General features: G+C 40.1%; 4 protein-coding genes and 1 pseudogene across 6 annotated transcripts in view; 1 reads left to right on the top strand and 4 right to left on the bottom strand.

Moving 5' to 3' along the window:
• Window positions 1–2,915: 2,915 nt before the first annotated feature.
• Window positions 2,916–7,556, bottom strand: LOC103712271 (putative xyloglucan glycosyltransferase 9). Its single transcript, XM_008798749.5, has 5 exons — window positions 5,948–7,556; window positions 5,537–5,845; window positions 5,167–5,457; window positions 4,947–5,060; window positions 2,916–3,957 (listed from the first exon to the last, which is right to left on the bottom strand). Exons 1-5 carry the CDS (start codon window positions 6,740–6,742, stop codon window positions 3,340–3,342), a joined length of 2,127 nt encoding a protein of 708 aa, XP_008796971.2. The 5' UTR covers window positions 6,743–7,556; the 3' UTR covers window positions 2,916–3,339.
• An 8,841-nt stretch (window positions 7,557–16,397) lies between these two features.
• Window positions 16,398–42,236, bottom strand: LOC103712273 (uncharacterized). Its single transcript, XM_008798751.4, has 7 exons — window positions 41,906–42,236; window positions 40,704–40,745; window positions 39,071–39,205; window positions 34,550–34,782; window positions 30,272–30,308; window positions 17,219–17,276; window positions 16,398–17,089 (listed from the first exon to the last, which is right to left on the bottom strand). The coding sequence occupies exons 1-7, from the start codon at window positions 42,023–42,025 to the stop codon at window positions 17,010–17,012; spliced, it is 705 nt and encodes a 234-aa protein (XP_008796973.2). The 5' UTR covers window positions 42,026–42,236; the 3' UTR covers window positions 16,398–17,009.
• LOC148702408 (zinc finger BED domain-containing protein RICESLEEPER 2-like) lies at window positions 22,619–24,768 on the top strand (annotated as a pseudogene). The gene is made up of 3 exons (XR_016396444.1): window positions 22,619–23,313; window positions 23,372–24,533; window positions 24,624–24,768. The product of XR_016396444.1 is annotated as a zinc finger BED domain-containing protein RICESLEEPER 2-like (transcript).
• A 14,038-nt stretch (window positions 42,237–56,274) lies between the features above and the next one.
• Window positions 56,275–57,727, bottom strand: LOC103712274 (uncharacterized). The gene is made up of 3 exons (XM_008798752.5): window positions 57,422–57,727; window positions 57,194–57,323; window positions 56,275–57,079 (listed from the first exon to the last, which is right to left on the bottom strand). The coding sequence occupies exons 1-3, from the start codon at window positions 57,555–57,557 to the stop codon at window positions 56,386–56,388; spliced, it is 960 nt and encodes a 319-aa protein (XP_008796974.2). The 5' UTR covers window positions 57,558–57,727; the 3' UTR covers window positions 56,275–56,385.
• A 10,943-nt stretch (window positions 57,728–68,670) lies between these two features.
• Window positions 68,671–71,911, bottom strand: part of LOC103712275 (nuclear matrix constituent protein 1b-like) — a 16,303-nt gene continuing 13,062 nt past the window's right edge. The window contains exons 6-8 of one of the 2 annotated variants that reach the window (XR_015968670.1): window positions 70,933–71,911; window positions 70,476–70,804; window positions 68,671–69,191 (exon numbers count right to left, since the gene is read on the bottom strand). The exon at window positions 70,933–71,911 is cut by the window's right edge and continues 955 nt beyond it. Coding sequence is in view for 1 of the 2 variants with exons in the window: in XM_039115718.2 (XP_038971646.2) it covers window positions 69,048–69,191; window positions 70,476–70,815; window positions 70,933–71,911 (1,463 nt within the window). In the remaining variant the exon portion in view is untranslated. Of the gene's footprint in view, window positions 69,192–70,475; window positions 70,816–70,932 lie in introns of both variants that reach the window. The other variant, XM_039115718.2, reaches the window with a different exon arrangement.

The following is a 71,911-nucleotide window of genomic DNA, read 5'->3' as shown; positions in this document are numbered from 1 at the left end:
CTCCCTTGTACAAGTTCCATACTTCCATGATAATGATAAGATTTTTTGACAGATGGCCCAGGTAGCAGGAACGAAACTCAGGGCTCCATGATTGCAGCACACTTTGCATTTTGCCATCTTAGTGCTGCATAACATCTCCAAGTAGAAACTGAGCATGGATCTAAAAATGTATATGTTTTATTTCGTGTAATGGAAATAACATGTGGTTGTTATCGAGGTTCACCCTTTTGTTTACGGACTCCATACTGGTGCCACATTAGCACAGTATTAATACGGTACAAAATTTTTTTGACGTACCGAATGTCGATACGCCATCCATACCGGATATCGATATCGAACCAGTATGATAGGTATGCTCCATATCGCCCGGTTTAGACCAGTACAGCATACCATAGTTATCATGATAGATGATATTGTTTCTATATTATCTTAATTAAGCATGCCATACTCTTATTATTGTTGTCTTCTATACAGAAAAGAAAGAGGGCAAGCTTGTTGCTGCATAGGTAACTAATTAGATTTCTGCAACAGGTAATGCAAACAATTAAAAATCAGAAATTTTTTATCGACGGCTTCCCACAAGAAAAAGAGACTCTTGATGCAGCTGAGCACATGGTAAGCATGCAGTTTTTTGTTATTGAATTTTTTAGTTTCCATGATTGCACTTCTTGATCTAAAGAATTTTTCATAGTTTTTGTTTTGCAATGCTAGTGATACTTAGATGGGCCATTGTTAATTCTGATTCTCCTTCATACTTATTAGGTTATGACTTGGTATTTCTAAATTATCTAACATATCAACATGGAGCCAGATTTCGTTCTATTTTCCATTGTTAAAGGGAACCAGGTTAGTTGGTTGCATCATGTCAAAGTCTAGATCATCAACCAAATGGATAGGTTGATCTCTCTCTCTCTCTCTCTCTCTCTCTCTCTCTCTCTCTCTCTCTGTGTGTCCCTCTCATACACAACCTTTCTTTAAATTTGAAAGGAAGAGTTGATGATTATCTGGATACCATACAGAAGATACTTGAAATTTATTTGGAGTCTACTTTGTCCAGAAACTATTTGATTTTAACTGAGTAAAGTGTGACTAGTTTTCTAGTTTTTATCAATGTTTTACTATGACATTTGCCCTTCTTCTTGGCCTAAGTTGGTGCCCGAAGACCCATAGAAGTGTTTGAGGATGTCAAAAGCATATTCTCCAATCTCAAACATGGAAGGTAGGAGGGTCAAGACTCATTCATCCGATCAGCGAAGTACTTTTTTATCATAATATAACTACCTTGCTAATCAAATATCAACAAATTTTTGAGAAAAGCAATCAAGTATTGGCAATTGAAGTGACAAACTAATGAGGTAGGTTTTCAAATGATGTATGACATTACCGCTGGTTCTTTTGCTCCTAATCTCTTTCATCTGAATGACTGCTGCTTATGATAGAAGTTTATATCATGATAACCAAACTTTGTTGCGTTTGGATGCAAAATAGGATGGGCAAATTATAATGTTGTTTGTATCCCAGTTGTGAGCATGGCTTTATTGTGACAACTGAGGAGACTGGACTCGTTGGGAGTTCAAGCCACTCAGGGTGGGGAAATCTTTGCATTGGTTTGATTGTGTCAATCCTCATTATCTTTATTTGTGTCTGATTTAGTATTATTTTCAAGTTTCAGTACCTTCCCTCAGTTGGCATTGTTACTGGATTGCCACTGTGTGGTTCTGCTGCATCTTGAAACCTCTGGAGCAGACACCATACTTTATGTAGTTCCTGGGCTATCACTGCAGAAGTACATGAGTTATTTGATGGGAGAAGTTAATTCAAACACAGCCAAGCCACTAAGCAGTCTTCCCTCAAAATAGTCATCTTAAGAAGTTGGAAGCTCATCCCAAATTTTATATTCCTATTAACTGATGCAATCTTCTTAACAACTTCAAAAATATTTGGAGGTAACAGGCACTTGGCAGAGGCATTTCCTGTTGAAGATAAGTCAACAGTTTAATTAGAAGTAATGAGATAACAAAGTAGAACAAGGTTTTACCTAAGTGTTACATTTGATGACGAATTTTTCCAAAGCATATACAAAAACTTTTTTACTCTTGTCTGTATCATGCAAATAGGAGATAGCTGTTCAATGTTTCAACCAATTGGTTATTGTAATAATTTGAATTCTTAGGGACTTCTGTATTACTTGACTCAGCAAGAACAGTATTTATTCTCTCTCTCTGTTTTTCCGTTTAAGAATTGCAGTGGGAATACCACCATTTAAGATGGCTTCGCACTAAATAGGTTATGCAAATGGCAACATGCAGAACCTGCATACAAATATTGAAGTCCATCAAGATGGTAACTTTCCTACTCTTTGTTCTTATCCTTCCATGGACACCGTAATGAAATTTTCGAAGATTGACCCACTGGTTTTATTCCACAGAAAAACATCCTGCCTGATTCACTAATTCGTAGTAAGATACTAAACCCTTTGCTTTGAAAAATGCTTCAGAAGACCAGATCATTTCTCAGTGTCAGCAGCTGCAAATATATAATCCTATCACTTGGAAAAATCTACAATACTTGCCCTCGTCTTTTTGAATTTAAATCCCTCCAGGCTCAGGAAATAATCAAATATTCATCAGATTTAACAAGATTAGAGCAATACAAATTCTGAAACTTGTTCTCATTTCAACTGCTCTAATTTTTCAAATAATTCAGGTTCCATTTGCAGACAAACTACTACATGTTAGTGGCATAAAAGAACTAATTTCGAAACATGACTTGTCGCAAGCCTGGAATATTATCTTAGTGAAGCTGCTTCACAATCAGCTTCCAATGTTAAAATAAAAAAATATAAACAAATTCAAGCATACTGAATCAACGAAGAAAATAACAGATACATAATCAAGACCAAACAAGTGGCTGAATTTTTCTATCTGCGCGAATAAATTCATTCCTCTTGAAATTGAGACCTCGGGAACTCAGAAACAGTTTACATCAACACGTAAATCTTGCTCCTTTAAGAATTGACAAAATGCTACCCAGTAAATGAATGGATGTTATCCCACCCTGTTCAAAGTCTGATAAAAAGGTAAAACTGTGTTGAAAACTGTAGGTAAAATCCCATCCGAACATCAAAACTTTCTTACAAAAGAATAAGACCTGAAAGAATGAAGCATCTAACAGGCTGAGCGTAGAAATATCTACACCTCCAACAAGAGGAAATTTTAAATTCTCCCCCTACAAGGGATGAAAATGATTCTGGTGAGGGGCACAAGCTGTGCATGCCTCTCTTAATTAAGATCATGCAGTCCACATAACAAGTCCCTCTGTGCAATTGCTTTTAAGCTTTCACTGAATCTGCTCGCCAATCAGATCAAGACCCACCAACAGGAATGAGACCCCCTGAAAGAGGAGGAAGTAAAAATGTATACCCTGAGCGGAGAGCAAACTTCGAGCAGAAGCAGTCAAGAGAAGGCAGGCAAGTGCCAGCTCTTTCCGGTAGATCCTGTTATGTTTTTTCCTATCCTTTCTGGCCTTGGGTTCTTCCTTTGCAATGGCATCAAGGTTGGGAGCAGAGGCACCACGTTGTTGTTTAGGTTCTTTTTCTATTAAGTGAACAAGATCACCCTCAGAGGAACGGCCTGATTTCTTTGTGACAACCCATTCATAGGCGCTCCCAAGTTGGAATAGGCCAGAGATCATGGCATTGAACTTGGTCACAGACATGGTATTTTCGAAGAGCAGGTAGGGGACAATGAATGGGAAGGATCTAGGTGCAGGCAGGATGTTGAGGAAGGACATCATGGCGGGGATGTAGCAGACCACCCATGCAGGGAGCTCGGCTTCAGGGACAAACATGGTCATTGGGAGGATGATGCAGAATAAAGTAAAGGAGTAGAATGGTAATATGAGTTTTCGGAGAAGGAAAAACAGAAAGATCAAGTTGGCCTTCTTCCAGAACCCAATCTGCATCAAAAAAAAAGAAAGAAAAAAAAAAGTTAAGCCAAGGAAATTTCAACAATCTACGTTTAGAAAAGAAACAAGTATTGATAAGATATATACTGTTTAGAGTTCTTGTGAACAGTAGAAACTTCAGCAACTTCATATCAGGAGATTGAAATTTAGTTATATTAGATAGAATAATAGTGGCTGTTGCATTTAAAGAGGTTCAACAGCATCCTATAAATATGGCAACAACTGCCAAAAAGCATTTGAAAGAGAGAGGATACTATTGGAATGATACTATGACAGCAAATTTGTCTACCATGATGGCCTCCTGGCAATGACTTTGAGGGATAGAAGCATGGATATTTGAAGGCAGCATCTAAAAGGTAGGGGATGATAATAGTATTAGAAAACAAAATTTACAGAACAATATTACTGCTACCAAATTCAAGCTTTGCCAAGGTCACCGTATGAGCACAATCTTTTGATTTTCTCAGAATGCACCATAATTCATTTCTTTTTTCTGCATTACTCTAGTGTGTTTTCATTACAATCTTCAGAAGGAAAACTAGTGCTCCTGTAACTCTCATTGATAACAAGAAATGCAGATGGAGGTGCATAGATGTGCACGAGCATGGTGCCATCATTAAGTCAGACAATTGATAGAGGCTTGCTTAATATGAATGGAGTCAAATAAACCACACCCATGCATAGACACTCAGTGTCAATCGCAACGTGTATCACTCTGAAAAGAAAAAGTGAACATGAATCTCTTTTAAATATAGAAGTTGGGAACATAACCACCTACCATCTGTCAGTTCCAAGCCCCATTTAGGGTCAAAAAGCAAGTTTAGTGCGTTGTGGATGCACATCAATTATTGGACATTCTGTCTGAGATCTTCCTTATAAAATTTACCTAAGCTGTGTTGCATCAGTAGTATGTGCATGTACCACACGACCCTTTCGAGAGTATAAAATAGCATCAAAATAAAACAATATGCAAATTTCACCTTGGCTCGGATAATATCTGGCGAGCAGAGCCTAAACAACTGCATGGGGCCGGAATGCCATCGGTGTTGCTGCTTCCTGTAAGCCTCGTATGACTCCGGCAATTCACATTGGCACTGTAAAGGGAACGTAAACAAGAAACACAATTTTAAACCTAAATCCAATTCATCAAATCTGTGCAATGGAAGAAACCAGCGGAACAAGTGAAAGTCCTCCCAGTACCTCCACGTCATTGAGGAAGATGAACTTCCATCCCTTGAGATGGGCTCGGACTGCAATGTCCATGTCCTCCACGGTGGTTCTCTCCATCCATCCCCCAGCATCTTCCAGAGCCTTAATTCTCCAAACTCCAGCCGTCCCGTTGAATCCAAAGAAGTCGATGAACACCCCATTCACTTGCTGCTCCACCTCAAAGTGAAAGCACAGATTAATGTTCTGCAGCCTGGTCAGCAAATTCTCATCTTTGTTCACAAAAGACCACCTCGCCTGCACCAGCCCCACCTCCTCATTGTCCTGCAAAAACCACAGGTTTATTTTGAGCTCCATGCTTAAAACAGGGAAATTGAAGTTCCACTCAGTCCTTAAATCCAACCTTAAAATGGGGAACAGTTCGCTTCAAAAAGTCCGGCTGCGGCTGGAAGTCGGCATCAAAGATGGCGACGAGCTCATAGTCCTTAACATAGCTGCAATTCATGGCGGACTTGAGGTTCCCAGCCTTGTATCCATCTCGGATAACCCGGTGTCGGTACACGATCCGAGCTCCATTCTGCTGCCACTTCTCCACCTCCTCCTTGATCAGTGCCTGCGTCGTGGGATCGTTGGAATCATCCAACACCTGAACCAGCAAATTGGACCTCGGCCAATCTAGATTGCACACAGCAGCAATCGACTGCTGATACACCTGCCAAATGCCAATTCACCAGCAAAAGGTTGCAACTTTAGATGACATATTCCAAATCCAAAGCTTAAAGAAAGCTAAAAATTGGATCTTTCTTAGGTTTACCTCTCTCTCATTGCACATGGGTATCTGGACAAGCACCATGGGAAAATCCTCGCCGCCGGATTCGAGGTCTTCGGAAGCTCCGGCGCCAAGCTTAGCGTTCTTCGGCACCGGTTTGATCCTCTTGAAACGGATCCAGAAGCAGCCGATGCAGAGGATGAGGCGGTCAGCGCTCTGGATGAGGAAAAGAACGACGCAGGCGTCGGCGAGGAACTGGAGCGGCGGAGCGACGTACTCCGCCCGGAAGTGGATCCACCCGGAGTACACGGAGTCGAAGAGATCTCGAACGCCAAATGAGGTGGGGAAGGCGAGGCCCCGGAGCTTGGGGGCTCCCAGGTGCCAGCCCTTGCAGTAGGCAACGACCTCAACCCCCAAGAGCACCACCGAGAGCCAAAGGAAGACCTTGATACAAGAATAGAACCGGGTGCGCAGCACCGGGCTCTCCTCCTGAGGGGATGAGGCGGCGTCGGAGTCCGTCCGGCCGGAGGCGACACGGCGGCGGACGGCGGATGCGAAGCCGAAGACGGCGGAGGCGAGGGAGGTGAGGCAGCCGGCGGCACGGTGGGCCTTGAGGAGGAGCACCCAGGTGATCTGCTTCGCGTTCTTCCCCCTCCCGCCCTTCCGCGGCCGGGCGCCGGCAGCGAACTCCTCTCCTCCGTCGTCGCCAACGCCGACACCGTAGTCATCGTCGTCGTCCGGGGAGATCTCCGAGATGGACCAGTTGGGATTCTCCATTTTGACGATTACCGGCGTCCCGCGGTGGGTCTCCTTGGCCCACCAACCGAACGACGGCGCCATGACTGCCGGAGAGAAGACCACCACCGGCTCAAATCCTTAAAAAAACCGATCAAGGTGCCGCCTTTCCCTTAAATGCGCCTCGGGATTAGGTTCCCTTCAAGAATCTCGCCGCTTGGGGGCCGGACCTCGCGCCCGGAGGGCAATGCGGTGGTCCCCTGGGTTTCAGTGGAACAGGGGAGGTGGGAAGAAGAGTCCAAATCCAACACCGAATCGGCCTGTCGTGGTCTCCATCTCCTCCCCCATCCGTTCCCGCTCGGAGATGCGCCTTCGCTGGCAATAAGAAAGGCACGACAAGGACCGCCAGGGAAGAGAATAGGAACAGCTCAACACGTCTCTCTCGATCTCACGAACTCACACATAAGGAGAACATGACATTTTTATTCTCCCACCCCATGATTACCATCGATGAATTATGAAAGTCCCTCGAAGAAGGATTGGCACCTTGAAAACATGAAATAAATCTGGAAGAGAGATAGATTACCGCAGCAGAAGGTAATGGATGTGGACGAAGTTCTTTTTAATGAAGCTGGGATTTTTATACCAGAGAACAATAAAGAAGGAAGGAGTTTAAGAAAGGAGTGAATTTTTTTTTTTGTTTCTATGGGCCAAACGATGCTTCTCTCCTCCTTCCAGTTTTCCTTAGAATATTCTATGTTTCACAGAGATCAAAATCCTAAAAAGATTTTTTAAAAAAAGCTTTTTTTTTTTTGGAAAAAAGAAGGGAAGGAGGAAGAGGGTAGAGGAGTAGAGAGTCCAATGGAAGGGGAGGACGCTCTCTTGAGACCGTACGCGTATTATTGAATAGGTTAGCATTAAAACCTGAATAAAAGCTAAAGTGGTAACTTAGAACAGAGGAGTGTTACTTTTGACACCAAACGGGTGTTAAACCCATCTCATTATATTGTATTACGTTAGATTTAATGGTTAATCACTCGGATTAGTCTCTATTTTTGGTGAGATTAAGTGTTACCGTAGAGCTAAAGATGGGACTTCCTGTCTATTTTAGTATTGAAATCCATGGCTGTAGCTCGCCTTTCTGTTGGCCACTGTAGACCGAGTCGTCTTTGGGTATCAACTCGCATAACGAGAAATACTTTAACAGAAAAAAGAAAATTTTGCTAAGTCTTAATTATATCTAAGAAAATTAGTAAAACTATGCTAAGCACATATATTTTATGTGCTTGTTTTTGCCATGCAGAAATCTAGAGCATATAGAATTAAAAGCTCAAAATTCCAAACATTCAATTACTAAATATTGGCGAAAAGACACCAAATCATAAAATATTTGCTCAATGAACATATTAATTAAATAGCTGTTGATATATTTTAAAAGAAATGCACTCAATTAAGTTGAGTACTCATTGGCATTTGCTAGGAATAACCCCTCTGGTGTGACCGCCGGTTATGACTTTGGAACACTGACAGTAATCTACTAAATGGACAGCTAGGATCAACTTGATAGAGATGAACTATTTTTTAAATTTTTTAAGCTCCATCCCACGGAATAATTATGGTAGCTCGCGAAGCTTCTGCCAAAACTGAGCCCATTCATATGCTGCAAGATAACTTTAAACCCCGAGGTCCCAAATTTCGAATAGTCTAGCGGCATCATTCGATCACAGCCGTCCATTCTCTCCAAATCAAACCAAGACATAGGCGGTGTCCACCGTACAGCCTGGTCCCATGGACCCTACCCTACGCGTTCCAGTTTCAGACCAAAGTGACTCTTTTAACCTCGAAGTCTTTCTTGGTCAGTCTGTAAGGGTAAAACCGTAATTCTGACAAAGCGCGTGACACGAGGAACGTGCGGATCACGTGACAATGGTTCGGCATCTCTGCAGCGTGACGGCGCTAACACCGTCATATTTGATAAAGTGAGGGGTACAATAGGCAGTTCGTTTTTTACTATTTTTACTTTATGGTATTTGCTTAGCTGTCATCGACGCCGTGTCACGTGACAGGCGAAATGGTCGGGTCGTCGACACGTGTCGTCGAGCGCCCTCGGGATCCCGCCAGCCGGCGGGGTGGATGTCGTGTGGACCAAGCTAGCAACCCGCGGTTTACCGCCACGTCACCGCTTTAATATTTGTATTTTTGGGTTCAGGGGCTTTTGTGCGTGGGGGAAATGATAAAATAATTGCTTGGCTTGGCTTTGTGTGAGTTTTTTTTTTTTTTTTTTTTTTTAATGGAGTCACGCTTTTGAGGGGGTGAGAAGTCACCGTCTGCTTTCTGTTTGACCGTACTGAGGTCTTTGAAGCTGGCCAGCTAGTTCTTTGGTTGCCTGGAATGGCCTTATGGTCTTCCCTGAATTACTTGGGACTCACCTCAGTCTTCTAAAATGGAGAATTATGTTGCTATGTTGGGGACCAACGGCTGAGATACTGTGGTTTGGGGCCAATGGTTTTCCTTTGTTATCGAGATTGTTAGAAGTGGCTTGTTTTCAATTTATCCCACTGTAGTGAAGTTCAAGAATTCAATGGTTTCTGTAAAATTTCAGATTGAGCATCTTTTTCCTAAAAAAATTCTTATGGTAACTTAATCTTGTTTGTAAACTTTTCTTACGTTGGGTCAGGTAGTTCTAGTTGTGGATTTTTAATGTTTTATAGTGATTTGTTGCGATGATATGCATTCCTGGTAGTACTCCATCATTATATTGTATAGAGAAAAATAGTTTATAAGCTTTTTATTAGTAAATAAATTATTATGGTTAACTGTTAACGTGTGATAAGTTATGATTTAATAAGGGACAGTGTCTGCTATAGATTGATCGTATATTATTAACTCTCCCTCCTTAAAAAGATTTAGAAACTTCCATAATAATAGACTGTGTACATAATAGTATAAGTAAGATTTCATTTTAGCCTTTTTTTTTTCCCTTTTGTAAGATTTCAAAATAGGAAAAGCATAAGGAAAAAAAAACAATGAATTGCAGGTTATTCTTTTTTCTAATAAATATTTTAAACTGTATTCTTTCTTTTGAAAGAAAAGCTTTTTGTATTCTCTTTCTGAAATATGAAATCTTGACCAACAGAAAAAAATAGCATAATGAAAGATATCTTGATATTGTATTTTCCAATCAAGCAACTTTAGTTTTCAATTTTTTGGAGGTATTTTACGGTTTCCAAAAATGGGTCATTTTCCCGAAGAACCTAAAGCCTTTCATGAAATCTTATCTTTTATCAGAAGAATGAACAAGAAAACAAAATATTCCTATTAATTTTTCAAAATACTTTACATACAATCATATAATTCCCAAAAAAAAAAACTTATTTTACATTTGATCTTATTAGCCGAAAAGCCGAGAAAAGTATCAAAAAAAAAGAAAAAAATGTTTTAAGGCCGAGAAAAGCATTCCTCAAATCAATCCCTCTAAAAAAAAAAAGTAAAAAAGGAAAGAAGAAGGGTGGAAAGAGAACGACACCAAGCTAGAGAAACAAAAGCGTCTGGTTGGTTTAGCACTTTAACTCAATTGCTAAAGTTCACATACATGATGTGGGACTTGTACGTAAGTTTCATCCCCCTCCTGCGAGTGCATGACAGCTCTCTGCATGATTGTTTCCAATGACTTCCCGTTCTTATCCCATCCCACCTACCCCTTCAAAAGAGAACCCTTCTAAACCAGCTTTTAGGAAGTTTCTACTTCATTCAATCTTTAGTATTTAGACCCAAAGAGGGAGTAGGAAACTAGTGTTTAGTGGAACCCCACCACCTTTGTAGTTTCTCCGTCCTTAATTCCCTCCCACGACCGACTGCACCCTGAACTTAAAATACTATGGGGTCGTTCTGTCCTATATTATTCGATTCCGTGTGGGTCTTCCACACTTTGAGAAGCGCTGTTGAGGTTAGTGGGTTGGTGGGTGCAGCAGTGGGCACGCCCATCACCCACCGCGCCCTTCTAGAATTGGGTTCGACCCAATCATGGACCCAAAACAGGACCAAATCTATCAATAGAATTGACAAAACAATCTCCAAACCATGTGCCTTTGTCTGCATATCCAACCGTGGGAATCTATATTTATGTGACACATCCACGTGGCATCTGTCGAAGATGAGACACGTGCGAGTTGAATTGAGAGAAGGTGGTACATGTGGTGGCTGACGTTGGTTTGATGTGCACTTGGTCGAGCCCATGGTTTGGATTTTGGAGCTCGATGGGTTGGACCGGGTCGATGGCTCAGTCATAAACTTGGTTCGACCGGATAGAGATAAAGACTGGATATTGGACAAAAAGGAACCCTAATACGACAGCCATGGCCGTTGGGTTCAAATGGTGTGGAATGGAGACCATTTCGCTTAATGACTTCATCAACCAAGCTGGGTTGGCACCAACTATTATAGCTGTTCCTTTTTTTCATTTTTGAAATGAATCAAATTTTAGATGAACAAAACTAACATGTCAATTGATTCCAAGCTAAGCTATAATAGTATTGTTCTTCAATACTGTCTAAATTTGCCTTCCATAATGATGCGGACTGCAAAGTTCATAAAATGAGTGCTTTCCCACTCCTCACATCGTGCCTATGTAGGTAGAGGTAGTTTGTCTTTAAAGGGTAATTAGAGTTTGATGACGTAATTTATTGTGTTTAATTATTGGGGACGTGTTAGGTGTAAGAGGGGAGCCATACAAAAGTGTTGTCTCGGTTTATTAATTATGCAAGGCATGGTCCACCATGTCTTAGACGAATGCCAAATACTTATCCCTCCCTGCTATATGGGGACGGGGCATTGTAAATGACAGAGGGGTCTTGCTGCCATGATCCGCTGAGATTCAGCCCTGAGTCGTATGGATTCGTCCCACCCTCCGCACTTTCGTTACCTCCAACTAGCAACGGGGACAGCACGGATCAAACGCCCACAAAGTCAAGAGGTTGCATGCGGCAGGCAGTCGGCTAGGTCGAGCGGCGGCGATATAGCAAGCGAACTTCATTTCTCCAAGCACTATTATTAACATGCCACTTGACATGGTTTTCTCACATTGGGAAATGGACCTCTGCTTAAGTTATGGAAAAGCCAGCTAACATGTTAGGTTTATTCCTAAATCCAGGTCCAATGTGTAATGAATTGATTCTCCTACATTTTTGTATGATTTTAGTCCTCTTCAAGATAGTAGAGACAGAGGAAGGTTTTGGTGTCATGCGTAAAGCTCCTTGTACATATTAATTTCCCTAATGCCTACTAAATATTAGTATTATATTTAAAATTGATCAAAAGTGACATGCTTTCAACTATTAGCATGGTTGTTTGTGCAGCTGCACTCAAGAATGTTCTTGAAGTGTGTCACGTCCAAAACTAGCATGGCATTCTGATTGGCTTGCCGGTTAGGAGCTAGTTCAGAAGGAATCAGTTATTTGTAAACAAGTTGGAAGGACGATAATTCAACTTAACTTTCTTGTAAAGCATATTAATTTGATGAACTTTCGGATGCATGCTAGAAACTTCATCTTAAAGAACTTTGACAAGTACTTTAGTTTATGAGGAAGAGCCCTTGGACTATTTCGATACGAGAGCAAGAAAAAAATATGAAATTTTTTACATAAAGTTTTGATTTTTGAGCATAATTTTGCTTTATCTTAGAGTTGGAGATGAAAGAGCCCCTATTTTTGGTCACAAGTCCTTGCACACCTATTAGGCTCGAGCTTGGCAATTCTATTTCAAATAAAGGAAGCATATCGAGTATTACTCTTTTAGTATCGAGACGTATTCGTTTGGATATATAAAGTAATGCCTGGACTCTATCCTAAAATTGTTGTCCATTATTTGGCAATTGATCCGAAACGCATGCCAGTAAAGCCTTTAAGAATTCTATTTGGATTGCCAATATAGTCCCAATTTGAAAGATGAACGGTCAAATACGCACCTGAATTGATTTCTAAGACTTAAATAAAGTGTCCTAAAGATTGTTTTTCATTTTCCATAAGGGAGATGATGGTTGACTCCATAACTAGGGATGCAGCACTCTCTTTTATGGACGGTTCATCTAGTTATAATCAAAGAAAGATGGCATCCGAGGACGCGATACACACAACCTTCATGTAACAATTAAATACATATTGTTTCTCAAATATATATATATATATATATATATATATATTGAATTATTATTTATTAAATATGGTTTAGGTCGATGGAAAATACTGCTGAAAATAATATATGCATTAGCAATATATAAACTATCTACATTTTCTAAAGCGACTCTACATCCTTTGTTATAAAGGTTTGTCATATTTTGGCCATCTCAATTGCATCATCTTTTGGAATATGTATCGGCAAACTTGCATGCCTCCAAAGTCAGACATATTTTAAGTCAATTCAAACTATAAACATAGACTAAACTATAGAACAAAATTCAATTACTATTTACTCCAATGATGACTTGATTTGTTAACAAAGAAATGGACAATTGAGGACGAAGTCATCTCATTTAGGTGCTAATGTAGCAGAATCTGAAGGAGTCATGCACGTCTAACTCAATATGATTGGAAAAGCCAATTCATAACAATATAACAATAGGTTCAATGTTCCAAGGCATCAAACTAAATAGGCTGGAAGAGCAATCCAGTACAGATGTTAGAGCTTGTTTGGTCCTTTGAAACAAGTGATGTGACATTTTAACTACATTGATCAAGATAACCCCATTGAAGATGACCTCTCCCTGGGAAAAGTCAAAAAGAAAGAAAGAAAAAATTTGTGGTCTTCCGCTGGCCATTCGTTGCAAAGTGACTCTTCCTGAATCGAGGAAATATGAAGGTACATTCGGCTGAAGGACCAACAAACCAATGACTAGCCTGACATGAACTCAACACCTGTAGATTAAGATGCAAAAAGAGATGTTATTGAGAAGGATTGTCAACATATATATTATAGCAATACATATACATATACATATGTATTATAGTTAATGGAATTTCGAACGCTATTAGTGCTTTGATTGAGGTGCCAAATTTACCAACCGCTTTTGGAAGACACTGTGGACCAAGTTAGATATTTATTAAAATCCATTTTCAAGTTCTTTTCATCCTTGGACAGATAGGCAAAGTAGAAATGTTTAACTGCAATGTGGGAACTTGCTATGGAGTCTTACCACAAAGGACTCAACTACTTGGGATTCAATTTTGTCTCAAGCTGAGTTCACACACAAGAACAGCATCAACCTCTCATCAAGATTATCACCTCTTGAAATCGTCTAAGTTTTAGGATCCGTGCGGGCGTGTCTAGTCCCACATCGGTTATTCGCCGAAGAGATTTTGAATACTTATACAAGACTAAGGAACCCAAAAAATACTTTCCAGCTAGTCTTTTTGGATGAGGTTGTGATTTGTTACACTAAAAATTAACATCATGACAACAATCATTGGACTAGTACCTCCGCCAAATAGAGCAAGGGTTATACCAAAAGAGGGGACTTTTCTTAATATATCTAACAGATCTATGATGAAGTCAGGAAGAAGATTGTTGAAACGCAATGACACTTGCCATAGAGGCGCAGGAGCATTCACTTCAAACTAGGAGATAAAATTGTTGACCGCAATCAGCCAAAATGACATCTACCCAAATCTTTCATCAAGTTGTAGGCCAAGCACCTCGGACCATGCTAGATCATTGTATTTGTGAGGGAAAATGCTTATATATGTACTCAAGATTCCAAAAGATGCCTACTTTAGCCCATTCTTCAATGTTGCTGGCCTCACACCCTACTTTGAAAACCAAGAAATAATTGATGAAGTATATATGTGATCTAAAATCCCACCACTCGAGAAAAAGAAACAAGAAATCAAGCCCATCCATGCTGATGAGAGTGTGCTGGCCCAAAGTCAATCGCATTAGGAGTTTCTAGTTAAGTAAGAGAGGCAGGCCTGAATCTGAGAGGACATGGGTAATAGCCGAGGACCTACCTGCAGTGCCTAAACTTAGACGAGTACCAAGTGCATAGTTCGCATATTTAAAAGAGTATACACTCAAAAAATCTTAGAGTAAGTTTTAAAATATGACGGTCGATGAAAATCTAGAAACACAGGCATCCCATTTCCTAAAATGAAGATTTTGATTAATTTCACCATTGTGGTTTGATGTGGGTCGGCTTTTCTGAATGATTACATGGTACCATCATCTTGGAACAGATGAACTTTGTTGGCCCCTATCTGCATGCATATCTCCATGGTTCATGTACTAAGTGACCCCACTGGAGAATATCAAAGTTCTATGTACCTTACCTGGAATATGGGATTGAGATGAAATCTGGTTTATACTTATTATTTACTTTTTGTTTATACTTCAAGATGTCAAAAAGGAAAGTAAAGTCGAGGATTTTCATGCTTTGCTACTAAATTCATTCCCTTGCATGGGGAAGAAGATGCACAGATGAGATCTGAAGAAGGAAAAAAGCAAACACGTACCAAACTTGGTGATCATAAAAACAGGACAAAGGCCACAAAAGCTGCCGAGCCACGCTTCTCATCGTATCAATGAGCTAGGAGCTTCGCAAAATGAATGAACCGAGTTGAGTTTATTCTATTATTTGCCATGAACTGATGCCATCAAGAATGAATGGTTCTTCACTGTGTAATTCATTTCAGCGAATTGCAAATGGTAGACATTGCTAAACTGAAAAGTTGGCAATTTTGTTTCACCAAAAACCTTCCTCATTCTCAGCGTGGGGGAAAATGAGAATGAATAAATAATTTTCTCATTATACAGGTCAAGTGAATTCACTTGAATGCACACCCTGGTCAATTGGTCATCATCTCAGGTCTCTTCATGCAACCCTTCGGTACATGAATCCTGTGAAAGTTTGATTCGATTGAACTGTGGTAGGTCTCTCTCCTTCTGTAGTCATAGCATCGATTGCTATTTTGCTGGTCTCCCTTCCTATTTGGGACACTGGCACCTTGCTTGAAGCTGTTACACTGCAGACAAGAAAATGAGCTTAAGGATTAAAACTGTGGATGCAAGAATCTAATTCTACAGAATATAGTGAGGACCTAGGCTTGGCAGCTTACGTTGATGTTGCCAATTTGCAGGTCTTTTCAGAGATTTTTCTGCTGCTTCCTCCTTGCTAGTGACTAACTGCGTTGGCAACTTGGGATGAGATTTTGCTAATTCTTTGAAGCATTAACATATTAATTTCAGCAATTTTTTTCAGACTCCAAGGCAAAAAAAGATTTAAAATTTACCATCTGAAGAACACAATGGCTTCCTTTAAAATAAATCCAGATATTTGATGTAACGTGTATTGCAACAGTCCACATGTAACTCTTTACCGTGTTGGAAGAACAGTGGCCATAAATAACATTCTCCTGTGAAGGTTTCAATCCGAACTGTTGTGAGCTCCTCTACAAGAACAGATCTAAGACAAGACCTCCACGGAGTTTAATTTTGTAATGGAAAGAAACGATACCCCAGTCATTAATTTGTGATTTCGCTTATTGTTCTGCTTCTTACATTGATAGCACTGCTCTCCATGCGCCATTAGCATCCATAGTCTGTAAGGATGCCAAATGCTAGAGGATGCCTTCTATTTTACATTATCATGTCATCTTGTTCAAAATTTCTATTTTAACTTGGAACTCCATCACATGTTAGATGAAATCATCGAATAACCAAGCAGAGGTACCACCAATTATGATGACTGTGCATTGTCTTAAAAGCAAACATCAAATACCTCAATAAAGATCAGACATAAATTTCGCATTTAGTAATCATGTACAATATTTCCAGTCCGGAAATAAGCAACTTTCATAGTTTTAGCTGATTAATGGTAACCAAATACATCTGATGAGTCCACACGCTTGGAAACATGAGTTTCATTACGTTATTTGATCTGATATATCAAATATCCATGAGGAGAATGTGTGACCTCCAAACCAAGAAAAGACTTAGGGTGACCTTCATCACTCAGAAAATCATAGTCAAACGAGTCTCAATTTTAGAACATGGCAAGCCAAAAAAAAATCTGCATCTAATTGGCTCGAAAGCAGGCCCTTGTTCAACAGCCAGTATTGAATCATTTCTAGTGAGCCGTGTGAAGCGGAACCACCTCTATTCTTCGGGTTTCTTGCCAACAGAAGAGTCTGATGTTGATGTGTCTTCATCAATCCAACCCGTGTTTGAACATTGTGCTGTTTGAGTACAAAATGCAATATATTTTTACCAGACCCCTCAAACCATCTGAGTTCCTCATGAAAAAGAATCCAAAGGTAGATCATTTGGGGCCAAACAAATCAGTTACAATCGCCTCTGACATGATCTATATTTACAATTACTAGTACAATCAACACCTTCCACCTTTCCTCTCTAATTTTATTGCTTCGTAAGACGTCATTACTTCTTTAAATTTTGCCTCTGCAGCCTCTGCAACAAGCATCATTTTATCTTGTCAAATAATTCAGCAAAGATAGGGTATGCAAGGATGCTTCAGAAAGAAACAAGCCTAATGCACACAGAATGATACAAGGATGTAGATCATGTAGTAGTACTCACCTTTGTTATCCTGGTTTTGATCTGGATGGTATTCCATAGCTTTTGTTCTGAAAGCAGTCTGCAATACAAATTAGAGGGAAAATATCAGATAACATAAAGTTGCAATCTTCCCAACCTCCCCAAAGCACATAGCACGTAACCAGAGAGAGGATCATTGGGTTTGAACGTGTTAATTATTTGAAGGGCTTCACAACAGCGGAACAAGTCTACAGTCCAGTTACAAGACAAGTATGACGCAGCATAAAAAGTGCTAGCACTGTGGTATTTGCACCTTTCAGTTTGTGTAGGAAATGCTAATGTTTACTTTGCTGAATAACAACACAAGTAGATTAGGAGTAACATTCCATAAACAAAACTAGACTCATGCCAGATAATCAGAGTATACAGACGCCAATCAACCAGATAATCACTTCCCTTCTGCAACTACTCTACACTCAATAAATGAAGTTTACTAAAGGGTGTAACCCATTAGGGTCATCAAAAAGTTTGTCATTTGTTGCTATTATTAACTCAGAGAAATTTAATTCTCTAAGCAAAAAAAAAATCAACTTGAAGGAGTTTGTTTCTTTCAATGGTTTATACACTTCAAAACAAATTATACCAGAGTTACCTATAGAGAAATAGCACAAAAAGGCTAAGAGAAGGATGTTATTGTTTGTAGCCAAAAAGATGAAATCATCTTCAGGGAATTATCAGGTTTTATTGGGACTGGGTGCACCCACCCAACCCAGATCCCCACTAGGGGATTCAGGTCTAAATTTGGCCCCAACTCCACCCAGCCACCAATCAGGTTCAGCCCAGGCCTAGGTAGGTATCAAATTGTAAGACTCCTCAAATCTATGGGCCGAGTGTCTACTGGGTCTGGATGAGGTCCAGGTTCACCTACTACAGAGGTCGACGTGTGAAAAAGGTACGAGGAAATAAATTTTGAAGAAAATGACCCTAGCGTGCATAAGGCCGAAGGCAGGATCGTGGCATTGGAGCTTTTACAAGGGAGGTGACACGTAAAAAATGGGTGGCAGTGAATGGTGAACCCAAAATTTATTATCATGCCTCATAAGAAAAACTAAAGATGAGTAAATATATTTAACATATATTATAAACAAAACAGATCAGGTAAATTGTTGGGATCACGTTGGCTTTGGGTTTGCAGATTTAAGTTATAGGCCTCTCTCTGTGCATGCACATGGACATGGTTTTGCATAAGCCTGCATTCATGCTAGAGTGTACACATGAATCCAACTTTATGTTCATGTTTGTGTGTTTGTATGGTCTGTATTGTAGTCAAAACTTATGGTGTTGCAACCATTCACAATCTCATGTGAACTCCAGCATCTACCTTCCACCTTTCATTGGTTTCCAACTTCCACCCTATCTTGAAAATGTAGTTTATCCCTACAATAATGTTATTAGAAGCAACACTAATAATAAATTCTATTTTTTCTTATTATCTCCATTATATACATACATACATATCTACATATATGATATAGTAACCATATACTTATATCTTAGGGGAGTAAAGCTAGAATGCTTTGAAGAGCATTTGGCCCCAAGTGCTTCCTAATGAAGGTTAATGAAAGACCTCTCAAAAGTTAATCCACAACACTGAAAATGATCTACAATGTCTTAAATGTCTAGAAACTAAAAAACATTTGTTTAGGAGGTCGCTTATCAAAGCATCAAGTGGGTAAAAAATAAATGGTAGCAATATAACCAGAGAGAAAAAAGAATGCTGCAAACTATAAAACTTAAAATCCAAACAACTGATGTTGATATAAACATTTTACAACATATAATAAGCCCATTAGAATGTTCCAAGACTACAAATCAAATAAAAGTATTGTATCATACCAAATTGATGGATAGGTTAGACACCTCAAAAATACAATGATTTTGGTTTCCAACCAATTGATGCAGAAGCGTGAAAGGTTTTGGTGAAAGGTTCTAGTGAGAGAAACTCTGGTTCTAGAGAGAGAAGCCAATGACTAGTCTCCAGTTGGCCAGGGGGTGTGTCGACGGCTGCGTGGAAGCTCACGGCCACCGTGGTGGTGGAAAGGCACTATTTTTCATGGCTTTGGGTGGTCCCTGCCCATCGTTCGGTGGCTCGGGCGGTCGGAAGAGGCTCCGGTCGGCCGAGGCAGTCCTGCGACTGCCGCGTGGGGTGCTCGCGGCAGCCGCGGTGGTGGAAAGGCTTGGTTCGTGATCTGGGTGGTCCGTGTCCATTGGCTAGTGGGTTCGGGGAGGCCGGATGGGGCGGCGGCGGTCGGGTCGAGTGCTCCCGGTGGTGATCCGCGGGGAGACTTCCGTGGGGCAGCCGATGCGGCGGTCTGGTGGAATACTCACAGTGGTCGCGGCCGAAATCACTCTGAGTCAGCTGCCATTCCATCTAGATCTAGCCGGGTTAGTTCTTTAACCCTTTCTTTTCCCCTAACCCCTATTGTGTGCGCTTCAGGTGCGATCAGCCGTCATCTCTTAGGGCTCCGAGGTCTCAATGAAGCGGAAGGCAGGTCCAACAACGGAGCAGACGACGGGGAAGAGGGCGGAGGTGGCAGCTCAAGGCAAAGGAACGGTATTGGGGATTTGTGGGAAGAGATCAGGCACTCAGGTGAGACTTGGGCCCTGGGTGACCTGTTGGCCCACGGAAGCAGAAGTGGCTCGGTTAAGCTGCCGCTTTTCGACAATTTGGGAACTCCCGGAGGAGCCTATCGAGGCTGCCCACCGGGAGTGGGAGGGACTGGCGGTGGTGGCCACAGCCTCGGGCAACGGGTGCCGGCCGAGTGGGTGGCCAAGGATGTGGCCGCCCGGCTGAAGAAGATAGGGGAGGTGGCAGTGGTGACATTAGCCGACGACCATTTTGCCCTGCGTTTTCGGTCAACAGCAAATCGGGACCACGCGTTGTCGAAAGGGCCATGGGTAGTGGCGGGGCAACTCCTCACTATGGAACCGTGGGCACCGGATTTCCTACCCAGAGGGGACCCTGTGAAGACTGTGATGGTTTGGCTCCGACTACTCAGGCTGCTGCCGGAGTCCTGGTCGACCTCGACTATTCTCGACATCGTGACACGGGTAGGGCAGCCATTGGCCGTGGACGGCGTGACCAAGGAGCGGCGAGCTATGGGTTTCGCCTTAGTGAAGGTGGCGATTGACGCCACCGAGCCTCTCCTCCTGAGGGCCCGAATCCACGGCAAGATGAAGGTGCTCTTGTAGCCCTTCGTCTTCGAGAGCATCCCCGATTTATGTGTCCGGTGTGGCCGGATTGGGCACCCGGTGGACATCGGGGATGCCCTTGGAGCGTCGGGGCTAGGCTCCGGGGAGAGGGACTCTAGGCCGATCTACGGCCTGTGGCTGGTGGCGGCTCGCGCCCGGATCCCATGAGAGCAGGGGCCGCCGCAGCCGAGGAAGACGACCGTGCTCTCGGCCGGGTCGTCTTCAACGCGGCTGCTCTCCACGGTGGCTCGGGCCGGCCCTCCAGGTCCCCGCCGGATTTGGAGGGCTGGTAGAAGCCCGCCAAGGTGGCCCGCCGCCGCTCTCTGCCAAAGGAGTAGCTGGCGACGGTGGCGGGCCTCCAAGCATCCAAGTCGACCCGGCCGAGGGCATCCAAGTCGACCCGGCCTTCGGCTCTTTCGCCGGGTTGGGGGACTCGGAGCCCCTGGCTGGTGGGGCTGGGCCGGCAGGGGTGCGGGATGGATTGTCAGAGCTGCAGGCTGGCCCAAGCTCTGTTCAAGCGGGCTAGCCTAGGGGCTAATCCAATAAGCGGCCCAGGAACCCTGGGCTGCTTCTGGAACTAAGCCTTGGCGCTACAGGTCGAGGCTGGGATGGCGGTGCGGGCCGCGGTCCAGCTAGGATGCAGCTGCGTGGGGCACATGTGCCCCGTGCGGCATGACCGACGGGCCAGCAGGCCCATTGCACGGCTTCGGGCGTGCGGGCCCAGGGAGCTGGGCTGCGCACGCGTGACACCGAGAAAGCCCCTATGGATGCGGGCCTTCTTGAAGGGGAGCCATTGCTGGTAGGGCTGGAAGTGGGCTCGGGCCGGCCCGAAGCCCATCGGGTCAGGCCGCCTGCGGGCCGGGCTATGGGCTAGGCCCAATGCATTTCAGACCGGGCTCAGGCTGAAAATTTAAGCCCAATTCTATTTCGGGCCGGGCTCGGGTATCTCATTGGCCCGGCCCGGGCCCGGCCCAAGCCCGAGCCCACTTCCAGCCCGAAGGAAGATGGCCCGAAAGCCCGACCCCTGGCCCGAATTGCGGTAACATGCCTCATGCGGTTGGGATCAACGAGGCGATTTGGGATTTGCCGAATCGCGGTTGGGATTTGGCGATTTGCAGAGGCGAGACGAGAGCGGTGGTCGATGGAGGCGTGGAGCTAGGGTTTCTCACTTTCTCCGCTTCCCCTTGTCCGCTCGTCGCCGGTCGCCGGTCGTCGTCACCGAGTGCAGAGGCGAGACGAGAGCGGTGGAGGCGTGGAGCTAGGGTTTCTCCGCTTCTCCTTGTCGGCTCGTCGCCAGTTGTCGTCGCCGAGTGCAGAGGCGAGACAAGAGCGGTGGAGGCGTGGAGCTAGGGTTTATCCGCTTCTCCTTGTCTCGGATCGTCGCCCTCGTCTCCCTTCTCCTCCAGCCCCTCACCGCCGTCCTCCCTTTCGCCGCCTTCCAGCTCTTGGGTCCGTCGCTGCCCCACTTTCTCTCTTTTCTTTTCCGAATCCAATGAACGATCTTCTCATCTCTCTCTCAGATGGGATGAGAACTTCATTATGTTGGCTATTCTGATCCATCTCTCTTTCTTTCTATTTTTCTAGATATACACTGGAAGAACGAGCACCGGCTGATTTGCGCCAGCGACATCTGCACCACGGACGAGAGGATCCGATACGAGAAATCTGTAAGCCAGCCCCTCTCTCGATTCTTGATTTATTTCTCTCTTTCTTTATTTTATTCAATTAATTCTGAGAACTGAGATGGGGTTTACGTTTGGTTGCCCTCTGGCTGTTCAAGATTTCAAATTAGGGAGCTATGCAGATACCTAGTTCGAGATTTAATGATAGACATCAAAAACCGGTGCCTTCATTTAGCAATTTCAGCCACTCCAAATGTCGGATCTCCTATTTTGCAGTTAATTTCCATATAGTCTTTGATCTCGATTTTTCTTCCAACTTTTCGTTTGATCTTTCGGCAACAGTTTTCGTGTGAAAATTTTGCCTCATTGTACTGCTGTCTTCGATCTGATCTGTGACAAGCTATACATTTTAGTTTTCTTTAAATTTTTGAAGGCATAGTATAAGGAATAATTTTAGGGTTCATCTGTTGATTTTTAAATTGTCGTACATATCTGATGCTATAGGTTAAATTTGTGATATTTATTTTGTTATTTGGGCAGATTATTTTTACTAATGTCTCATTCTAAAATGGGTGAAAATGGGATTGTTGAAGATTTAAGAGATGAGGATGATAGAAATGAAAATACTGTTGAAAATGATTGTGACAATTCTTCTAGAAAAAGATCTTGGGCATGGAATCACTTTATCGAGGAAAAAAATTCTGAAGGGTCAATAGCTAAGTGCAAATATTGTAAAAAAGTTTTAAGTGGGAGCACTAAAAGAGGAACGAGTCATCTAAAACGCCACCTTGAAAATGTTTGCAAGAAGCATCAAAAGAATCCGACTAATCAGTTGCTCTTACTACCTAGTTCAAAAGATCCGATAAAGTCTTTCAAATTCAATCAAGAAAAGAGTAGAAAAATTCTTGCAAAATTTATCATATGTGCTGAGCTTCCATTTCATATTGTTGAGCACACTGTTTTTCTGGATTTTATGAGATCTCTTCAGCCATTATTCAAAATTATGGGTCGTAAGACTGTAAAACATGATTGTATGGCTTTGTATCAAGAAGAGAGGAAAAAATTGCATGATGTATTCAAGAACCTAAGTTCTCGGGTTAGTTTCACTACTGATATTTGGACATCAAATCAGAAAATTGGTTACATTTCTTTCACAACAAATTATATTGATTCTGATTTTATTCTACATAAGAAGATTATTAGTTTCAAGAAACTCCCATACCCTCACACCAGCTTTGCAATTGAAGATGCTATAAAAAAAAAGTCTTGTTGAATGGCAATTGGATTGTAAAATATGTGCTATTACTTTGGATAATTGCAGCACAAATGATGCTGTAATGAGAAGGCTCCAAGATCATTTTTGTTATGCAATGTTGTTTAGTGAGGAGTACAGTCATATTAGATGTGCACATATATTAAATATTATGGTTCAGGATGGAATAAAAATCATTCATGAAGCTATTGAATGTATAAGAGAAATTATTAAATACGTCTCTGCATCCCCATCTCGAATGCAAGCATTTAATGAAATTGTACAGCATATGAGACTTCGTGCTAGAAAAGGACTCACTTTGGATGTTCCTACAAGGTGGAATTATACTTATGAAATGTTACATGATGCACTTGGTTATAAAGATGCTCTTATTAGATATGCAACTGAGCATTCATATGTATGCCCCACCAATGATGAATGGAAAAAGGCTTCTATAATTCTTAAATTCTTAGAAGCCTTTCTTGATGCCACTAAAGTATTTTCTGGTTGTAAGTATCCCACATCCAATTTATACCTAAAAGAAGTTTGGGAAATTAGGGCTTTATTGATGGATGAAAGTATCGATACTGATGAAATAGTGAAGCAATTAACAAATGAGATGCTAAAGAAGTTTAACAAATATTGGTCTCAGTGCAATAATTTGTTGGTAATTGCTTCTATTTTGGATCCCAGATCAAAGTTGATATTTGTAGAGTTTTGTTATCAAAAGGCATTTGAGTTGGAGGAGTGCAAGAAAAAGATTGATGATATTCGTGCTTGTCTTTTTAAATTGTATAATGAGTATGTAGATGCAACAAGAATGCAGCCCTCTATGAGTTCAAGTGAGCAAACATCTAATTTTGGTGGACAATAAGTTCAGTTCTTCCAAAAAAAAATATTGGTATGGATTTTGCTCAATTTAGAAGTCAGAGTTCTTCAAAACGCCCTAAGAGATTCGAGCTAGATAGTTATTTGAATGATGATGTGCTTCCTGATTTGGAGAATAAGGAGTTTGACATCTTGGCTTAGTGGAAGAGCAATGCAGCAATCTATCCTATACTATCAAGAATAGCTCGAGATGTTCTAGTTATTCCAGTCTCCATTGTTTCATCTGAGTCGGCATTCAGCACTGGTGGTAGAGTTGTGGATCAGTATCGAAGCTCTTTGAGCCCATCTACAGTAGAAGCCTTAGTTTGTACCCAAGATTGGCTTCGTGAACAATATGATGAAGGTATATAAATCTTTTAAATTTATCTAATATTTTTTATTTGCTTATTGTACTTATAATTTAAACATTTATGATTGATTTGTGTGTTAACAGTTGCAAATTGCTCGAGTTCTGTAATGTTGAACGTAGATGACGACACCCTGAAGTGGGCAATTTGGGAGAACTGAATGTATTACAATAGTTCTTTTTTCCTTGGTTGCGGTGCAGTTTGAAACCATAAAATTTTTGAAATTTTCTCAGATCTAGTTCATACCTAAAGTATCAAGTATCAAGTATGTTTGTTGATGGAGTATTTTCATGTGGATCATGGTTATTTGTTGCAAAATTTATGAGAGTTGTATGTTTTTGAACTGCAGGCCTGACGCCGACTTCAGGGGATTTCTCTATTACATGGATATGATGAATATATTATTGTGCAGGGAACAACAACTTATAATGTTTCATGGTTCTTGATTCTTGATGATTGCTTTAGGTTCCATCATGAGAGGGATGCCCTTGTTATCGAATTCAAACAAAAGAGATGATGTAGAGGCAGGGGTTTTGATTGCTTCTTTTCGAGGGGGTACCTTTTCCTTTCAAGTATTATCGTTTGCCGTATATTGTGATTTAAATAATTGGTTCGATTCTGAGAAGCAAGATGTGATCAGAGCGATGATTTTTTTTAACCTCCTATTGTTGGAATCCTTTTGTTTGGTTGCAGTTGTATCCTTGAAGTGTCAAATTGCACTGATCCTTTTACCTGATCGGAGCTATCATATACTGGTTTGATAGAATGATAAATTTCATTTCCTTTGCATGTCGTCACGTCACATGTCAAGCATTGTGGCAACATGATATTTCAACCAGGGCTTCTCAGAATCTACTCTTCCTGCTGCTTATTTGGTTGTTACTTGAGGTTATATTGCTGACTGGTTCGGCTTGGTTTACTAGAATACCAAGTCATTACTTAATGGACACGCAGAGGCTGGAGAACATTGGATCTCAAATGGGATTTCCTGTTGCATTAGTAAACTGGGGATTCTCTCATTTGTTTGACCAGCACTGTGAGTTCTGAATATGCTATGGCTGGCTGGCTGCATTGGAGTATATTTGTTTTTTCATGAGGGGTTACCTCCCTTTGATTATTGAATTGATCGTACTATTTTTTTCCACTTATGCTTTTAGTTCATGTCTTTCTTAGTTTGTTATTTGGAGTGTAATGCTATGATTTTTTTTTAATGATCTCGATAAGTAGATCTGCTTTTTATATGCTGTATCGAGTTTCATATCTGTGTTCCAGAAATGTCATTTGTGGTATTAATGACCTGGTGATGTGCTCTTAGTTGTTTGACCAGAACCATCGGCTCTCAAGATAGCTTGGGGGATTGGATCATGATATGCTCTTTTGATGGAGGGTGTTCCTCAACCTTTATTATAGAATTGATAATATTTCTATTTTTTCTCAAACTTAAAGTTCACGTCATAGGTTTGTTACTTCTAATGTCGCAGAAGAGCTTGTACAACATCAGGTGATCTTGCTCAAGGGCATATCTGAGCAAAGGTAGCAACAAACTAAGCATATCTCACTAAATGAGACAAAATGGGCTTGGGCCGGGCTCGTGATCGGGTCGGACTCGTGATCGGGCTGGCCCAATCGGGCTTGGGCCGAATTTCTGTAAAACTGTTCGGGCCTAGGCCCGGCTCGAAGCCCGGAAAATAATTTCGAGCCGGGCTTGGGTAGGGGTGTGGCCTGGCCCGGCCCGACCCACTTCCAGCCCTAATTGCTGGGCTCAGGTTGGCCTGCCAGTAGGTTTGGGCTAGGCTAGCCCGCGAGAGAGTCTGCAGGGCCTGCAAGGCCCAACTAAGCATGGGAGGGCCCATGCCGGGGAGTGGGGGGCTCCCATGACTCTAGGCCAGGGGTCTTCGGGGATCTTGGTCAGGCTTGGTGAGCCAAGCGCGACAGGGCCCTTAGAGGGCTCAGTTGGTGGAGTGACCCCAGTCTTCCAGTTCCGTTCCCGGGCCCTGATGCCGGGAGGTGCCCCTGTGGCGGACCTGATTCCTGAGTCTCACTCCACTCTAAGTCCTACAAGGGTGCCTGCAGGGCTGAGGGTGGCGGTATCGGGCAGGTCTGGATCGAATGGCGAGACCCGCTCAGCTGGGGCTCTAGCTTTGGTAGGTTGCCCCATGGGTGATACAGCAGGGGTAGGACACGCCTGCACCTATGACGGTTGGGGCTGGAGACCAGATGGGACGCGAGGGGGCAGATAGCAGGTCGGTTGGGGACCATCCGTCGGTCGTTCAACGGATTAGGGCGGTTGTGATGCGAATCATCTCCGAGGCTAGTGCGGATGACGATCAGGGGGGTAGCACTTACCATGAGGTGGAGATGGACCCTGAGGCCTAGAGGGTTGACGAGCCTGTGGTCGACCTCTCGAACTTCTCCCCATGAGGATCCTAGCTTGAAATTACATGGGGCGGCTAAGCCGTCTTTCATGTCGTCCTTTAGGAGGCTAGTTCAGGTCCACGGCCTGAGATCTGTTTCCTCTATGAAATGCATTTCTCTGGTAGAGGGCTCCGCCGATACTGCAGCGCTTAGAGGCGGACTGGGAGCCTAACGCAGTAGAATCCCAAGGGCTGTCAGGCGGCATTTTGGCATTGTGGAAGCGAGGTGTGGCGACAGTTGACGTGGTCCACAACTGCTCACAACAGATTATTTTGGTTGTTTCGGAACCCAATTCAGCACCGTAGGTTTTAAGCGGTGTGTATGCGAGCACTGATCACAGGACTAGGAGAGTCCTTTGGGAGGAAATCACACATTTAGTTGCCCAGGGTTTTCCGACATTAGTAGTGGGTGACTTTAACTGTATCCAGGACGTGAGTGAGAAGAGGAGAGGAAGGGCGTTCACTGACAGTGTGGATAGGAGGGAGTTCCGTGATTTCATTTTGCAGAACGGCCTAGTAGACCTGGGCTTCTCTAGACTGCATTTTACCTGGTGTAACAACCAGTCCGGTAGAGCCAGAGTTTGGCAGCGACTGGACAGGGCTATGGCATCTACCGATTGGATTACTCGGTTTCCTTTCTTTCGGGTTAGCCACTTATCCCGGATTGCCTCGGTTCATTGTCTTCTCTTGACAAGGGCGCAGGTGACGGACGCACGAGCCCTCAGCAGGATACTGGCCGACTACCATGCTGCATCTGGGCAGAGAGTAAATTTTCAAAAGTCTACCATTTCTTTCAGCCCTAGCACATCGCTTTGGGTTAGACGGAGGATTCTAGGGATGCCTAAGCAGGCCGGAGCCTGGAGCTACCTAGGTATCCCCATCACTAGTAGGAGATTGAGGGTTTCTGAGTGCACTGGTTTGGTGCAACGGGTCCAAAGTAGGTTGGAGGGTTAGCAAGCAGCATCTCTATCGATGATGGATAGATTGACGTTAATTAGATCTGTTCTAGGCTCCATGCCCATCTATCACATGACGAATACAGTGGTGCCGAAGACAACGTTGTTAAGGATTGAGCGGTTACTTCGGGGCTTTCTATGGGGCTCGCATGGAGGTGGTCACGAGGTGCACCTGATGGCTTGGGAGAGTGTTTGCCTTCCATCCAGCGAGGGTGGTCTTGGTGTACTCTCTCTCCTGGAGCGGCGGAAAGCACTCATTGCCCGGCACACTGGTCGATTCTAGTTGGAGCCACAGGGCTTCTGGAGTCGGACCATGGTAGCTCGTTACGGAGGGATGGGTCCCGAGGCATCGGCCCATGGAGGGCAGAGATGTTCCTTCCTATGACGAGAGATAGCGAGATACTTGCCGACTATCTTCGCGCATACTAGATGGCTGATAGGCAATGGGCGGAGCATCGATGTGGCTGGTGATCTATGGGTGAACGTTCTTCCCTTACGGCATTGGCCGACTATGGTTAGTGCCAAAGCGGCGGAGGGCCTGTATGTTCGTGATCTCCTTGTCCCCGGGGGGATGAGTAGGACGAAGCTAGGTTGGGTCAGCTTTTCGAGGAGCACCTTGTGGAAAGGGTTCGTTCTCTCCCGATACTCGGATGTGCAGATCCTGATATCCGGGTTTGGAGCTCCTCGAGTAGGGCTAGTGTCAGGGTGAGACCTTTCCCGCTTGCTCCGGCGGGTGCATGAGCCGGGGCCAGACTATGCTTGGATCTGGTGCTTGGGTATCCATCCGAGGGTAGCACTATTTTTATGGAAAGTGGTCTGGGATCGTCTTCCAACGAGAGTTGTTCTCAGTGGACAAGAGTTGAGGATTTCCTCGGAGTGCGGGGAGTGTGGTGTGGATGAGATAGTGGACCATGCATCGTTTCAGTGCGTTGGGCGATGGTGTCTTGGCAGCTGACAGGGATCCCTCAGGAGGCCCGGGGTGGGCGGGATCACTTCTTTCAGGCTATATGACGATGGTCGGAGTCTCTTTTGCGCCGCCATGTAGCGGTTAGAGCAGCGTGCACGACCCACCAAATCTGGTTGGCGAGGAATGTCCAAACTTTTGGCCGGTGCAGAGCTGAGAGCTGCATAGGCGGGCCTTCGTTATGCCCGGCGCGACTTACGAGCCAGCTCTATCATTCTGGAGGGGAACTCGACCACGATTATCAGTTGGATTCAGGAGGGCTCTTAGGGTGACGGCAGGGACTACCCACCAGCGTATGCCGAACCGGCCGGTACAAACCGGTCCGGCCAGCTACCGGTACGCCGGAGCCGTAGAAACCGGTACAGGCCGGTTCCTTGCCGACCGCGGCCTCCGCAGCGCCCCCGCGGGTTCCGCCGCCCCCCGCCGGGCTCCGCCGCCCCCCACCGGCCTCCGACGCCCCTCCGCGGCTCTCCGATAGCGGCCGAAGGTGGGCTCCCTCCCTCTCTTCCCCGCGCTCTCTCTGGTTCTCTTCTTCTTCCCCGGTTCCGGCGGGGAAGAGCTTTCCTGTTCGTACCGCCCGGAGCACAGTACGAACCGGCCCGTACCGGTCCGGTAGGCAACCGGTACGCCTACCGGACCCGATACGGCGGACCTTGCTACCCACTGCTTCGTGACATCTGGGCTATGGCAAAGGAGGGGAGCCTTCCAAGCCAAGCATGTCTTCCGAGAAGCCAATGAGGCTGCGGATTGGGTGGCTGCTTACGTGGCCAGTCACTCCGGGGATACCTGTAGGCTGGGGACGGTGAGGTACCCCAAGCACTTCAGGGCATTTTATTTTCTGACTTTATTGGGTGCATTCATACTCGTCAAGTATGAATCCACCCGCTCTAGCAAAAAAAAAAAACAATTGAAGCACCGCGAATCATGATCATTCATTTGGATCTTTGTTTTGAGAGGTTATCATTGATTTCATGGGGAAGTATTTTGGGCAAATACTCTAAAAGGTATTCTAGCTTTCCTCTTTTAATAGTATAAATATCTAGTATGGTTTTATACAAACACTTCCATACCTTCAACTTACCTCAAACCTGCTTGTCCTCTCCCATATCAAGGACAGACCAGATCTCTCCTCACCTCCTCCATAGTACATAACAGCTATCTCAATCAAGAAGGCCTCTTTAAAATAATTTATGCTATAAATCACCATTTTTGAGCTCGTAAATTGAAATGAAAACAGGGTAAGAGCATATGTATTGAAAAGCAACCAAGGGTGTTAAAAATAAATATGATTTTGACTATCATATCTTGAAACTGAAGACACTGCAGGTATTTGAATTACCACTGATGACAATGGAGTAAATTAAAAAAATACTCCAGGAATAATGCTTAAAAAGTTGTACCTTAATCTCAGCATCGGAGTATGGTTCTGACCTTGACCTATAGCAAAAACGAACATGATACATTAAACTTCAAACCAATAATATAAAAACATATATCAAGACCAGAAAAGGGGGGAAAAAGAATACAGTTTACTGTGTTTAATTATATTGAGCCTTTTTTCCTAGTATTGCAAATGCAGGATATAGATTGATATTACAGATAACTGCAGACTTATATCAAGACACATCAACAGAAAACTGCAGACTTATATCAAGACACATCATAAATGTCAAAATTATCAGATAGCACAGAACCTATCCTGGATTGAACCCCAAGAATGGACTCAAAATATAAAGGCAAACCTATTCATTAATAGAAAGTGGTTGCCCCCTTTAGTTATAATCTAATCACATGCCTTTGCTAGTTTCCATTCACAATGCTTAGATACTCATCCTTGCCATGACAACAGGTACTTCTGAATCCACACATGAGCCACAATGATTTTGGGTACGATTTTATCTTCATGATTATATCCTATTTTCTTTGAAATACTGGAATGTGCAAGATTTATTATTTCAAGCAGCTATAGGATCTTGCATTGATGCCTTTTCTTTCCTAGTTTATATATCAATCAGTAATAACTCTGATTATGCTGGTCAAGGACATGTATCAGTCCCTTTATATATTGCTTGTATCCTGGGTACCTTGGGCAATGGTATGAGGCATATCCTCCTCCTGCGCATTTCAAATTTTTCTAGTCACTTTACTAAACCTTCCTGCTTTAAGTCACAAAGTAACTTAGTTGTCGTATATTCTTCAATATGAAGTCGTTTATGCTATTTTACAGCCACCTATTTTAACCTTAGATTTAAACATTTGATAAGAGATATATTAAGATTTCACAGCCATGACATATACTTGATCAACTTTTTTTTTTTCATTATTTATTAGTCAAGCCATCGATTGTAATACCCCTGTCATTTTGCTACCAAGTTCCATATGCTACTGGCCACTAAGTTACCTAATCTAATATTTTCAGTTAGCCCTTGCATAGGTAATTTGAAAAGTTAAACTGTCAAAACAGAGTATGTAATCATACTAACAAATTTAAATAATGTGAAATTTTTGTAATTTTCATATTCACATTTGTTACAACCCTAAGGATACTACTATAACTAACTTCTCTTTATCTAATTAAGAAATTATTGCAGCATTTTCTTCAACACTATTACATTAGGGGCATTGAAGCCTAAGGATACTATTACATTAGGGTGCAAAATTTTGGTCAAGGAAAAGATTCAATGGCACCAATCAAGATACAGTTGCGCTAGCCTAGCGATAGATGAAGGAATGGTTTGCCCAAATCAAAGCACGAGGAATTTAAAGCTGAGACCAGCAGCGCGAGCTCTGACGTTGAACAAGCTTCCAAAAGACTTGAGATGAAAAAAATCATATGCAGAGGAAGTTATGACCTCCTTGGAAACTGGCACCACTTATAATGACTTTTTCATTCATGTGAGATTTTAGCATGAAGTTGGTTTTGTAGTCTTGTCTTGGTGATTTTTTAGTCATTACCAGAATCCAGGTCTATGGATGAGATTCAAAATTAATGATTGTGATTTTGAAATTATCAGAAGCCTTGTAATCAATCAAAAAGTTTGCTTTGTTTCTCTATAACTAAACATGTGTTGAATCTTGTCCGGTAAAAATGAATAATGAATGGTTAGTACATCATAAAGTTTGTGTTTAAAGTGGAAATTTCCTTGCTACCTATCTTCTTTGACCCTCCTAACATCTCTTTAATCCTTCTTCTCTTCTCCAATTTCCTTCGAGATTTCTTTCTTTACATTCATCCTTCTACCTTTACATTAGATTATTATGATCCTTGCTTGTCAGCTCACATATATCCTTGTTGAGTTTTTCATGCTAGATTGAGCATCTCAACAAATATGTTATATCAATCTCCCCCACCAAAATACTTGCCAGACATGCATTTAAACAAATCATAGCAATAAAACTTGCTACTTTAACTTTAAGAGAACATTAACTAAATATTATAGAAATCAAAGGATAGGATGAAAGAGGAAAACATAAAAAAGAACTGAGGATAGGATGAAACATCTCCGAAAGATAAGGAGCAGATGGAAACTTTAACAAAAAATTTCAATATCAAAGTTTTCCATTTTAAACTGATCTTTTTAGGATGTTTTAGGATATTCTATAACTATGTTGTTGACAAACCAGGCTTTTCATAAAAAAATCCATGATTGCCTTGCCAGACTCCTATTTTCATTACAATTGCTCAAATTAATTCGGACAATATCTGAGGATGTCAATAGACAGTTCCAGATCCCAGCCTGACTTGGTTCAAACTTGGTACACAATAGAATTTGTCTGGTTCAGTCAGGTCAGGTTGCTCCTATAATCTAGGCCATACAGGTTGACTCGGCAAATATAGGTGATAGACTAGCCTCTAGCCAAGGTGGTCTCCTAGGCATCTAGGTGATCACCAAGGAACAAACTTAGTACAAACTCACTAAATTATGCTTTGATTCAAGTTCTTCATTTTCACAATTAGATTTCTGAACTGTTTCAATAAGTTTAAATTTTAACATACCTCAGGGTATTCATTGTGAACACAAACAAATAAGTCTCTTTCAAGATATATTACAATTTGTTAAACTTTTTCTAAATTTATAATATATGTAATAGAAGCAATAACAAATATTATGGATCTTTCAGATCAATTGGTGGAATATGTCCAGCTTACTTAGTCATTTATCTTGGTAGAGATTGGAGCTAAGGTTTCTATTTTTGAATAAAAGATCTCTTTGTGGTTACTTGTTCAATACTTAAATTCACATTATTTCTTTTTAATTGTAATTTTTTATTGAGGTTTAGTCTAAAGTCTCTCACTCTCTTATTTGCATATGTGTCATATAAGAAAAGATTGCAAGAAATTACTTCGTACTGTATATATGTATGTGTATACATTTACGTACATACATGTATGAATAATAGTCATACACACACAATATATGTATATAAGTTTGCATATTTGTTTTTTTTACCTATATTTATATATACAAATTAATGTTACATTTGTATATATGCATTCATTTGTAGTACACATACATTCATATATGTATATATTATATTGATATAGTCACATTTATATGTATGTATATATGAATCTTTGTGTATATATATGGATATATTAATGATAGTCAAGGCAAGGCTTGCCTAGGCAATCACAGGCCCTATACATCGCCCAAGCTAGGCGACGCCCATAACAACTATGTCATGGACTAACCTGTTTAGACCATTATGCCATATCTACACCCACACATGCATATGAATGTCCATGTGCATGTGCATGCATGTCTTCATGACTTTGTAAATTAGTCTATCATGCTTGACAATTTAGCTTCTATTGCAGATTTCGAATAATTAGTATCAAAGCAGACATCCAGAACCAGCATTAACTATGAAAAACATTTAAAGCTGGCCTTGCATTATGCCTCTTAAACAAATGCTATCCTCGCTACCACTCCTATTAAAAAAAGGACATGCATGCATGTGTTTAACTTTTAAAATTAAAAATTTGTACCATATAATTCTCAAAAAGTGGTCAAAGTTGGTTGAAAGATTTCTACGGAACAGTGAATTCATGGAGTTAGGAAAGTTTCATACGACTAGTTATTTTTTCTAAACCCTTAGAAACATCTAGAGTTTTATAATTCCTATGTCAGAAAAGTATTAGCTCTATCCATTCCTCCACCGCAACTTAATTATACACCTCTCCCTTCCTATGAACTTTACACTTTATGAAAAGCATTCTTCTTTTGCTAGGCTATTTTCACAAAATATTGCTAATTCTAAATCTTGTCTATAATGCAAAGAAAAAAATCTTCTGTTGTTGCTAAAATAGCAAGAGATTTTTTCCCCTTCAACCTTCATTTGCAAAAAGTTTTTTGTGAAATGGCAACAGAACAGTTTTTTTTCTTTAACCTTCAAGGAAATGTAGTGAAGAAATTTTGTATAACATGTAAGTTAGCAATCAAATATCTAAATCCAACATGTAGAACAGGAAAGAAAAAAAAGAGAATGAAAACATGACACACGAATGGTGTGGTTTCATGCTGTAAATATTATAAATGTGGTCTACACATCACAAACACTAGATAAAAGAACTTGCCTGATTACATGGATTAGTCAATATCACTCAGGTCATAGTCTCATACCCAAAAAAAAAAAAAAATTACTATTTTTTGTTCAAATATGTCATCAATTGATACCTATCAAGACCCAAGACTGAGTAGTGATGTGACATCAAATAGCTTCCACTTTCCCTAGGAGTGAATCTGAAATTTGTTCTTCTATCTTTGTAAGATGTATCTGTCTTCCAGTACCAGTCATCCCTTTGGAAATGCTGATATGCTCCAGGACCAGGATCACTCCATGTCTCATAGCTCTTCTTATACTTGCTTCTTTCTTTGTTAAATACACTTTGCACCCGCCTTATGCGTTCCTAGGAAAGGCAATAGTTTCGTTGCTATTTCAGTAGAAACTCAAAATACTTATAAAAAATTTGGAGAAGAAAACATATTTTGTCGAGAAGAGGTCATTACGAAGTATGTTGCTAGAATAGCTCCCTAGATTTGCATAAAAGTAGTGGAGATGATGAAAATAGTAAATCACAATTAGTCAGGGTTGAAAAAACTAGCAAATATAAGATCCAAAATGTAATCACACATATTAACATAGGCAAATGCAATTAAGAATAAGCAAATTAATATCTCTTGAACAAATGACTATAAACTATACATCCGCAATAATTCCAATGTTATAGACCAAAATACTCTACAGTCATGTAATTGAAGTTGGAAAAAGTCATGGATTCAAAAACCACCGACTGAGACTGTACTATCAGTTTTGTTCTATTTCGGTGCAAAAACATCACCTGCATGAGTGTTAGGTCAACAAAACAGGTAAAATTGAGATGTATTTGCTGTCCTGATCGGCACTGATTGGTACCAAGGCCGGCATAGCTAATACAAAGCCTATTCTAGTCAGGACGACAAATTTTTTATTTTTTTTAAAGAATAGGAATGGAACGAACCAGCCACCCTGATGGGTTCCGACTAGTACGAGCCAGTACCAAGGCCAGTTCAGTTGGCACCAAACTCGTCCTTGTTGGGACAGCAAAATTTCTTTAAGAAATGGTAGAGGGCCAGGTTGGCTGACCCAAAGTGAAGTATGAAAAAGACAAGTTGGTTGCACATTAAACCTGATACAAAATCATACAACAAATAGAATTATCCAACTCAATAATGAAAGATAACATGCTAAAATTATTCAACCAAGAAAATATGGAAATCTGGTGATAGGGACTAGTGAATAACACTTGTTCCTTGTGCTAAAGGCAATTCATTCTGATATTTGATAGTGCTCCAAGACAACAATGCCAATTAGAACAATACAGTAGGTGATCAGATGAACTTCAATTGAATCTATATTCACATTGCACCACAAAAATAAAGATTAACTTAATATCCATTTACATATCAAAACCCCAAAAAAGGAAAAACCAACAAGAAAAGATAAAAATTTCAAATTTGCATACTGGTACGGTGCTAATACATACATCCCAAGAGTCGATACAGCATAGGTTAGTACCGCACCATTCCTGAAAAAAACTAATACCATCATCGGTATTGGTATTTCGATCCTTGGGAAAAGTTATGCCTTGCCTTGCTAGGCAAATAGCTTCAGATATTGGAGGACCCAGTAGGAACAAGATAGGTTCTTCAGAGCTAGGAGGTCAAGGTAAGATTTTGTAATAGGAGGAAAGGGTAGAGGGCTCACCTAGGTACAACAATGTCTCCTATCTTAAATGGAAATTGTTAGTTGCAGATGTAACATTTAAGTTTAAGAAAAAGACTGCCACTCATGAAGTTGCAGCTCTAGGAATAGCAACCAACTCCTCTCCTAAACTTCTTCCTCTAATTTTCCCCAGGACATGCTTCATGATTATTGATATGCATCAAGAGGGTCAAAGGACAAAGGGGTTTAATAACCGTATACAAGAACAAATCCTAGTGATGAGAAGAAAGGGTTGTTGCCCTTGATCTAGCTAATATAAGGCTACAACTTGCTTCTTGAGATTAATGACAAAAGGTTCTATAAGAATACAATGACAAAAGAGAGGAAGGGCATTAACAAAATCCATCTTATGGAGATATGTCAATAACACTATTGACTAATTGCCTTTTTTTTCAAGTTTCAGGTTAAATTTGTACTAAAATAATGAAAGACAACCTCAAATGATAAGAGCCTTTATTTTTCTTATTAAAAGAAAGAACAAAGTAACATAGTCTGAATGCAACCTCAATGAAAATAGGAATGGGAGTGAGCTCTACGTATAGCCAAGAGATCCCACAATGTCAGCAGTTTCATTGTCTTAGATCTATCATATTTAAAAGTGAAATACTTAATCAAGACACATCTAGTAGAACTAGACTACTAGAGAATGGTGAATTGAGAGAATTTTATTGACAAAACAAATGATGTCAGTCAGAAAAGTCTGTGATAGGCTAAGATCAGAAACTTCAGTTATCAGGTGTAAAAATGAATCATTTACATAAGTTTACATGGGATCAAATTCATGATCCAAAGGAGCCATCTAGATTGTACACAACTTTCAAAGGCCCAGATTGAAATAAAACAACCAATCAAAAGACGGAGAGGAACAAAAAAGAGAAAAGAGAAAAACAGAAAATTCATCGATTTTCGAAAAACAAATACTTCTACATTGCTTTTCCCACTTCTATAAACCATAAAGTCTCAAAACTAAATACTCACACCACACTCTCGCCACCAATACGGATTTTGACTAAAAGCAGAGATAAGAAGAAGAAAGGAAGAAAATGGTTCGGCCAAATGGAGCAATCAGTCATCCTTTATTTTCTTTCTTTTCCCTTTCTTTTTTCCCCTATTATTTTTTACTCCTCCTTTGTTTCTCCAGTCATTTTCCTTTTCTCCTCCTTTCCGAACTTACTGTGTGTGTAAGGTGAGGTTGGAGACTGCAGCTCCCTCTAAATTTGTAGACCCACATAATCAGTTGAATGTATATTGGTTGATTTGGATAAATTTTTGTTGCACAACTCAAAACCTGCAGTAACTCAGTTCATAGGCGATCTCTAATCTCAAAAATTGGTCCCAAGACATAAAAAATTAAAAACAAGCCCTAAAAGATCCTGGAAATGGTGATATAAAATTTAATTTAAAAAATAGACATAAGAAAACTTGAACTTTGAAAGTTAAATATCTAATGGTAAGCAGCTAAATAAACCAAAGGGCGTATTGTGAGACCCACAATGTCACCTGCTTCAGAATGTTGAGCGATATTGAAGGTCCAAGGAAACAAAAGATGGATGCAATGGACATGTAAGTATTATGATGGATGTGGTAAAACAAGAAAATGTAAAGTATACATTAGAATTGGCAAGAAAAAGACAAATTGAGGAAAAAGAGATGGGGATTTCAGAGACAGTATGGACACACACCATAACGATTTGAGGAGGCCCTGATATGAAGGTGCTTGACTCTTTGCTGAAAGTCTATATAGAAGAGAGGTCATGTAGCATCATAAAACATTAAAGGCTACATGATCAAATAACAAAGGATCCAATTCGGAGCTGATTATATCTGAATTACTATGCAAAAGAGAAGAATATAATAGATCAAGACAAAGAATAAGAAAAAGAGTAGAAGGAATAGGGGGAAGGAAGAGGAGCAGGGTAAAAGCCAGCAGCCAACTCTCACTCCAAGTAAATTTCCATAACTCTAAAACTGTATGACATAGACTCAATATCCCTATTATAACAACAGCAAAATCCTAATACAACCCTAAATCCCTAGACTACCCCTCAAAGCATTAAGTTACTGTTAATGAGTACTGTAGCGTGAGTATTACCATGAACAGTACCACTACAGTAACATGATTTATTCAAATAGAACTCAGCTATATCTTAACACAAATCCAACAAGGATTAAAAATAAACAGAAATAACAGCAAAAATAATTAAAAGCTAAATAGATCTGTTCTCGATTTTGATAATCTGCAACCCTTAGGTGCATCAAAGGGAAAGCCAATGCAGATATGGATAGAAGCCGTGACAAACTACTAGACAACAAACTACTAGACAAAGGTTGCAGTTCAACATTGGAAGTAACACTTGATAGTAAAGACTAGGGAATGAAAATTCAGAAAGCCAACTTCAACATGTTCGGTTAATACTTGATGATTAAGGTCACAATCTCATTGCCTATTTGCTCTTACATGGCTCTTTTTTTAGGGAAATATAGGTATTACTCTAATACATTATCAACACTCCCTGTTCACCCAGCTACCTTGTTTCTGTGCTTAAGATGTAAGAGTGGGCTACTGGATAATTTTAATTACAAGACCAAGTGGGATTTGCTAAACCATGCAACTTAATGGAAGATCTTGAATTAGTAAACTAGAGGGATTTTCTAAAATATAGGCCCTTATTGCCAATACATTTGGGTAAGGTTTATTTTAAAGCTCCAACTATTATCATGCCACCTAAATATGCAGGAGTGCTCTTAGCCTTGGAATTTTAGCAGTATGAACTAGGAGTTAACTTCATCAAAACAAGTAATTTTCCACCAATAATTAAAAAAAACACCAACACAAAATTAAATTTTGACATGTTGAAGAGGAAATTAATCACAAAAAAGATGCCACAGCACAATGGTAATGCATTGAACAAGAAAGCAGAAAATAAACTGACCACTCTCTCCATCTCCTCCTCATACTCCTCTTGCATTCGACGGTTGTATCTATTCCAAGCTTCTTCCCTATAACTTCCACGATTTGAACTGCCGGTTGCATTCCTCCATGATGAAGATTGCTGTGACCTGTTAACCTTTAAAAGCATCAAAATGACCAAAGAAACTAGTCAACGAGCATGTCTGACAAAAAAGCACCATCTACTAGTGAAGAGCGGGATTCCATTTGGATGTCCCAATGCTATCATAACGAAAACAAAGAGTCATGTTCTTATTTAAAAGGAAAGAAAAAAAGAGTTAGAAGGAGGCTTCTGGAAACATATGACAATCATACAAACAGAGAGATTTCAGACTTATGATTAAAGATTTCAGACTTATCAATAGTTCTCGATGACCATGAAGTACTCGAGAAGAGAAATTGATTCGCTGACATTTAAACAACTAAGTATCAGTAAAGAAGAGGTTCTATTACCCTGCCCAGTTCTTTGAGCTTTTCATATTGTTTTTTTTGCTTTTCTAAATCATAACTATATATCATCTGCATGGCCACTATTAGACATCTTATTGTTAGATATTCTTCTGCTAGGAATTTCAAGCCTTACCAATCAACTACATGTTAGACTAACAAATATTGAAGTTTAATCTAGGCATGTTCCTAAGAAAACTCTGTGCATTTTCAGTTGATTACAACAAAAAAAAAAAAAAAACTCTCTTCCAAAGAATACCAACAAAATAAAAAAAAACATAAAACCAAAAGATATAGAAGATATGCTGGTTTGGATAGTGATATAATTTACACATGTCATTTCGTTCATTTTCAGAGACTTGTCTGTATCCCAAGTCAAAACAACATTTTAAGCTAAATGACCATAGTCAAATGAACACACAAAGGATCATGCATTTGACTATTTAATAAGTATCCGTGTGTTATATGTTAGCTTGTCCACCTAGTTTGGCACTTTCCTTTTTTCTTAAAGAAAGAAAACCGATCTAGGTTACCAAATCATGAAATTTACATAAAAAGATAACAGAACAGTGATGATGATAATGGTTGGCAATGAACCTTATTTAGCAAACATTTCAATAACTAAAGCATAGATAGATAAAAGCTGTTGTGTTGGTGGGGGTAGATTTCTATCAAATGAAAAGCATGGAAAGATTTTACCAAAGCTAAGATTAACCTTTCTGGTCCATCATATTGATCCATATGCATGTCTGATATAAATAATTAATAAATAGTATAATATAATGTAAGGAAAATATTGATTAATTCCAATGGCTGTTATTCTCGTTAAATTTAAAAACCTTAAGTTATGTTATTTATTTTTGTTGAGAAACTTAAATAGAGTAAGATTTGAGATCTGATAGGACCTCCATATGATTTGTTTCGAGACAGTGGATCACATATATCATGCTTTTGCTTACATTGCTAAGGTGATTTGTTCAAGACAACAAGTTTTAGATGTTCTGTAAAAGTAGGTACGTGTTGATGCTGGCATATTATCGTTATATTACCTGACTCCAAAATAATCCATTTCAAAGTCCACTTTTAATTAGTTGTAAACAGTAGTGTCTTGAGGAGACAAGCTTGCATGTCAACATCAAAGAGAAGCTATATTACATTCATTAGTTTACCTGAGTATAGAACCAATCAACAGTCCTGCGCAACTGACCAACCTGCAAGATTGCACCATAAAACATGTAGAAGTATGTCATAACAAAAAACATTAAGTGAACATAAAAACTTACATATATGATTATGAATTTTTTTTCTAAGAAAGAAAAAATGGAATCATAATTTCGTATGAAGATCATAACATCAGCTTGAGAATATACATAAAATTAATCTGTAGCAGTGAATGGAGTTTATGTTTGATTTGTAGCTTCCAAGAGCACTTCCCTTTTCAAAATTCAATACAGCCTCAAAAATTCCCTTCAACTAAATTATTTTCGACCCAGATACACCAACTATCAGAGACAAAGGAAAGTTCCACACAATCAGACACAGGCATTGCATGTGACCTCCAAGATTTTGAACAAATTCTGGATAAAAACTCATAAAATTCTAACAAAAAAAGTCAGTAAACATATTTACATAAACTAAAGTCTGTCTTAAAAGCCAAAAATTTAGAATTCATACTCTTTAGAGACTTTCAAAAATAAAAGGGTTAGAAAAGGTAGTATAATAATCAGCTTTAAATGAAGAATAGAGGAAAAAGAAAAAATAGTCTGCTTGCCCTTGTTCTCTAAATTGATAACATCTGTGCATTCTCAAATCAAATAGAGGTGCGTGCGCGTCATTTTCCCCCCTAAAATCTTAAAAACACCAGGATGTTTCTTTTAACTAGACAATAATAAAGAAGGAACCGCAATCAAGAATTTAAACAAATTAAAGATTGATGCTTCAATCTCGAATCCTTGAATTTGATTAGGAAGAACAAAATTTTTAAAATTGAAGGCCAATTCATTGCCGGGTTTTCTGAAAAATCAAAAGAAAGTCCCTATTGAAAACAATCATATAGTAAAATAATATAAAGAACTCAAACAAGCACCTGAATTCTCATTACCTTCGTGAAATTTGATTAAAAAAATGCAATATTTGACAAATAATAGTCCAAAATACTTAAAAAAGAAACCCATCCAACCTAAAATTCGGCTCAATCCGTGGAACAGTCAGCCGAGAAATCAAGAGGACATCATTTCAACCGAAATTGGGAAAAAAGACTTCTGGATTTTCAAGAAAAACAGTTAAAAAACAACTAAAAGGCAAACCCACTGATACCATTCGATCCAAGAAGATAGAAGGAGAAGAAGATGAGGCGGGAGGGAAGGGTTACCGCGACGGTGGTGGCGGTGGCGCCGATCAGACCGAAGAAGAGAAAGCCCCACGGCAACGAGCTGTAATCTCTATCTCGCGATGGGTCGCGGTCTCTGCTCTTCCGATCCGCGGGGATCATTTTTATAGGCTTCGCGCGGCCCGAGCTCGAACTGAGAGACGGGACGAGGAGAAGGGCATGACTCGATCGCGCGGAAGGAAGGAACGGATCCACTCGTCGGAACAACGAATCGAAGCGAAAGAAAGGACGAGAGAGAGAGAAAGTGCGGTGTTCTTGATAATTTCCACAAAAGCGGGGAAGCGCACCGCGAGAGAATCCGACCCGCAAGTTTCCTCTCTATTATTTTACATATTTAAAAATAATTAATCGTTTGGCACGGGCAGTGCACGTGCGAAAGGGATGAAATTTTTTTTTCTGTTTTATAAGGTCCTCCCGTGTACATACCCACCATCATGTAATATCTAGGATGGCAACATCGATGTCTTTTATAGCACCTATTGTGGTTCAAATTCGACCCGAAGGTGACCACGCCGGAGGAGTCGAATGAGCTACACTAGTTAGGATAGAGTAGGGACGCTGCTTCCTGCGCGTCGGCAGACCTGCACAAAGTCTCACCGGTAAGATTCCGATGAGAGTCCTCCCATAATTAAGTTGAAATAGATTTTAGGTAGAGCAGCCAAAAAATCTTTAAGCGTTATCTGATGGGGCTATTTATAGTTCCCGCGAAAGTGCTCCCATGTTATGAGCAGGACGATCCATTTTGCCCCCCATCAGCACCGTTCCACCATAATTGACTATAAAATATGGCCGCACTATTTTGATCATCTATATCTCGTTTTCTCTATCACTACATTTTGCTAATATAGCAAACTATTTTTTAAAGGTGCAACAAGGATAGAAATCCTGCCCCCCTATTTAGGGCCTAATTGGATCCTAAAAGAATCAGGTTTATTTGGCCCGCCCATTCCGAATCTTGTAAGGGCCTACCCAAGTCTCGATCTATATCCAAGCTAGTGAGCATGAAAAAGACACGTGGAGGTTTGTTTTCTTTCCTACGGGATTTAAGTTGGAGACTCTTAGGTTGATATGGGCTACACTCAAATAAACTTCCCAATCATAATTTCAGTAAAAAAATATCCGAACAGGCCTTTAAGAGGATTTACAGCCCAAAGTATTTTCGTGATAGAGAACTCTCTCAACTTTCGCATGCAAGCATGAGGATGCTACCACTAAACTAAAGCTATTTTAGCTTTTATTTGATATCTTTGAATCTCTCTCTAAGCTGGAATGTTGCTATATAGTCATCCATTAGTAAAAATCTCTTCTTTAAACAAAACTATAATTAATTCTGTTGTTGTCTATGGGAGAGGGAGAGAGATAAAATGAGTGCAACATCTGAGAGTTGGAATTCATTTGTTGGATAAACTTACATTCATCCGTACTTCTTCGAATAGATCATTTGTCTAGCACTGTCCAAAAATACATCTGATAGTGGGAATATATATGATGGATACAATACTACACTTATCTATTCTCATCTCTCTTAATTATAACCTGTTTAGACACATAGTAGATGAGATCAAAAAAAACAGAAAGAAAATAAAAGAAAAAAAGAATAAGGAAGAGAAGAGAACTTCAGAAATGAGATTAAAAAAGAAAGGAAGAGTGGGTTACGAGTTGGGGGAAAAACAGGTTAACTTTTGTCACAGTTTCTTTTTTATTCTCTTCTTTAGCTATCCAAACTAGAAAATTTGATTTTCTCTTTTCTTATCTCCCAACCAAACTAGAGATTCTTTTTCTCCTCTCACTCTCTTCTCTCCGATTCTCTCAATCAAAACATAAAGAGTAGAAATTCAATTAAGAGAAAAATATTTACTAAAAGTATATATGAGAAATAGTTGGACATCTTAGCCACTAGAATACCTATTGGGAGTTCGATTAATATGATTGCAAAGATATTTTATTCTTATGTAATATGTTTTTTCTCATATTTTTGTTTCTTCTCTATTTCTTTAGAACTGGAATGGGAGGAAGTCCGGGTGAGATTGTGATGAGGGCAAGATTTGAATAAACTTCATTAGTCTCAAACACCCAGTGACTTTACCTCCTAAGACAATTGGTACTCTCTTTATCTCTTCATGATCTAATTTCTATGGTTATTAGGATTCTCCAAAGATTATCTACAGATTCTTTTGTTGGTATCTTTTTATTAGCTTATCCATCCACAAAAAGTAGCCAAAACCCTGAATAATGCTTAGATCCCAAAATTCCTAACCCGAGATAATCCTCCCTTATAAACTTCCATGTTATTTTTATTTCCATAGGTCATTTTAGTTTAATTCCCAAATCTGCTAGAATTTATAGGGATCTACACATCAGATATTATGTTATAAGGATTTAATTTAGCACTAGATTTTAAACCCAAGGCATTCTACGTCCTATACTAATTCAAAATTCGACTATGAAAAGTTCAAGCTTAGTCCCGTCAAATTTTGAATAGAAATTCTAGAACACTACTTATTTTGCTCGAAAACCCCCATGTATATTTTTAATTGATCGTTAGGACTTCCAATATCCTTTAAATACTAGAATGTTCTTTCCAACTCTTATCAAACTTTTGTACGCCATTGCATAGGAGCCTGTTTTAAACTTTACAAGGTCTTGACAAGCTTAAACACTAAGTTCTTGTCCCTTTATAATAAATCTTTAAATTATTCTACATAGATCTCTTCTTCTAGACCTCCATTTAGAAATATAATCTACACATTCCTCGTAAATAATTAGTTTATGAATGAAAACAATAGCAAGAAGGATTCTGAGCATTGTGATTCTGGATATAGGAGAATAGATGCCATGGTAGTCTATACCCTTCTTCTCGTTCTAACCTTAAGATACTAACCTAGTCTTATTCCTTTTTATTGATTCATCAAGTCTAATCTTTTTATGATAACCCGCTTACAACATACCACATTATTAGCACTAGGCGGATCAATCAATATCCAGATCTTGTTTTAGAGGATCAGATTGGATTCATAGTTGATGGCTTCCTTCTAGAACAAAGCATCAAGCAAGAACATCGTCTCACAAAAGCAGAAGTTCATTTTCTATAAGGAAAGCAAAGAAGCCTTCACCAAAAATTTTCTCTTTCCTAACCCTTAAGTTTTTTCCAAGTTCAGTGAGTCCACTAATTACTTGAGACATTTTCCTCATTTTAGATTCACAAGTAAATTCATGTCCTCTAAGATTAGGGTTATAGATAGAAGGATGACACTGAACCAAGAACTTGGTTTTTAAAGGAAAAGAAATTCTCAAAGTAAGTTGCATCTCTAGCTTCGATAAGATATTTTTTGACATGTTACTAATCTCTAAGTTTATTACTAAATATCTATTGGTATTACTAATTAAGGAATGTCCTACGAAAATAGCACCTACTACTTTATTTTTTTTTATTTTTAAGATTTAGGTATTCCTATCTTAGCCAGACACCTCCCATAATTTATGGTAATTAGCCTTGGGGCTCCATCCTTTTAAAGCTCAAACATTGTCTCAATACTATTCTTAAAATTTATACTATCCTTATAAAGTTGCATAGCACAATAAAGCAATAATTTTATCAACTGCACTAGTTGGCACCCACAACATATTGTTTGTACTTGCTCTAACCAATCCAAGGAGTAATTCAAATTGATGGCGTCCTATCACATCTTGGAGTGGCAATAGCCAGTTGAATCTTTAAAGCCTTGAATGTTGTGCTTTAGTTTCTAGTTTTGTCTGTTAGGTTGCATTAGATGATTCTAGTTCTCTGTTGCAAAATGGTCAGGCTAGACGGTGGTGGTTAGATACCAGTGGAATAGCAAATTCTTTTTCTGGCACATAAGCAGTGGGAAAATGTAAAAGTTTATGCAGGTGTATTTAATCACACATCAATTATACTTTAGGAAGAACTTAGATACTTATATAAAGGCAATAAACTCAAATAATACCTTCTTACTAGTCTTTTTAGGTAAAATCCTATGTTGTTACATATGGTATCAGAGAAGATTGGACTTATGGCCTATATAAACTAAGGGACACTATGGACTCTTTTAAAGCTGACCACAGATTAATCATGATATTTATAATTGAATTTAATTAGATTTAGACCTTTAGTCTCGCGAAAATGCCAGTACTTAAACAGAGAAAATATATAAGAATTCATGCATGAGTGTATTTAGTCTGACATCTGTTGTGTGTTGAGAAAAACTTGAATATTTTTAGAAGATCAATGAATCTAAATAATATCTTCTATTTAGTTCTTTTGAAAGGTTGATATAGAAGTTGACATTGAAGGTCCAAATGAAGTTGATCACAAAGAATGCTCGAGAGATATGGAAAATGAGTTTTTCTTTGCTATGCTTATAACACTCTAGAAGGTTATCAAAGTGAAGCGACTTGACTAGGTAATGCCTGTGGTTGACTATTTGAGGCTCCTCTCTCTCTCTCTCTCTCTCTCTCTCTCTCTCTCTCTCACTCACTCACTCACTCACACTCACATACATCCATATATAAATAATTATGCAAAAATTCCAAACTATTTGAGGCTTATCAATTTTTTTCTAAACTTTAATTGAGTACAATCAAGCCATCGAACTTTTAGATTTGTTCAGTTCGAACCTAGGCTATGAATTTCATCTAGCTATTATGACGAAATTATATTGTTACATAATGTCGTATGAGGCGCCGTCCTCTTCTGTCGTATAAGTTGGTCATATGACATCACGTTGACAATTCCATCACGAGAGCCAAACTAGTTTAGGAGGAAATTGATAACCTCCAACTAGGTCAGAAATTTTTGGATGATTATTTCTTATGTATGTATGTATGTATGTATTTTTCTATATATTGTTGAGTTGATGTAATTAATGCCTATAGGTTATTTTGCTAAAAAAATGCCTTTATATTTTTTGAGAGGAATTATATAAGAAAAAGTTATGTCGGTGTTGATTATATTTCTTTTTCTGGGATAAATATCTGGGCATCGAAGGCAGATTTTGATTGATCAGAATGGAAAAAGATGAGATGCATTCTAGATATACCTAATCTGCCCATTAGATGCAGTAAAAGTGGATAAGAAGATTTGAGTTCTGCCGTTTGCCTCAAATGGAATGGTTGAATGTGTACGTCATCCAATATGAAGGTCAAAGCAGATGAGTCGTGAAACTAATACTGTTTTCAAGAAATCAAGAAGCTGCAAGCAAAAAAATTGTTAAAGAAATGAAGAGTCCTGAGATTCCGGTGGCTTTCTTAGGGGCAGGGAGCGTTGGATTCGGGTTCGGTTAGCAGGGGAAATGGGCTGGACCGGGATAGATCGGTGGACGGGTTACGTCAAATTACACCCCCCTGAAGCCTACTTATATACATCACGGGCCTCATCAAATGTCACCTTGGGCCTTCAGAATGGGAACTCTTGTAAGTTTCTTATTCCATCTCGGCCCTTTCCCCCTGGAGTTTTGTTTTATTTTTTCTCCATGCTACAAAGTATTACTTTGGAGGCACCATCAATCATTTCAGAAAAAAATAAATGAGAATTATTAGATCATGATTAGGTCGTAGTCAGCCTAGTGCAGCCTTGCTGCAGTATCTCTCTGTAAACACTGAATCATATGCTGGGTTTATTTTGATACCATTTACGATAACCTAGGATCTCAAACCAAAAGGATTAGTTAGAGATATTGCTTGGATTCTTTAGTATCCAAGATCGTTCCAATGCATAGCTGATATGACACTAATTACACGTCCATACAGATCCTCACAAAGCTCTACCTAAAATCTCGGCTCGTTAGGAAGCCGAGCCAGAACACTGCACACTCTCAAAAACCAAGGGAAGCTTGGCTAGGCTTTGTGCTTATACTAGCTGAGTTTGAGCCGAGTGCAAGGTCTGTTCATGGAGCTGAGCCCAAGCAGCCTAAAACTAAAACTTAGCCCCTTTCACCCAAATGTGGAACACTGGGTTACATAAACTTTTAATAGGTTCGCCCACCCCGTGACCCACAGATCTAAAAGACATACCAGAAACCAGACCTCCTAGTGCTGGATCCTTTTTGGGCGTGTAAGATCCCGTTTTATTTGGGCTTGGCCCAGCCTGCTACGGCCTTGTCGGGTAAGAATGGGCCACTTGGGCCGCTTAGTAAGGGCCAGCACGTGAGATAGGGGAGGAACACTTCCAAAAGAAGTCCAGCAAGGAAAGAGAGATTCAAGGGCACACCGGACTCCGGCAATGCCAAAGATTTCATCTATAAATGGTTCTCCTCGCTTCCCTCTAACTATCTTGCTCCCAAACCTCGATCAACCGCCAGTGATTTGCACCGAGTTTTCCAATTTCTAATAAGACTTCTCGCTAAGCTGGCCTCAAAACCTCGTTAGAAATTTAGGTGATGAACCCCTAAACCCACTTCTACCTCCTTCACTATCCTAAGGTTGCTATTGACTGACTGCCGGTTTTGGTCGAACAAAGCCTTCCCATGTTCCGACTTTTTCCCTTTTTTTTTTCCTTTTTTCTTGTTCTTCCCATCCGACTGACCACTGCCACTGTGGATATTGCCGCAGCAGCCGCCATGGGTGTGGCTGGCCTTAGAGCCCTTTACTTCCTCTCTTTTGAGACAAGAACCATGGTTCTCTCTCTCTTCTTCTTGCTTTCTCTTTTGTCATCTCTCTCGTGCTCTCTCTGCTCTTTCTCTCTATTTGTTACTTTCTCTCTTTCTCTCTCTCTCTACATGCTTTAATGGGCTCAAAAAAGGAAAGGACCCAATACCTTATGGACCGGTTGATCTTTGGAGGGGTCCTAAGCTAGCATTATGCAACTAGGGGCTCCAAGTTGGTATCGTGTAATCAGGAGTCTAAAGTCCGCATCATACAACCCTAAGAGGGGATTTTGGGCTAACCTTGTTATGATCATCTGCCATAATCCATGGATGGATATGAATATTCTGAGACGATATCTGGTTATGTAGGTGTGCAATCGTTTGGGCAAGAAGATATTGAAAAACGTACTTTGCCCCAGCGTTCAAAGATCGAGGAGTGGATCGGTGCTCGCGGTACCTAAGTCTGAGACGGGTAGAAATAAGAATTTTTACATAATCACCTCATTAGATAATAGTATTTTATAATACATATCAATGATTTTGGATTTTGCATCATTTGTCACATGATTGCTAATTGATTTCTTATATAAATATATAAATACATATTTCTTATTGTAATAATGTATCAAATATCGGTGATTATGGTTGCTTGGAATATATTTTTGGTTGTTTGGAATATAATGATAGTAATTTTAGAATTTTGCAAGAAATATAATAAAGAATTATATGTTCTTTGATATGGATGAAATTGAATAACTTGATTGTTGGATGAAAGAATTTGGACTAGACATGTTATGGATTGCCAGTCATGAGTTGAATCGTCGTACACTGGTTTGTCATCATAAGCCGAAACGTGGATATTTTGGTTTGCTACTACAGACTAAAGTGCGAATATTATTATTTGTTACTACCAGTCAAAGTGTAGGATTATGGTTTGCTTATCATAGATCGAAGCGTGACCGTAGGTAGTCCAAATTAGAAAAATAATTATTGATCAGAAATCTAAATAGTAACATAAGATAAGACATATAAAACCTTTATTAAAGAAAAGATTTGGATTGATGATATATCTAATATGTTTACTTGAATAAGATGTAATTTGATGCGTACATTTAGTGTACATATTTATATGGATTTATTTAAGCTATGTTAAATAGTCGGTATGAGATATTATAGTTTTACCTACATTATGATATGGTTTATAACTAATCTCTATTTTAAATTTACTTTATCTATATTGGTGTGAGTGTGGGAATTCTTACTGGGCTGTAAAGCTTCTACCACCTTTTTTTTTTTCTTTTCAAAGTTGCAATATGCTTAGTCTCAGATAGGTCAAGCGTAGAGTTCGAGCGTTGAAGTTATTAGTTAAATAGTTGATTTTTTGATACTAGATGAATATTTAAATTTTTGTAATAGAATAAACTCTTTTAATGATGGATTTATTAGTTAAACTATTATGGTTAAAATTTAATGATTAATTTAATTATTTTGGTCCTACTAAAAACTTTTTTCGTTTTATAGATCTTGCATTATGTTTAGGGCTTTGCCCTAGGATTTATACGGCGGCAGCTGATCTGGGTGATGGGTATGGGGCATGAACGGGTTATCGGGCTAAAGTTGAGATGGTGCCAAAAGAGAGATTGAGAGCCTAGATTCACGTAAAAAGTTTTCAGATCCAAAACTCTGGTCAAAAAATAATTTCAGTGCGTTCAAGCAGGACGGCAGTTTTAAATAAGTAATAAACTCCACTCGCTTGCTCTTCTTACAATGCAAGTAGATTGGTGATTTGGACAGTTAGACTCATATGAAATTAATTGAAAAAAATAATAAATCTAAATTTATAAAGTTCCAGAAACTAAAACGTATACGTAAAAGTATATGATGCTCCGAAATTTATAGCAATAATTACATAAAGTTGGTATCTCCTTTTTTTTTTTTTTCAAAAAATGAAGTTAGTACACATGATATACATGTAAAGATAAATAATCCTAAGGGATAGCTTTGGAAAGCTAAATGGTTAGACTACAAATCCATCCGGAATTTAGGCTGTGTTTTCAAGTTGGACATTAGATCAAAGTTAGTGGTCCAAGACCTGGAATCTAAATGTTCCATTCCAAACAGTGATCCTTGGGTCAGATGGCTGATCTTGAAGCAGTAAATGGGTGGGTTGGTGGACCAGCCTCGTACCATTATTTGGTGAAGGGAGTTGGTCCTCGTGGTACTCGTGGTGGTTGTGAAAGTTGATCAAATCTTCCTTTACATATCCAGAATCATCTTGCTTAACTTTTACTCCTTGCCTCCTTCTTTGTCACTTCCTATTGCATCAGGTTAATAGTTTGCTTAATAGTAATGATAATGATAATATTATTGTTAATAGTGTTAATAGTGTCCTTCTCTCCATCTCCCTGTCTACTTGTCTTGACATGATGAATTCGTTAGCACGAAATGCAAGGATACCGATCAACCAACCATAACAATCGATCGAATTAATCCAAAATATTCGGCAAACTATCTTTATCTATGTATACTGCCTTTGACAGCTGATCAATCAGAGCCACATCAACTGCTTCTTCTTGGAAGAGAATCATTAACAAAAAAAAAGAGCATAGCAAGTGTTTCCTCTGACAAGTGCTTAATTAATATAATCCTCGATCGATATGTGGAAGGAGACTGCTAATAGGTGCGTGTTAGCTGCGACGAAAGCTAATCATACTTTACTCCTTAGTGACTGTCTCTGTCATGCAATAGATTACATGATGCTTAGAGATTACATGAATAGTAAAACAAGGAAATGTTGGTGGCTTGGGTTTTGTCATGGTTTTGGGGTGCCCCATGGCCAAGGTGCCTCAGTTGATGTTGTGATTTATTTAGGGTAGTAGGGTTGACGGCATGTGCCATCAAGTTGTGAAATCTTGACCTTTTGCATGGGGCGCTTTCTCCCAAAGACCCAGCTAGGTTTGGGATATTCTCACAACTTTACAGTCATAATCATGGTGTTTGTATATTAATTACTGTCATCAATCATGGAATTTAGGTGCTGGTTCAGTATTTTAAATGGAATTTCATGGCGAAGGTGTCTTTGTAGAGTTGGAAGGAAGCTAGGAGGACTCGGGTGGTTGTCCTGATATGAGCATCTAGACATGAGACTCATGTCAGGGATGACTAAAATGGTGCACGTAGAACTAAAGCAACTTCTGATCTATTTTCTGGCAATAATAGAGAGTGCTAGATGCGAGTTTGATAGGAGTTTTCAGAAGTACAAAATTTTGGTTTGTCATAAAGCTAGACATTGATATGTTACAAAAGTATCAAGCTGATGTGATTAAAATGTAGTTAAAGACACTCATACATGATCAGCATTATAACAAAGCATTAACATAATCAGTACCAACTTTAATGAGGAGTAACATGGATAAATTAGTTACTTGAGATACTTGTACACATCTAAATGGATGGATGTTAAAGTGCTTATATGACTTTATGAAGGCATTGAATTCATCGAACAAAAACATTTTCTAGGGTTACCAACTACACGTTAGCTGCACTGAGTCTAGCATGGCGACATGCTGTTGAGTTTGGTTGCACTGATTCAAAAAACCTCTGAAATTTTCACCCTTGGACTTTTGAGCAACCAAAGATCTAATCCCCAGAGGTCATATTAAAGTGCTTCAAACTTTTGAATCAAAGCACGAGACCGAAACAAGTCTCCAAAAGAAAACAAATCAACATGCAGCCTGTGCAAGAGCTGCCATTTGTCCTGGCATTCCTAGGTCCAGATTCTTTTGTCCTAAAGCCTATGGGGATGATAAGCTTTTCGGAACAAGTACCCAAGATTTTAGAGTTCATCTCATAATAAACCTGACCATTCCCCTCAGGGGAGAGAAGATGGAACTTATCATGACTGTTCTTCAAAGGTAGAAAATACTACAAAACAAAACTTGATCAGATTATTTCCTCCCCGAAAACGAGAGGAGCCGCTCTGGTTTTCCAAATACAATGTGAATGGTTTTTGACCGATTGAATTGAAGTGGTATTACATGGCCTAAAAAGACTGTTGAACTCCTGCTAAATGATAGACATGCACCTGTTTTGATTTGTTAATTAAGGGGATCTTAGAACGAGCATTGAGCGAGTCAATTGCTTTCCCCTCTACTGATGTCACTGCTGACATAAACAAGCTTTAATGAGGAAAACCTGCATTTGGGTCTCTTTTAAAAGCTAGGACTCCTGTGAACTAGCTTCTTTTAACAATTCAGCGATTCCTGTCTCCTTAGAGGATATAGGATAGGTGTCTCCCAAAGGATGATGTGTTGTTCGTTCATATATCAAAATCATCTAAGTTGGTTTTCATTATAATTAGCTATTATGGGTTATTTCAGACATACTTATTTGCATGTGCTCTCAAATTTTAGCTCAAAAGTCCCTTTTCTTATTCCAATATGTGTACAATACTTGCCAAGTGTTCCTAGATGCTGGATTAGAATAGTACGGTATCTTTCTACCATACCACCTGTGAGGACCTATGTGGGTATGTGTTTAGTTCCACATTGGTTATTCGTTAGGTAGATTTTGGGTACTTATACAATATCAAGAAACTCAAATAATACCTTTCGGCTAATCTTTTTGGGTGAGGTATTGGGTTGTCACAAATGGCATCAGAGCTAACTCGGCCCTTAGCGTATGTAGATTACGGGACGCTACAGTACGGTTTTTGGAGGCTGACCACAGGCCTATCATGGTCTTATGATTAGATATAAATGGATTTGAACCCTTAGCCCGACGAGGACATCAGGACTTGAAAGGAAGAGTATGTGAGGATCCATGCGGGCATGTGTTTAGTCGCATATTGGTTATTTGTTGGGATCAGCAATCCAAATAATATCTTTCGGCCAGTTTTTTTGGGTGAGATTCTAAGTTGTTGCATTACCAACAATTTTAATTATGGCGCATTGTGAGATATGGAAGGGGCCAACCTTAACTTTCTTTGATCTCTACTCATATTCATGCAGCATTCCGTGAAGCATTGTGCCTTAGTTCAGTGGCATAAGATCAAATTTAACTTGGACACAAAAAAAGAGGAGAGGGGGGGTGGGGATCCAAAATTTCAACAGGTAATATAAATATTTAAAAAAACTCAGAACGAATGCAGATGAGCTGTAATCCGGATCATTTTATTATGTCTGAGCTAACAAATCACGAAATACGTGGAAGCCAAGAATTGGGCTCGGGAATAGGAGAAAAACTAATGGTTCATGTATGATTGTGAAGTGGATTAGATCAAGACTCATCAAGTTCTCTGTTCATTGGAAGTAAGACATGAAGCTGTTCTCATCCGATCATAACAAATAAATGCCGAAAAATTGAGAAGTCAACCGCAGAACAGAGGAATTATAATTTAGTAGTACAAGCCTGCAAGTACTACTGTAACTCATCCACATTTTTGACTTGTATCAGCTTTTATATTCTTCAGCAAATGCAAATAATTAGTGCCTGCTCATGTTCCTCCTCTCCCTCCCCCAACTAGACCTGCCTAACTAAAATGAGGTTTGGCAGTGTCCATTGATCTCAGTTATCTTCTTGGTGTGGATTTTTTTTTCTTTATCTTGAATCTCGAGTCTAACCATTATATATTTTGCTATCAGTTTCTTTATAGCCAGCTAATTGTCTACTTTATTGCATGTGAAGTTAAAATTAAGACTTCCTCAATACATACTTTATTCCCCAATACATCCTGTATCTAAAATAATCTGTCCTATTATATTTTTAAAATTAAACTGTACCTGCTTTGTAGGTAATATATGTCCATGCAATTTTTCTATCAAGAGATATGAATAACAATGCATTTTCTTGGAAATCCACATTAGTTTTTCTTATGATGTTAAGGAAGACAATTCATTTGATTAGAGCTTATTGATATCTTGGTACAAACTCAAACACAATTAACATCTTCTCCTATAGCATGTGATTTTTTAAATAATTAATCTGTTAAGATAGAGATAGCAATACATAGTGGACTGCTGCATGCAAATAGCCGGCGGGAATCCTCAAAAGCAAAACACCAAACAAAACAAAACAAAAAGGCAAATAGTGGTGGCTATTTTTGTGAGGAGCTATGCGGCCGTGTGTTTAGTCCCACATCGGTTATTCGCCAAGAAGATCTTAGATACTTATATAGGACTAAGGAGCCCAAATAATACCTTTTAGCTAACCATTTTGGGTAAGATCCTAGGTTGTTACAGTTCTAGTTGTCTTGGTCCACAAAGATCATTCTAGTAGATTTATCGTGTGCAAGAGCTCCTACAACGACTTGCCACAAGCTTGTGGTTTATATATTTTGATGATGTTGGTCAGGAAACCAGAGATATTGAGTTTGCTGAGTTGCACTATCAAACAATTCCTTTATGAATACAACCTGTTTCCTCCTTTTTTTATTGGTAAAAGAGGTTGCTATGTTCTGTTCTCACCTTTCTTTTTGAGCAAGCTGTTATCAGTTTTCTGCGGTGATAAGACTTGCAGTGCGTTTACACTAAAATTGCAATATGAACTATTACTTATCTCTATACCATGACACAACAAAACTTCAGCATATCTCGGTATACCACAGAAATCCTCCTTTGGTCCAGTTATCCTCTAGATGCACACATAACAGCTGAGTTTTCACCTTGATTAACTTTCGACACCCTTGGGGTATCATTCCTGAAATTATGCCTAAAACTTGGTACAAGTTTTGCTCGGATGAAACATTTGATGCAAGTTGGAATATTCAACTCAATCTCATCATGGAGCTCAATTGAATTGCAGACAAGAAGAATGATGAGAGAAATTCGAAATAATCTATTTGACACCTTTTCTAGCATTTTAATGCACCTAACTTACGTTTTTGGTTGACATGTACATGCGCTTCTGGGAAATTGGCAATGACCCCAACATGTGACTGCACCCATTACAAAGAACTGATATCAAGATAAGTACATGCACATAAATTATCCTTCAGAAGAGGTTCATTGGAACTGCATGCTTTAGGAAACAGGACTGTAACTTTTTGTTTTGCTTCGGAGGTTTTGATCATGCAAATGGAGATTGAGTTCTTCCCTATTCTGCGTGTACTCTCAGGTTGGCACTAAATTACTGATGTGATACCCAGACTACCACATTATAAATACAAGGAATGAGGACATCTGAGCTGCTTTTCCTTTTGGTCAAGATAAAGACTTCGAGGAATCAAACAAATCCCAGTCCCATGATAAGCATGGAGATCGCTGTGAAGAAACAGGAGAAATTTGGGGTCCCCTACTCGCTAAGGCCTAAGACGGGGAAGGTGTTGCCAAATTGTCAAAGGTCCCCCACCTACTTTAGTGCCTTCTAAGTGGGATTTTGAAGGAACTTTATGACTACAAATTATCTTCTCATTAATCGGAAAAGTTGCCAACTTTTGCATGCGGATACGACAGCGGAGTCTGAGACACTTCCAACACCACATTTCCCAATCCCATCGCATGGAAAACATCCAAACATGGATACCAGGCCAGCCCAGCTTTGATACCAAAATAAGCCTTGAGATTGAGTGTACTTGAAGTCGGACAAAATAAGTTTTGGTCTATGAGTTGGAGGAAGAAGAAACAACCGCAAGTCCCCGAAGACTGAACAAACCAACCACTCCACACAATTCAAAACATGAAAAGAAGAAGAAGAAGAAGAATAGAGCCAAATGAGCTGCAATCACTAACCAATATCTGGACAAAAAACACAAATCAAACAGCTCTCCCAAAGACTTTAGTTTATTTGGGTGTTATCTGAGAAATTCAATGCCATCGCCTTCATCAATTTTACAAACCTACACAAGCTCATGTACATCAATCATCACTGCATGCCGAGGTGAACCGGTTCTTCAAACAGACACTGCTGCATCCCTTGGTAGCTCGTGACCGCATTCGGGTATATCAAAGGACCTACCGCGCTCCAATTCATGCTCTCCGACGTGGTATTCCCGTGGTGCTCATCAACGATGCCTCCTGCTCCATAGAAGCAATCAAGGCCTTCCAGTTTCACTGGATTGAAATGAAAAATCTCATCGATTTCATCTGCAAACCGATGAGGACCTTGCAAGGCTTCGCTGATGGAAGTGTTGCTCACCAAAGGGTTCATTAAGCCAGCCGAATCGTCGTAGAGTTGTGGCAGTGGAACTGGCGAGGGTGGAATGAAAGGGCTCTGATGGCTTGGATTGCTGTCGTTGGAGGACCTTCCCCCAGGCATCAGCAGCAGCCTATTTGTCGAAGCAGGGTCGTCGTGGACATGATGATCGGGCCGGCTGGTCGAGTACACAGGCATGGCCGGCTCGGGCCAATACGTGCTCCGGCTGCCACCCTCGCCAATAACTCCTAGATTTCCGCTCTCATCACTCTTGCCTTCTTGCTTTGGCCCTCCGCCTCGGCGTGCCTGTTTCTGGTGATCTTTGCGCTGCTTGCCTAAAAGCTTCTTCTTCAGCCTCGTGTTCCAGTAGTTCTTGATGTCGTTATCGGTCCTTCCCGGCAATTGGGCGGCGATTATAGACCACCTGCTCTCCCACACAACACAACAAGTTGAACATGAATCGAAGCTTCCTATCCAAATCAAGGAACCATGCTAAAAAACTAAACACAGTGGTTGGATTTTTGAAATTATCAGTCACCTGCTACCGATGCTGATATACAGGCTGCAAATAATGTGATCTTCTTCTTCAGAGAATCCTCCATGCTTAATGTTCGGCCGAAGATAGTTTAGCCATCGGAGGCGGCAGCTCTTGCCGCATCGGTTAAGGCCTAGTTAACACAATCAACACAAACACAGAGCCTTAAGTTACCATGACGACGATGACAAGAGAGAGAATTAATTCGACATGCGAGGACGAGAGAAGTACCGATCTTTGGAGGGAGGGCGATCCAGTTGCCTCCAGTGCCATGCTGCTCGATGTAGGCCTTGAGCTTGGCGTCCTCCTCGGGGGCCCATGGCCCCCTCTTCACGTTGGCTTTATCGCAGCAAGGGGCTCTTCCCATGGTGGTGTTGATGGTGGTTTCTTTTGGGACTCTGGGGTTTGTAAGGTGGGAGGCTCTCTTCAGCTTTCCTTCTTTGGGCTGCTGCTGCGGCCGAAGGCTTAAAAAGAGCTGAAGAAATGAGGCATGGGGTGGTAGTCTCTGTATCGGTATTAAAAAAGTGACAAGATTGAACCTGGGTTTCTCTCTCCGCCTTTTGTACGCTGGAAACTCCATCATGCAGCCATCAGCTCGAGGGCCCACCACTCACCATTGTTGCCTGAGCTAGATGTGGTACATGTAGTATATGCGGCATCCGGGTTGTGGCTTTCCAACCAAAGGAGGATTTTGCACGAATACACCGTTGGATCATCCACCGCACAGATCTCAAATCTCCCCAAACTTTATCTTTCCTCTGCTTGCACATATCTTAAGGCGATCAATGGATGATTTAATGGTGGATTCACCCCGATCCATATGTGTGTCATGATATTCACACATAGGTATTCCTATACTTGGAGAAGAAATAAAGATAGAAAAAAAAAATTTTGCATGAATATTTATCTAAATATCGAATTTTGTATGAATATTCTTTTAAAATTAATATTTGCATGTATACTCTCGTAAAACACTTATTTTACTATTCTACCATTTTTTTTTTATTTTTGCATATGCACCCATGCTATCTAACGCAGTTAAAAACTTAACAGTTTTAAATTAAAATGATTGAAATATCTTTAATGGATAGATATGAAAAAAAATATATTTATAAGGCGATTGTGATAGAGGACAAAAAAGTAATTTCAAAATTTTATTTTATTTTGAATTAAAACTAATATGATGTTTTATTAATGGTGTTAAACGAACCGTTATATTAGAAACATTTGTGCAAAAATAGTATTTTATAAGGGTATGAAAATAAATATTAATTTTAAGAGAATATTCATGCAAATTCAAATTTTTAAAAGGATACTCGTATAAAAAAAATATAAAAAACAGTGGGCCGGCACAAAGTTTAAATATTCTTAGGTTGAGGCTATGTAGAGGGTTGAAGGAACGACCGTTGTCTGATCATATTCCATTATAATAGCTCTCATATCGAAGAAATTACGGTTGTTATTCGGCATTGTTGCTGTTTGTGTATCTAGGAAAAGATGGAATTTATTAAATTTCAAATCTCTAGACCAGGCAAAAGAATAAAACTTGATTAATAAATATCGACTTGTTTGTTTTTGTTCAGTATAAGCTATTGAAATGTTATTTATTTGAAAATAATGCTTGTTTTTCTGTTGGATGAGGTATGTTATTAGGCAACTTGGTGATATTGAAACCTTAGGTTTATTATTTGGTGAAGGAAGATCTCAGCAACTCAGGATTGCAACCACACAAATGTTAAATAAAATATTTAACACATATATCACTAGCTAGCTACCACAATAAAATACAGGTCTCGTACACATTTTGGAGCTGGCCGTGTCATATAATTGTTTCAATCTAAGAGTATTTTGGTCTCGTTGATATTTAATTAAAAGTCCGTCGGCGTGATGACACAAGAATCTCACAATGAAGTCTGACGGAAGGGACACAAGCACGAATCGGAACCTAAAGAAAGCAAAACAATGTTTAATTTTATGTGTTCATATAAAGTGGCACATGAAAGGAAAGAAAAGAGAAAGCAATACCTAACATGATCTTAGATGAATTTCGTCCGTGCTCCTTTTAAGATCCAATCTAATGGACTCGATGGACCTACATATCAATTAAAAAAGACCAGATTTTGTTTGGTCTTGTAATTAAAGAACCCATCTTTCCAGACCGAAAAATGCAACTAAATTGGGTATTGTAAACTCGAAATTACCGGTCTTATAATCTCCATGTAACCCTTGTCAAGATATAATATCCTTTACATAAAATCATGATAATTGCTAGGCATTACGTTCGATTCATTATCTCTGTAACAATTATCATGGTAGGGTTGACGATATCAAGTTCTCTTGCAAACGAAGTTTGTATAAACAACATATCAACTATTAGATGAAGGTATTATTTGAATTTTTTGATCCTGTATAAGTACCCAAGATTTATCCAGCGAATAATCGATGTAGGACTAAACACACGCCTGCACGGATTCTCGCATACTCCCTTCATTCAAGCTCTGACATACTCGTCAGGCTAAGAGTTCAAATTCATTCAAATCCAATCACAAACACCACGATCAGCTCGTGGTCAGTCTCAATGGATCTGCGCTGTAGTGTCCCATAGTCCACATAAGTTATAAGCTGGGTCCGCTCTGATACCATTTGTAACAACTCAGGACCTCACCCAAAATGGCTAGTCGGAAGGTATTATTTGGGTTCCTTGATCCTGTATAAGTACCCAAGATTTATCTAGCAAATAACTAATATGAGACTAAACACACATCTATACAGATCCTCACACCTTGGAGATGAGGACCATCAATTTAGTTTCGAAGAGGATGGCCCTAGTTTAAGGTAATATTTTGTGATCTTCCATTTAAATAATCACCATGGGTAGATGTTTAGGGCCTGGCAAGTCCACCGGGTGACACCCACCACATGCTTCTCATAGACGCTGGTTGTTCAAACCACCGGTGTGGAAGACTCACACCGAATCAGCTTTTTCGCATGTGTCTGAATTCTTATTGACTGGTTCCCACGGGTCCCGACACAGGTAGTAGTCAGCACTTTGGACTTTTCGTAGGGAAGCTTCCTCTGAAATTTCTCTTTTTCTGACCCTTCGTTAATTATAGCCTTCAATAGACCATTTTGCGCCATGAGTAATGTGGTCGTCCGGAGCAACTAGGGAAGGAAAGGCCTACTGTTTGAATGGTTCCAACGAAGAGAAGATTATTAGATTGGTCTATGGGAATTAAAATATCTTCCCTTTCTAATCTTTGTCAAAAGAATCAGTAAAAGGAATGGGGTGATATATATGCTCATACATTGCACTTGGTAAAAGGTTTAGTAGTTTGGGAACAAGAGAGTCAGCCGCCTGATACTAATGTTTTTGGATTAAAATTGGTCGGCCACTTATAGGTGAAGGTAGCAATCTATATTAATTACAATTAAAACGAGCCAAAAAAATAGAAGGAGGAGATGGTGATGTGAGGAAAAAATAGCCGACACAGTTGGTGATGTTGATCATAGATCAATTTAGTTTGTGCGGTCAACTACGGCTCTGTTACATGCCTTTACTTTCGTATAAGTTATTATTTGAATTCCATTGCCGGTTCTTGACTCTTATAAGTATCTAAAATCTCCCACTGTATCTCCTAATTCATATAAATATTTATCCTTATATACTCTTCTCATTTAAATCCTGGCATCTTTGTCAGGTTAAATTTATTAAAATTCAATCACAAAGACCACATTCAATCCATGGACAATTCAAATAGATCTATAATGTGATATCTTAGTTCACATGGGCTACAGATCGGTCCCATTCTAATATTATTTGTAACAACTCATAATTTTACCTAATAAACCTATCCGAAAGGTATTATTTGAATTTTTTGATTATGTATGAGTACCTAAGATTTATGTAGCATATAACTGATATGAGACTAAATATGTCCGCACAGATCCTCACATAATATGCTTTTGCATATTCTGATATGCTTGGTTTGTACAATACTGCAAACCTACATACTCATCTAACCTGCCCAAGATGGAAAAATTAGCGCAACTATTGTTGTTGCGGAGAAGCTAGGTTGGAAAATCATGTCAAAGGTTGTCAAAATCTGTCTTAATAGGAGGTTGGAAAAATTAGTGCTTCCAACTTTGGAATTAGTAAAGTGTATTTCATTCTTTTATTTCCTTTCTGAAAAAAGTTAGATTTCCCTTTTTTCCACCTGTCCAGCATGCGCGAAAACCAAGTTTGGCAAACTTGAGTCACCCTGAGTTGAGATCAATTTGCTGTAACCAATAACTCAGCAAGTTGCCCAGTCCACCGCAGGCAAAATCTAGATAAGGTCTCATGTACTTCTGGCTAGTACGAAGTCCATAAGGTGGGCAAATTTTTATAGCATGCGTTTTTTCAGGTCATGTCTGCTATATTTGGAAGTCTGTGACGTCTCAACTCGGACATGAGTAAATGGCATGAGAGATACCGGAGTTACATCAAAGTCTTTGTAGAGAACAAGAAGTAAATGATGATGACCCCATGAAATCTAAGTAAGAGTTTTAAACTTCGCCATGTTGAATTATGGATATGTTTTGGTTGGAAAAAGTTAAACTCTCAAATGAAAATGGAAAAGAGTGGCTCCTAGACTATCCATTTGGTTGGAAAAAAATTTATTTTCATTCTAATATTGGAGGAATGAGAATGCTCCAATGCTTCAAAACTCAATTTCTGTACTTCCCTAATATTCAAATTTTTTTTTAATTTCGATTCTAATTCCGATCACGAACCATAATATATCGGAGAATATGGCCATTCTGATTCCTATTCCAATCTATTCCGATCCGATTTCAATTTTAATTCCGGTCGCAAACTAAATACCCCCTAAAAGTATATAAAGTTTATATCAGGATGGTGATTTTTCTTGTGTTTTGCATATAAAAAGTTAATAAAAGCCTAGCAGCTAGAGAAGGGCAGAGAGAATTCTCATCTGATCAATTTTCTCATGAAATAAAAAATGACCAACTCCTTAAAGTAAACCAAATGATCCACAAGGCTTTTCATGTCTACTATTGACTTATATACCATGTATACATATTGATGCGGGATTTGCACCATGTCACCAACATAGCCCCCCCACCGATTCGAGCAACGAAAGCGATTGCATCCCTCCCGAGGTATTGTCCGCTTTGGGGATGCCCTGCTGGCGCGGAGCTCGTGCAGGGGGCGAACCTGTCTGTGGGCGCGAAGCTCGCACAGGAGTCACCCGCCAACGCCCCTCACGGTTTTGTCCCACAAAAGGGCCCTCGAGAGGAAAGGCTTAAGCCTCCTCATTATAAGGCACAGACCTTTCCGCTACTCGGTCGATGTGGGACTAAATTCGGGAACCCCCCACAACACAGCCCCCCTAGCGGGAAGGTCCTGTGCCGGTTTAGAGGCTCCTTGCCGGGAAGGCGAAGGGCCAGGCCCTCCTTGTGCCGATCCGAGCAGCGAAAGCGACTGCGTCCCTCCCGAGGTATTATCCGCTTTGGGGATGCTCTGCTGGCACGGAGCTCGCGCAGGAGGCGCACCTGTCTGTGGGCACGAAGCTCGCACAGGGGTCACCCGCCAACGCCCCTCACGGTTTTGTCCGACAAAAGGGTCCTCGAGAGGAAAGGCTTAAGCCTCCTCATTATAAGGCACAGACCTTTCCGCTACTCAATCGATGTGGGACTAAATTCGGAAACCTCTCCACAACACATATCAATAATTTGGAGAAAAGAAATGTACCATGCATCATTGATAAGAATAAATTTGCCCAGATCAGGCCCAGTCAAATGCACTCACGAAGACATAGACTTCCTGTGGATTGAGACACTCGACAATCCACGGACAACTATAAGTGGTTTTAGCCATCGACAATTCCTTAGCTTTAGTCCATGGCTTCCCCCAGGTCCTGTAACTCAATAAACATGTGCTAAGTGGTTGTATGCAATTATCAGACCTCTCTTATATATTTTCTTCTCTCTTTTTTATTTTTTTCTTCTTGCATGTGCTCCCTCCTCTTATAAGCTAATTGCTATTGAAGACCCTTGCGTTTATATCTCTGTGTATTAATATCTATCTCACTTTTAAGATAGATATTAATACACTTTTATATCTATCTTACTTTTATATCTCTGTGTATTAATATCTATTACGTTTAAGAATTTTAAAAAGAAACTCCACAATAACCTTCAGATATCCTAATGAATTACTTTCTATATATTTTTTTACATTCCTCTGCTCACTTTTTTCTGCAAGAATTTTCGAGCTACTTAATTTTCTCAATGTCATTGTCATCGAAATCAAGCTAATACTGAGATCACAGCACAGCAAATGATAGCGGCAAGGAGCTCGAATCAAATGATGGAAGAGCATCAAGGCACCAAGAAGTATAACCGGTTGAAACCTCTTTTTTAACTGGAGGTTTTGTCTAAGAGGAGGAAAGGTTTTGTCCAAGGTTTTGACATGGTCCCGCCGCCGCTGCATGGATTCTGGACAAGACAAAATTCATAAACTATTGGCAGCAAGGATTTTTTTTACTTTCGTCGCACTTTCCAACCCTTATGCAGTTCACCTCAATTAATAGGATGGCACATAAATCTAGCAAGGATACTCTGTCAAAAGAACTACCTCAGTGGGATAATCCTAGGAAGCTGATGTCAATCCTCCCCCTATCCTCCCCGATCAATATTATTTTTTTTTTATTAAAACGAATATTTCATACATCATAAGTGCATATATATCGGAAAAACATCCTCAATCAATCAATCAATCAATTCCTCCCTGCAGCTTTCTATCGAGGTGGGTTCAATCAATTGACAATATGTCATCCAACATGGTTGAATTACGCTGCAAGTAGGTTGTTCAAACCACCTACCATTGATTGATAAAATTCATGTTCACGGTCAACTGAACCCGACTCGTCTGGACTTGTTACATGAACCGGAGAATCATTCTAGTGGAAGAAATTATACCCTACATTACGTGCACCATAAGATCATGCATTAGATCAATCATCTTGCCTTTTTTATAGATTCCACTCGACATCAAGTGCTCGTCGTGGTGATTAGTCCACCGGAAGGAGATGAGCCGATTGGCATGGTGCACGACAATTTAGGGTTATATAATTTGCCGAGAAATGGGGCACCTAGTTTGGGGCATTAACCAGCGGGCTGATTGGAGCCTGTGTCAACCAAGAATCGGCCCTTGGACTCTAGTTCTGCTCGGACGGCGCTCCACACGTCACAAGGAACGCAGAGATTGTTTGAATTTGGCCAAGAAAATGTACATGAAAGACTAACAAAGGTTGATGTTGCACGGCATTTGATCTACTCCACACATTTGTTTTCTTTGGAACCATATTCCTTGGAAGTGTCCCATTTGTTGTGAAAGTTCTTTCGATGAACCATCACCATCTGGATGGTCTATTCTTTAGCAATTTAGCCCAGGGGAAGCGAGCCTACGGTGACTTTGGCTGTCCTATTCCTGTGGGACTAGAATGCGTCCGCCCCCAGATTTTGAGCAGCTGCTAAAATTAGGCAGAAATCCATGATAGCGTATTGCTCTTGAAGCAAATGATATGATAGGCAGATGCTGCACGTTACAAAAATAGCCCTTTGAACGGGGCCTAGAAATATTACGTCGCATGCAGCCTAAAATTATCTGCGGTGCACATTTTGCACTACAAAGAGCGGTACATTTTAGATAGCCACCATATATCTTAATGATAGAGATGGATGGCTGTCAAACATGCATGATGTACGGCACACAAAATGCGGCATGCAACACTTTCTCTATTTGATAGCAGTTTATCTCTGTGATCAAGTAATGTGCCAACCATTCAAAGTTGTACTTCTTTGTACAGTGTAAATTGCGCACCGCAGAGGATCCATGAACATCAAGAAAACTTGCTCGCTCCTCTCTCTAAGTTAATATGGTAGGAATTAGTTGTTCAGATCTAGTGTGTAGTGTTTAGCCTGCAAAGGTGTTGCTTAGGTTTATTTTTTTGTTTGAACTTTTTTTTGATAAATTGGATTTATTAAACACATCTAGAATAAATACATCAGTAAAAATTAGAAAATAAAAAAAAATGATAATTCAGAAGGAAGTAATTCTAGTGTGATTAGCTACATATGTTGTCATCCAGTCTGCAATATAATTAATTTTTCTGTAGACATTCATAGTGGAGCCAAGGGAAAAGTTCTCTTCTTCCCCTTGCTCTAGATGAGATCAAGCTGCAAAAAGATTGCCCTAAAATCCTGGATCTGGTCCCCTTTTGACCCTCCTCCACTGCATTTGGCAGCACCATCAATAGCTCAATCCTAACTTCTAGATCCTTGTCCTCCCCTATCCAAAGAATTCCAAGGATGATCATGCCTCTCTTGCCCCCATCATGGATCCCTTCCCCTAATTTTAGATCTTTGAGGGCCCTAAGGATAAGCAAGGAAGATGGAGGGGATGGGGAGCCCAAGGATGGATTGGCTTATGACTAGAAATTGGGGAATATCAGGAGTGGATCCCTAATGAGTAGGCCTCTCGAATACTAAAAACTATATCGTACATGGTGTGCGCTATATGACCGTGCATGCCACCAATCATAGTCACTTGTTTCTGGAGCGCATCAAGATGAGCGTCTAATGAATGGGGCTCACAAGAATGAGTGGCTATGATTGGTGGCGCACATGGCTACATGGCGCACACCATGTAGGATATAATTCTCCCTTAGTCCCCACTGGGCGACTTCCTCTCTCTCAAAAGTCCTCAGCCTACTGGCTTTGCCTCGCCTACTGTTCCTCGGCCACCCGAACAACCACCTGCATGCACCCTCCACCATGTTCATCTCCAGTTGGGTCGCTAGGCCTCAATTGAGTCGGGCCCATGTGGGCATCGAATCGGACTCGAGTTCAACCTCAGCCAATCTCCGTTTTCGGTTCAGTTCAGGCCACATTCCGATTCCAGCCCAAGCTAATTGACAATGCTGCCGTCTCTTTCTTTCCCTTTTGATTCTATGGTTTATTTGCTTTCTAATGAAATGTGTAGGGTTTTTCCTCTTGGGATCCTTCCTCCAGGCGCCTGGCCCGTTCTAACGTGGGCCACCCAATCCTTGGGCTCGTCATCCACCATGAACTCAGCTGCCGACGATGTCTCCGTTTGGCCACTCAACAATCCCGAGCACTCCCTCCGCCTGCCCACCTGCTGGTACGCGTACCCACCACGGAAAAGTGTGCCATCAGGCTGATCTTGCGCATTGACTTGTCTCCTTGATGGATTTTTTTTTTTTTTTTAACCAGCATTCTATATAGCTCTCACATGAGTACGGCCAGACAAGTCAAAAGAAAGATCGCTGATGCCTTCAGTACCATGTCCTTTTTTCTTTTTTTGCTAAACCAAAAGAAAAGAGGGGGGAGAGGAAGCCTCACCCTTGTAGCAACTCTTATTGGGCTCTCTTCCTGTTGAAGAATGTTCGATACGGGTAGACAGGTTTTACTCATATCCTCTCTACCCGTGGGTTATTCCACGTGTGAATACGTCACACCAGCATAGGGGCGGCCCAATACATTTGGAGGCCTAAGACGAATCCAATGAATGAGGCATCTTTTTTTTTAATAATAAATTTTTTTAATAAGTATAAAATATTTAAAAAAATGATATGAAAATAGATAGCTATCAAGTACACTATTTCAATAAAGATACATGAATCTAATAAAGATAGGCAAGAAACCTTTTTAATTTAATATTATTTTTGAATGAAAGTATAGAAAAGTAATTATCCTAAAAGAAGGGCCATGAAACTGATTAAATAACTGAGATAATGCTTGGCAATACTGTTTACCATGTCAAGCAAGAGCCGAATAGGAAAAGGCCATCCCATGGCACTTCATGGTCAAGGTAAAGAAAAGAATTTGTCCATAAAAGAATCTCTCTATGAGAGAAAGTAGGGTCATTATGGAAAATTCACTCCATCTAATTAATAAAAGTCCCATCCCACCATCTCCCCTTCAAGTGAGTACCCAAGCAGCAGCCGCAACATCACAGCACAGCAGCCATTCAACCCCCTCCCTCCTTCTCTCTCTACCACCCAAGAGGGGAGAAGAAACCGAGAGGAGAAAATTAAAAGAATCTCCACCCTCCAAGAAGTCTCTTCTTCCTGATGGCCCAGCTGGATCAGGAGTAATGTGAGGGAAGGAAAACCAAGACCAAAACCAAACAAGAGAAGGGATGAAAGATAAGAGTGGCTTCAGGCGTGTATCAAGCCAACCAAATTCCTCCTCTCTCTCTCTCTCCATCCAAAACAAAACTACCGTCCCCAACTTCCTAAATTTTCCCTGTGCAGGCCAGGAAACTCTCCACCTCCCTTCCATCAAGGGGGAAGACTCATAGCCAGCTCCTATTCCCGTTTTATATGGAGCCTTTGCTTCCTTTTGGTCACGGTCAGACCCAAGAAACTTCACTCCCTCCCTCCCTCTCTCTCTCTCTCTTCACCTTCCGGGGGTCTTCCATTGGCCCGGGGCCTTAGGCGACCGTCTCGGTCGCCTAAGGCTCGGGCCGGTCCTGCACCAGCACCACTTAAGTACCGACGGACCAGATGGCGACTCCACCGGACAAACCAGGCAAAGGGCATCCGGTTTCTGCATTTAATTAATGCCACGCATTTCGAATCTAGACTACTCCGATGAAATTTTAGCTCCGTTCCAACCGTGCTACCATCTCGGCGGTTTGTCTTCGACCTTAAAAAAAACCTCCCTTGGGTGATGTGCTTTGATGGCGTAGCGGATTTCGCCGATGGGACCTTGGCTGGATGGCCCCCTCCAAGCTGCTTCGAGCATGCGATGCCGTCAACATCCCAGACTGATTCCGTGGCACCGAGCAACTTCTCCGACAGATTCCGTTCTAATTCTGGCGACCAGACCGGAGACATGATTGGCAACTGCAGGGAGTAAGGACATATTTGTGAATGCCTGAGCTGCAACCACCCAATCCCATCGTCAATCCTGCATTACCATATATCTCTCTCAAACAATTGGTGCCGTGGGGGACTTAACCACGGACAATTTGTTCGTGGGTCATCCTTTATGTTATTTTTTTATATATAAAACGCCATGATAGAAAAAATAAAAGTACGTTCTGTCTTCTGACATCGAAGGAAAAAGACCACTGTCCATACACGGTTGAGACGAAGAAGAAGAAAAAAAATAAAAAAGAAAACTCTAATGAGGTCTACAATAACATTATTCTGAATCCAACATTAACTTATGTCCCATAATCATTCCGCGAGCCTTCGCCATCAAGATTCAAGGCAACTGATACCGACACACCCAGCTCTTCAACCATTCTCTAGGTTCCAGGTGTTTACCATTTTTTTCACCTTCCCGCTACTATTCTTCCTCAGTAAAGAGAGATCACACAAGTAAATCTCAGCCAGAGATATATATACCCTAAAATCACGGTCCACACAAGGAGATCAAAACTCGTATACATAGAACATTCAAAATACACTTCTATGCACTAACTCATCACTCAAATACATTCCTTACATATTCTGCACACTAACAAACATCACCTTACATGTTTCAAACTGAAGCAGGGAAAAAATAAAAGAAAAAAAGTATGGATACCATGCGCTGATTACGAAAGTACCGCTTAGGGATCCAATGCATGTGCTTCAATCTTCTGTGCCACAACCAATGCCACATTAGAAGCCAGATGATTCTGAATTCTCCTATGGATGGTTTAGTTATAAGAAAAAAAAAAAAAAAGCTAAGCAAAAGCAACAGCTATACAAGAAGCATTAAGATATCAGTATGCAGCTGTAATGAACTCTAACATCTATGACACAAGTAATCTACATGCTCAGGTAATGATAAATTTCCATAATTTCTCTTTCGTAGATAACCTATCCTCATCCTCCTCCTCAACTTCATCATCACCATCTCGGTTGCATCTATCCTGCTCTTTAATTTTGCCACCATCATCAGCAGTTTGTTCCATTGTAGACTGACATTAAAAAAGGAAAAAGAGAGAAAAAAAGAAACATGTAAGAAAGTGCAACAAGCCTCCCCCTCACCCCAAGGAAATTTGAAGATGGCGGTAACTTTAAAGTTTACCATAGTAAGTTATATAAATCACAAGCAAATAAACAGATAATTAAAACCATTCTGGCAAAAATATGTTTCGAGGTACATAAGGAAATCCACATGCTGCAAAGGAGGCATAATTTAAGACTAATCAGCTGGCTTACATAATTGGGTACTGAGACTATTGCCCTGTAATTCTGGATATTTTTGCCATAAAGGCAATGCATACATTTGAGTCAAGATTGGCCAGTACCAATACTTACCTGCTACTGTTATCTGCTATAACCAATCCACTAAATCCTCGTGAACTTGTATATCACAAGTTCATCGGGAAAAAAAATCAACATATGAGATGATCCAACCTGTGGATCGGTGGCACTTGCAAAGTCTAAATCAGTGCAAACAAAGCAATTTGGACCATGTAAGTGCTTTATAATAAGTTATTTAGGTCCAAGTTTGAGTCTCCAAGCATTTATAATACTGAATAGCTTTCCAAAGGAGAGTGTGAATTTTATAACATCCAGGCTAAAGAAGGGATAACAGAAGATGTGTACAGCAGAAGCAAATAGGACTGGGAGGGAAGAATACTGTAGAAAATCATTATGATCAAGAAAGAACAGTTTATTTTTGGGAAAAAAAAGCATAATTAGAGTAATGTTTGCCAAACCATAGAAACTAACAAACTGATGATGCCATAATTGCTAGTTATTTTTCTTTTTTTTTTTAGAGAAAGGGAGACCCACCCCACCCTATAATTATCTAGGGTCCAAATACTTGGAGATGGACCACCCAAGACCTGAACTCAAAACCTCTAGTTGCTAAATAGAGGGGAATGACTATTAGGGCAAGCTCCAGTTCACAGCAGAATTACTAATCACTAAACTAAATTTAATAACATTTGACATAGTTAATTTCTACTTTTAAGTTTTAAAGTTAAAATCTTTTTCATATTTCTACTTTTCTAATAGTTGCTAAATAGAGGGGAACGATTTTTTAGTTGTTGCTATGAGCCAAGTCATGGTTGCTAGATGAAGCATTATATAAACAAATGCTGGAATTCTACCCATGTACCACAGTAATAGGAAAACATGATTAAAGATCGTTGGTAGGAGTATCAGATTGGAAAGCATGAAAATTGGCCAAATCCCATGAATTTTGAAAATGAACAAATTCAAGAAACAAAGGCATTTTGAACAGAAATTACCGTAGTAATCTCCTTTGATGGTTCTTCAGCCTCGAAGATCACTTGGTCTCCTACTTTTTCTTGTTTTTTCAGCATTTTATGAAAATTTGAACTGTACAGCAAAATACCATCTCCAAGAAGCGAATAATTTTCTGATCCATGTGAATCTCTATTTTCAAGAATATGAGGACATAGTACTGTAGATGTGTCCTTAGAAACTTCTGGTGTCTTTGAAATTGAAACTTCAGGATTTTCATATTCTTGATCTTTGCAACCCACAGGCAGTTCTTCACATCCTGAGGTGGGATTGAGTGATGATGGGTCACAATCATCTGAGTTTGGCATTTGCACTGTAAGCAGGCTAGCAACATCACATACAAGTTAGAGAATGCACATAGCTAAAAGATACCACGCAACTTCAGATTACATTAACATGCATAGACACACATCTATAGAGAAAAAAAAAATACAGTTATACCAGTCAGAAGTGACTCCTTCCACATCAGCACTCCCATTCTGCCTGGTTTTCCTCTGGTGCTTCTGACTTGGTTCTAACTGCATGTCAGCATTCTCATAAGATAATGTGTTGTGAAGCCTTTTTCTTCCCAATGGCAATGCACTGTCAGCATTTCTAGATTTCTCAGAATCTTCAATAACGTGGCTGACTTTATTATCTCTGTCGCCTTCAATTTCGGCATTACACAAGCCTTCATTTCTTTCCACATGTGGTGAATCAGACCTCACAGGCTGGGCCTCTCTTCTTCCTGTTCTCTCATGACCTTTTGAATCCATTCCCTCAGATGCAACAGATGGAATTTGAAGGTCTTTCCATTTTGACAAGCTAATTCTTTTACCATCTCCAGAGTTTTTGTTCCTATGAGAAACAGACTTTTCAGAGCTGTAACCATTTCCCTCAGACACTTTTGCAAACTTGGCTGAGTTTTTGCATTCAGCGTGTTCTATATTTCTTTCTAGAGAATGCTTGAATATCACCTCGGCACATTTCCTGACCCAGGATAGAGTAGTGGATGTTCGAGGTGAAGCATGGGAGGTCTTCTCAGAAGGCAACTTCCGATTAGAACCATCATTAACAGTGATCTTCTGTTCAATTGGATCATCAATATCATGTGCAACATCAGCATTTGTGTTTGTTTTCAAAGAAACCTTCCATTTATTAGGTGTCTCAGATAGAGCCCTATTTTCAGATTCAATGTCCAAATGTTCCAATTTTTTAAGACGTTGGATCTCTTGATAAATTTTTTCTCTATCTGAATGCAACAATTCCCTTTGCTTCTGTAGCTTCTCCCGTTGAATATTGAGTGCTTCGATGGAGCTCTTTATCTCAGAACACTCTTTTTCTCTCTTCTCACGGTCCAGAGCAATCTCCATTCGCTCATCATTAAGCTTTTGCATCTCAGATGCAACATGTTCCAACTCCTTCACAATCAATTCCTTTT

Source organism: Phoenix dactylifera, chromosome 9, assembly GCF_051530095.1.
Source record: "Phoenix dactylifera cultivar Ajwa chromosome 9, Ajwa_hap1_PhDact_Kaust_v1.1, whole genome shotgun sequence".
Lineage (NCBI taxonomy): Eukaryota > Viridiplantae > Streptophyta > Magnoliopsida > Arecales > Arecaceae > Phoenix > Phoenix dactylifera.
Note: the sequence above shows the minus strand (reverse complement) of the source record. Positions and strands in the feature narration are given on the sequence as shown.

Bases quoted from the DNA above. Each gene is read 5' to 3' on its own strand.
- LOC103712274 (XM_008798752.5), bottom strand. From the start codon at position 57,557: ATGGGAAGAGCCCCTTGCTGCGATAAAGCCAACGTGAAGAGGGGGCCA. The intron at 57,324-57,421 runs GTACTTCTCTCG...TGTGTTAACTAG, and splicing joins CGCCCTCCCTCCAAAGATCG to GCCTTAACCGATGCGGCAAG. The intron at 57,080-57,193 runs GTGACTGATAAT...GTGGGAGAGCAG, and splicing joins TATATCAGCATCGGTAGCAG to GTGGTCTATAATCGCCGCCC.
- LOC103712271 (XM_008798749.5), bottom strand. From the start codon at position 6,742: ATGGCGCCGTCGTTCGGTTGGTGGGCCAAGGAGACCCACCGCGGGACG. The intron at 5,458-5,536 runs GTTGGATTTAAG...TGGTTTTTGCAG, and splicing joins GAACTGTTCCCCATTTTAAG to GACAATGAGGAGGTGGGGCT. The intron at 5,061-5,166 runs GTACTGGGAGGA...TTCCCTTTACAG, and splicing joins TCTTCCTCAATGACGTGGAG to TGCCAATGTGAATTGCCGGA.
- LOC103712273 (XM_008798751.4), bottom strand. From the start codon at position 42,025: ATGATCCCCGCGGATCGGAAGAGCAGAGACCGCGACCCATCGCGAGAT. The intron at 40,746-41,905 runs GTAACCCTTCCC...GCAATCTTGCAG, and splicing joins CCACCGCCACCACCGTCGCG to GTTGGTCAGTTGCGCAGGAC. The intron at 34,783-39,070 runs GTCAGTTTATTT...TGCCTTTCCTAG, and splicing joins AGGAGGAGATGGAGAGAGTG to GAACGCATAAGGCGGGTGCA.